This window comes from Gymnoscopelus braueri (assembly GCF_963280865.1).
Source record: "Gymnoscopelus braueri genome assembly, chromosome: 4".
In the NCBI taxonomy this organism is placed as follows: Eukaryota; Metazoa; Chordata; class Actinopteri; order Myctophiformes; family Myctophidae; genus Gymnoscopelus; species Gymnoscopelus braueri.
Window position 1 is genome coordinate 12,942,743 of NC_137605.1, and position 72,089 is coordinate 13,014,831.

Here is a 72,089-nt window from a genome sequence, read left to right on the forward strand (position 1 = left end):
AAACAAGATATTATATCTCAGGCAAATAATATCTTAATATTATAATAATAATATCTTAATACTAGAAAGATACGGTAATCTACGACTTTTAGACCTCACAAAAATGAAATGCAGAGGTTATACTTCTGTTACATACCCTGATAGACTCTGTATGTTCCTGCAAAACATTTATCAGAACTACTAGGACAGTCCTGTCTTTCTTCAGTACATTCTCCTGTAGCTACCGAGTCCGTGGTGCACACGTAACATTCCAAAGCAGATCCTGAGACAACAGGTATAGAAGACAGTCAGGTTACAATATAAAACGAATGTAAACATTAAACACATTCCATCATTCATGTGTATTAGAGGCAGTGTGTTAGTTTAACTATTCTGCATTTTGCCACTGTTTGATTTATCCTCACTGAGGATAGTGTTGAAAAGTGTTTGTGTGGAAATGGAAGCAAAACGTCCTTCAATCACTTCTGAGGGATAATATGTTTATCATTTGTTTCTTTACCCACTGTAAATTATTATTGTTATTATTTGAAGTTTATGACTCCCTGATCTCTAGTATTTCATTGTTTTGGGAGCATTTGGTTATGAACAGGTCAGTACATTATGTGGTCCAGCTGCCTTTGATGAATTCCTCTTACAGTTGGAAGGCTTGAAGTTTGAAAGTGTCTCTTCAGGACTAGAAGTATCTGTCAGGTTCATAAATGTAGTGAAAGTTGTGTATTTTCTTCTAAATGTGGCTGAGCAAAAATTCCCTTTAAATCTCAATATCCAAATAAAGTAGACATGTGGAGTAGTGCAGTGGTGCCCAAATATTTTCATGTCAAGGACCCCCAAATTATGTATTTGGCCACGGACCCCCATCTGAAAATATTTTGTGCTGGCACCCCCAATTCCCAATGCAAGATTTGTACTGTTAAATTGTTTCACAAATATTGTAAATTGAATTTCAAGATTTGTATTTTCAATAGATCTACAAGCTCACAACGCGTCGCATTGTGACGCGTTGTGAGCTTAGATCTGGTTAAACTGATTTTGATGCAGCAATCATTTTGCTGCACCCCCCCTCCCCCCTCAATATGAAGGAGCAGCCTCTGATTTGTGATACAGCTCCTACACCAGACTAACTGTCCACTAATCTTCATGTCCGCTACACCAGTGGTTCTCAAAGTGGGGTCTGGGGACCCCCAGGAGTCTTGGGGTTCAGCAGAGGATTGAATATACTGTACAGTAAATAAATACTACCTTTAACTCTTCACTGAGTAAACATTTTACCAGCAACGCTGGGCTTTCTTTAGGTCTCTTGATCTATTGGTACTGTAGGTGCTACCAGTGTTAATTTCATCGACTAAAATTATGACGACAAATGTTCGTCAACTACCTTTTTTTTTTACTTATGAAAACTAAATAAAAACTAGGCTATATGATGACTAAAACTATGACTAAATATATTGATAATTTCGTCAATAAATAACAACAAGACTAAAGTGTCAGGAAAGGACTAGTGGAGAAGAGATCAAGTAGAAATAATAATAATAATAATAATAAGACAAATCATTTTATGCTCGGTTGCGTGCGGCTGTTGCGCTCCGAAAAGAGCAGATCTACGAGCTCAAAACGTCTCGCGCTGCGACGTGTTGTGAGATTGTAGATTGGCTATTTTCGAAGCACAGCTAAGTATAAATTAATCAACTAAAAGTAGAATAACACTAAAACATTTCAGATGGCTAAAATATGACTAAAACTAAGAGGAATTCTATTCAAATAACCATTACCCGTGATTTTCTACCCATTACCCGTTAAATAAGGATAAGGGATCTGGCTGTAACTGTATTGTCTAAACATATCAAACAGGAGAATTACTGATTTCAATGTACTGATAATCAATTCTAACACATAGTTGTAATAATAATAGTAGTCATAGATGTAGTTGAGTGGAGGGTAAAACTATTCATTTATTATGGCAATGGTGTTTTCTACACCACACATTTACTCATGTACAATTTTCTGGTATTTTCACTTGACTTTTTTTAATACTTTATACTTCTACTCCACTACATCTCAGAGGCACATATTGTACTTTTTACTCCACAATTATTAATTATTACTATACAATTATCTTAAGCTTCAGTTACTAGTTAGTTACTTTTCATATTTAGATTATTAATACAGAATTGATACATTAAGCAATTAAGCCCTATTTTATACTTCAGTTATTTGAAAACATCAGATCTACAAGCCAGCAAGACCTGATGTGAGCTTGTAGATCTCTATTTTTGAACAAAGTGTGACAAATTTAGGAGCATTTGAGTACTTTTGGTATTCGTATTCGATGCCAGTACTTTTATACTTTTACGCAAGTACATTGAATACAGGCCTTTTACTTGTAACAGAGTATGTTTTTGTATAATGTGGTATTGCTACTTTTACTTAAGTAAAAAATCTGAGTACTTCTTCCACCACTGAGTGTATGTATGTTCAGAAAGTATGTAAGTATATAAGTATGTTATAAACTCTAAATGACACTCACACTCCTCTTGCACATGTGACCTTACAGATATTATTCCCACAGCTCTCTCTATGCCAAATTGCCAATTCATCCTCCCCACACATGTCTGTGTTTCCATTGCTGTTGTAGCCCCTGTTGATGCTAAAACAATGGCTTCTATTTATAATAATAAATAGAAGCCATAATAATAACAATAATTATGGTAATACACAATTTCATATTTATTCAAAAAGGTTTGTATCGTCTCTCACCTGCTGTCTGTCTCTTCAGCTGGTTTACTTCACTTTCTAACTGGATTATCTTCAGGGTCAGGTTGTTGATGTGGGTGTCGGCTGAATTATCTGCAAACAGAGGACCAAAAGCTGAAGATAAACACAGTTGTTACTGTTATAAGAGCCTGAATTAGACCTTTGTCCTCCTGATACTCACAGTCCATGACCTTGTCCACGGTTCTCACTGCCATTAGGAGAAACAGCAGCGTTAGGCACACTGCACACGCTCTGACGATGGCTCTCTGGATAACTGCAGGATATTAGTATAATGCACTTTACAACTTTATCAGCTTCCATGTTTAAATTCAAACAACACAGAGTGAATAATATAATAAAGTACATTTCTGCAGAAAGGTTTGTATGTCTGACCTGATGTACAATAACATAGTTGAATGAACATGTCTTCAATTTACAACATGCAATTGTGGCTTTCTCAAAAATGTCATGTAATCCAGTGGTTCTCAAAGTGGGTTCCGGGGACCGCCGGGGGTCCATGATGGGGTTCCAGGGGGTGCCCAGCAGAATAAGTGAATATAGCATCAAAATAAGTTTAACCACATTAACCTGGCTTATATACATCGGATATTTTCAAAAATAATCTTGAAAACAAACATTTTGGAATGTTAAAGCATTCATAAACATAAATCTTGTATAGGCGCGGGTCTCAGACCTAAAATATTTTCAGATGGGGATCCACAACCAAATGCATATTAATTTGGGGTCTTTGACATGAAAAGCTTTGAGAACCACTGATGTAATCAGTACATATCTCCCTGTATATTGATGAAGGATCCTACTGTATATTCTTTAATGTGTATCATATAATCAGTAATATTGTGAGCAGAGAGAGTAAGTATTTTACTGTGTACCTAGATCGCGTGGAGCCTCCTGTGAGCCGGAGCGTCTGAGGCGGCGTGGTCTTTTGTTAATGTAGTCATGAGTCTCATTCTCATCTCCATTCTGCTCCCTGACCCGTCCATCGTTCCGCACTCTCTTTTTTCTGGCTGGATTGACAGAAATATCCGCTGACATCTTAAGGAACAACACAAAAAAAAGTAACTCAAGTTAGTTACTTCAAGTTCATGTTAATACTTGTATTATTTAATAATATTTTTCAAAATAATAATACAATTATGTTACTCACTTTTGTCCAATAGCTGTGTCAAACTACACTGGTGTTCTCTGAGCTGCTGTCTGTTCTAGGCTGTAGTTTTGGCCACACTTATACTGTACGTACATGCATACATATTCATGAGGCACAAAAACATACACACTGCAGAACAACCAATAGGCTCTTTACCACAAAATGTAGAATTGAGGAAGTGACAAACTTCTCAAGAAGTAGCACACATGTGGTCAGCTGACCTCACAGACAACCGTTAAAAGTTTTAAACCGTAACCAATGGCAACAGACATTTAGCAAATTATGTAGAGCACTAGGGATGGGACCAAAAGTCGAAAGACTTGATTATCGACTCATGCTCGTCACGACTCAAAGAATTGAAATCGAAAAAAAAAAAAAAAAATTATATAAAAATGTATATTTCGTAATGACTTGTTCAAAAACATTAATATAAACGTTACCGTTTCAAAACAGCCAGTTCAAAAAGTAAAACTTTTTAAAAAAAATCCAAATGAGAGAGGAACGGTGTGTGTGTCTGTCTGTGTTTGTCCGGTCTGCATGGTCATGCGCGCATTGGCTAGTCCTGCTTGTGCAAGCTTGAGGCCCATAGAGTTGAGCCCGCTTGGAAATGGCAGCATAAGAGTTAGGTGTGGGATAAAACAGTGCCATGCAAATTGTGCAACACAAAGTGTAAGTATCACTCGTCGTTAACATCAGTGATGTCAAATCACATTAAAGCGAGACACCGGTGCCAAGCCCCTTCACCCAAGCAAAACAGAATGGCAGACTTCACCGTGAAACCTCGCCATTGTTGATGACCGGCGGGCAGAAAAATCACTGATTTGACAGCCAAGATGATAGCCTAAGATTTTATGCCTAATATTAGCGTTGTCGAGGGGAAAGGCTTCCGTGAGCCGATGACATTTTCAGAATACACGTGCCCTGTCGCCAAACAATGACAGCGCTGTTTAGGCATAGTTCTAGTGAGGTTAAGGTTAGAAATAAGGTTAGGTTTAGGCATAGTTTTACTGAGGTTAAGGTTAGGAATAAGGTTAGGTTTAGGCATAGTTTTACTGAGGTTAAGGTTAGGAATAAGGTTAGGTTCAGGCATAGTTATACTGAGGTTAAAGGGATATTTCACTTAAAAAAAAACTTTGGGTCATTTTATTGTCTACTCAGGCTTTTGTGAACACCCCAGACCCCCTTTTAAGTTGCTTGATTCAGTATTTAGATATTTGATATTCATTTTATCAGACACGCCCCCTTCCTATGCAAACCCATTATAACATCTTAGATTCATCAAAAACACCCGTCCTTGGTTCTGGTGACTCACCCTGCCCTCTTAATATGCGATATCCAATTACTTTTTTCATTTGTATTGTATTTTTTTTTTTTCATTTTCCATCGAAAAAACACGGCCCCCTCGTGTAGTCACCAGAACCAAGGACGGGTGTTTTTGATGAATCTAGCATGTTAAAAATGGAGTTTGAAGTGATAATGGGTTTGTATAGGAAGGGGGCGTGTCTGATAAAATGAATTTCAAATATCTAAATACTGAATCAAGCAACTTAAAAACGGTCTGGGGTGTTCACAAAAGCCTGAGTAGACGATAAAATGACCCAAAGTTTTTTTTTAAGTGAAATATCCCTTTAAGTTTATGAATAAGGATCGGTTTAGGCATAGTTTTACTGAGGTTAAGTGGTTAAGTTTTGGAATAAGGTTAGGTTCAGACAAAGTTTTACTGAGGTTAAGTTTAGGAATAAGGTTAGGTTCAGACATAGTTTTACTGAGGTTAAGCTTAGCAATACCTGGTGGCGACCATTCAGAGGTTACCGGATTTGACCGGGTTGTTGTTGTTCAGACCGTTCTCTTATATTCGTGTGGCTCATAGAATCAACAATCAAGGTTTTTTAGTCACTACTGATACAGTACAAGAATCAAAATGCAGGTTTGTGAGACCTGTCCTCAAAGTACTGTTTTAATTTACACAACACAACACAACACAACACAACACAACACAACACAACACAATACACAACATAGGCCTACACAAACAATGACAATAACATTAATTTAAAAAAAAAAGGGGGGAAAAAACAATTTGAAGAAACCTTCAGCAGTATCCCCATCTGCATAACATAAGGGCAGAGAGAATACAAGTATTTAAACGTGCAATTAGTCATTAAGGCATACAAATGTAATGCATAGCCGTATAGCTACCACAAAATACCTGCCTATACAATAGCAGAAAACACTTATACTGTATCGTTGCTGTCAGGCAGAAACCTCTTATCTCATTATTTTGTTGTGCTTTTTCATAAATTAATGCATATCACTCCAGTTCTTAGATCCCTACACTGGCTCCCTGTATGTCAAAAAAAAATCCCAAATACTACTGTTGGTCTATAAGCTTTGAATGGTTTAGGGCCAAAATACATTTCTGATCTTGCTTCATGAAATCAGATGCCCCCCCCCCCCAAAAAAACAACAATGCAATTTCCAAATAGGGTTTCATTTATAAGATTAGACGCTTGCTTCGGCCTACACCCATGCGTGCAAACGTGTGTGTGTGTGTGTGTGTGTGTGTGTGTGTGTGTGTGTGTGTGTGTGTGTGTGTGTGTGTGTGTGTGTGTGTGTGTGTGCCGTGCACACGTTCAGAAGGCTCTGAACAGTTGGTTGGCCAATAGGCTCTTTACCGCAGATTGTATACGTGAGAATTGAGGAAGTAACAAACATACTTGTCTTCACAAGAACTAGCACACATGTGGTCAGCTGACCTCCTATGTCCCACAGAAAGTTAAAACCGTAACCAACGGCAACAGACATTTATCAAATTATGTAGAGCATTGGTTTTCAAAGTGGGGCCACCGCTCCAGGTACTACAAGCTCACATGTCACATTTTTACAACAGAAATCTGCTGCCAAATACATCTGGAGGTCCTTAACATGACAATAATTGAGAACTCAACTCAACTCAAAGTTGTTTTATAAAGCACATCGTCACCTTGCTAAACTAATGGCCTACGTCATTGTTTGATGAAAATGATACGTATAGTTTTGTTTTGGATCAGTTTTTTATTTGTCCTGAAAAACGTTAAATAAATTACATAGGCCATTAGTTTAGCAAGGCGACGACATTTAGAAGCCAACCAAAGTGCTACTGTATACTAACAAACAAAAGGCCAACAAACAAAACACAATACAATAAAGTGCAACAAGGTAGAAAACCAAATGGAATGCAATTAAAAGATAAAAAAAACTAACAAAAACAGCACACAACGCAATGAGCAAGGTCTAAGGTCCTAGGGTGCTAGTCTCAGCTGTGCTCAAAGGCAAAAGAAAAGAAGTACCTCAATAATGATTTAAATATATAATTATAGACTGAGCAGCTCTAATATGAAAAGGCAGTGTAGAAAAGGCTTTCACATCTTACAGGTTTGTTGGATAGGTAGCCAAGTTACACGGTACTAGGTCCGACCACGTCACTGAATGCTTGGTACTCCATATATGGAGTTAACTGGCCCATCCAAGTCTGAAATCAAAGCATCCATCTTTGGGCATATTGGGACTCCATATACGGATATGACTGTCTCGTATTGACATCACCAGGATGACACATGCACCGTAGCCAACGATATAAAGGCAAGGGAATCTCAGAGTTGGTTCAGATCCCAGGATAACCCCCAACTGATTCTCCTTCTCCCTCTATGGGGGCATATTTGGTTTAATTCCTGCTTGGATACCATCACAGCGGCTCTTGGATCTGGTTAAACAACCAGTCGAGTGTTTGGTCTTTAAGAAATGTTGTAGATTCTCATAGTCCAGTGTGTTGGGACCTATTGGCTACTTACAGGATTGTCACAGAACGTTTTAACAGCGGGCGAGTCTCCGGACGATCGCCGGGCGACATCGTCCAAAACATAAATAAAATCCATCTTTTGAGATCAACATCGTCCCCCCGCCCACTTCGCCTCATCACCAGTAGTTGCCGGCTCTCATAGACATATTAATACACTTCCGGAAAATACTATACTGAATCGCCCGCTGTTAAAACGCACCGTCAGACCTGCCTCGGTGTAGAGAGACGCTTGGGTTATCCCGACGTATTGGGACCTAGTGGCTCCTTACAGTAGTCTCAGACCGGTCTTAGTGTGGCAGCGAGACCCTTGATGGAAGAACATCTGGGAGGAGGACACTGACCTGTGACCAACAGCAGAAGTAGATTGTGGTGTACTGGATGAGAGATAGAGAGAGAGAGAGAGAGAGAGAGAGAGAGAGAGAGAGAGAGAGAGAGAGAGAGAGAGAGAGAGAGAGAGAGAGAGAGAGAGAGAGAGAGACCTTTAACCAAGCCTTTATGAACCTTCCTTTACACAGAAACAGACATCAGAACAGTCCAACCCATTCAAGAGAGATCACACTAAAATACATGCTTTATGCCCCCTTCACACTAATAAAAGCAAAACAATTTAATCAGCTTTTATTTTCAATGTAATCTCTATGCAAATCAGCATTTGAATTTTGATATTAGCTTTTAAAAGCTCAAATATAAAAGCAAGCTTTTTTTCTCCCTAGACCTCATTGTTGAAGCAGCTTTTCTAAGCGGTTTCTAGCCTGTGGCTTTTTAAAGCTTTTTTAAAGCTGAGCACAGCATGATCTGAGTAGGCGGGGATTAGCTCATTCTGCAAAAAAAAATCAAACCATGTCTCGCAGCAGACACAGAGATGGAGGAGTTCCGAATATATATATATATATATATATATATATATATATATATATATATATATATATATATTTAAATAACGGCTGTATATGTAATATTAATGGTGATTTGGCAAGAACATGGCACATTTATGGACTGAAATGAAAGGATGTGTAACCAACAAGTCGTGAAAGCAGTGAAAAGCGGTTGTATTCCGTGACAGGCTCCTGTCTCCACCCCAACTCTCCCGGGGGAGAGTAGACAGAGCTGGGGGAGTGGCCTGCCACACGGCCCCCCATCCCCGGTTCTCACCGGGCGGAGCGGGGTATAGCAGCATATGTGACCACTGAATGCCGGAGGCCGAACGTGGACTAAACACACACCTACAAAAACGAATATTAAAGGTACATACTACATACTTTCATTAAATTAATGATGAATTCATTATAATCTTTATCACCGACACACAAAGTGTGTGTGATGATGATCACTCTGGCCTGCTCTGCTCTCGGTGAGCAAGAGGAGCTCTGAACAGGCATGTGTGTATATCGATCTCTCTCCCTGTGTGCGCGTGTGTCAGTGGTGGAAAAAGTACTCAAATGTTTTACTTAAGTAAAAGTATCAATACTGCAATGCAAGTAAAAGTCCGGAATAAAAAGTATATTCTAGTGAAAGCACACTGTGTGTGTGTGTGTGTGTGTGCATAGGCGCCGGAGGCGGGGTCACACGGTCCTCTGTGTCCCCCACTTTTCAGCTATCGACTTCTTTTTTTTATATATAAAAAAAACTTTTGGAAAAAAAAAACAAAAAAACTGTCTTTTTTTTTCTCTACCGCGCAGTAGCTCCGCAGCCTCCGCCCACCCCACCGTTCGCATTGTCAAGCGGCCCCAGCCAGACATGCTAATTGCCTCTAATAAACAAGTCTTGATCACTGTGGCTGTGCTAAACATGTTCTGCAGGTTTTGGGGAGGGTGTCATTATTGAAATGAAGGGTCGCTATGCTGTGTCCCTCAACTCCCTCGTCCTGTGTGCACTAACAGTCACTCACTGCATGCACTGAATACCAGTGGTGGAAAAAGTACTCAAATGTTTTACTTAAACAAAAGTATCAATTCTGCGAAGTAAAAATACTCTGTTACAAGTAAAAGTAAGGTATTCAAAATGTACTTGAGTAAAAGTAGAAAAGTATTGGTATCAAAATGTATTTAAAGTACCAAAAGTAAAAGTAGGCTACTCATTATGCAGAAGGTCCCATTTCACAAGTTTTCAAATGTGAAAAAAAAGTTTTCTAACCCTTGATACTTTTACTTAAGTAAAACATTTGAGGATGGAACACACTGAGGGATGGGTAGAGTGTTGTTAATGTTGTTTTATGGTCATTTAATGAATTAATTAAGCAAAAAAATCGCGTGCGCTTCGCGCGCGTACATGCCCGCAACGCAGTGGGTGGGGGGCGGGGGGAAGGGGGGAGTCATGACGTCGTCGCTGTCCCCCCACTATTTAACCCCTTCCGGCGTGCCTGTGTGTGTGTGTGTGTGTGTGTGTGTGTGTGCGCACACAGTGCATGCGTTCAGAAGGCTCTGAACAGTTGGTTGGCCAATAGGCTCTTAACCGCAGCTTGTACAGTATACGTGAGAATTGAGGAAGTAACATACTTGTCTTCACAAGAACTAGCACACATGTGGTCAGTTGACCTCCTATGTCCCACAGACAGTTAAAACCGTAACCAATGGCAACAGACATTTAGCAAATTATGTAGAGCATTGGTTTTCAAAGTGGGGCCTGGGGACCTCCAGGGGTCCTTGAGAGGTTCCAGGGGGTCCCCAGCAAAAATGAGGAACAGTTGAACCACTTAAACACTAACAATTTTACACTTCAGATATTCTGATTCAGATATACAATAGCTGATCTACAAGCTCACATGTGAGTAGGGTTGGGACCCGGAACCGGTTATTTTTCCGATCCAGTTCCGAGATTGAAGAACCGGCGCCGGTTCCATCTATTTGCATCCCGCAAACGGTTCCTGGAATTTCTCATCTGTCTTCATTTGGCTCAGCTGTGTGCATGCAAGCGACTGTGGTGACGTTACGCCACCTACACTTGTGAGTGGGTTGGATAGCCCACTGATCTAGGATCAGAATAGTAGTGTCCTTTGAGTGTGACGGACTGCATATTGTCAGGACAGCAGCATATCGAACACACAAAAATCCTCACAACACAAGTGTGGTTGGACTTTACAAGAGAGGAAAATGAGCATGCAAAGTGCATGAAATACAGTGCAATCCTTTCGTGCAAAGGTGGTAGCACGTCGACTTTAAGTAAATCTCTCCACCAGAGACACAAAGGTTAATCTTATCTAGTCATTGTACCGTGTCGAGTCTCCGAAAAACTGTACGAGCCAACTCTCCGTCTCCGCCGGTTCACTCGCCCCTAAACACGGTCGCCCCGGATCGCAACGAACGGTCTGGGTGAGCGAGCTGCTCCTAACTTTCTCGCCCCTAAACACGGTCGCCCCGGATCGCCCCCTGAATCAGCATATCTTGCAGAAATCGCTTTTGAACTGAACAGACTCGAGAGTTCCCTGCAAGGCCACAATGTACTTACCATTTATATTTCTGTATGACAAAATGGAAGGCTTCCTAAAAAAAGAAGAAAGTAATACAAAATGTAAAAAGAAAGTGGAGGGACGAGGCCTAGTTTAACCCATTAAGACCTGGAACGCATCTGTGTCACTTTAGATTTCTTAAGCTATTCAATGCATTAGGGGGTCCCTACTTCATCTCTCTCATGTGTCGGCAAATATATATATATATATATATATATATATATATATATATATATATATATATATATATATATATACATACACACACACACACACACACACACACACACACACACACACACACACACACACACACACACACACACACACACACACACACACACACAGCTCTAATGATTAGTTAAGTGAGACAGACAGATGGACTGGTGAAAACACTGAGATGTTAATGATAATATAACATTAATACGGCTTGGCGGAGACAAAAATGAAATGCATTGTTTACTTTAAAACATTGACATTTTTTTTCTCATAATTATAATTAATTATAGATCTGCTATTTTTTAAGAATCGTGAACATTTTTGCAAATCTTTTTTTTTTACATTTTTAACGCAAATCTTTGCTTCTGGGGGTCCCTGACCCCTGTAACAACATATTTTGAGATGGGGGTTGACGGCCAAATACATGTCATTTTGGGTGTCCTTGACATGAAAAAAGTTTGAGAACCACAGATATTACATAAGTTAAAAAAAAAAAACTGGTAGGATTTAGAAGACATTTGTAGAATCCCCCAGAAGCAAAGATTTGAGTTACAAATGTTTGCTTTAAAAGTATATATTCAAAGATTTTTCACACATTTTAAAGATTTTTTTATCAATAGCAGATCTACAAACTCATAGTGCGGCACTCGGTGCCGCGCTATGAGCTTGTAGATCTGCTATTTTTAAATAGCCAAAGAAATCTAAAATGACGGAGATGCGTTCCCAGTCTTGGATAATGGATTAAATCAATATATTTGGTTGGGAACTTTACAGGTCTTTCCTCAATGCAAACTGCGGTCAGATATAAGGAACAGCTAGAGCAAAGCTATTGAGTCACAGAATAAAATAATACCGGTAAGTAGTGATCGAAAATACATTTGATCAGCTACATATTCAACCAAATTGGTTCCATTGATCCGAGCCGGAACAGGATCAGGTGATTGATCATTGTGGCTAAGAAGCTAAGGCGAGCACACAATGAAAATAAACATGCTCTGGAAATGCACGAGGCCCAGCCATCTGATCACTTAACACGGCAGCCGAATAAGAGGTGGGTGGTATAATCATAGACATATATAGGTAGACGCCTCCTTCGGCTCTGAGGCATGTGTATCTTGGGCGCCATTTTAGCGTAGGAGAGCTTCCCTGAAGCTTCCGCGTGTGTCACAGAAGGGGGCGTTCGGTAGGCCAATCAGAGGCAGGTGGGGGCGGGACAACTAGATTCTGACAGGTCTTAGAAAAGACGCACTGTGATTGGCCTGTAGTCAACGCGCTGTGAGCGCTGTGATTGGCCAGTAGTCACTTTGAGTGTCCGTTTGCCTACGTGAAAATGGCGGCCGCGATACAAGTTGCTCCAACGAACTGCAGAGGCCAATGAGGTATCTAGGTTTCTATATCTATGGGTATAATGCTATCAAGATTTTCAAGTGGGCCGGCCCTGATCCAGAAAAGGTTGGAATTCACTTGTAGTCTCAAAATGCTGTTTCCCCTGGTGCCATGGTTCATGATAACTCCCCTTGTAGACCCTGGTGCCATGGTTCATGATGAACCCCCTTATAGACCCTGGTACCATGGTTCATGATGAACCCCCTTATAGACCCTGGTGCCATGGTTCATGATGAACCCCCCTTATAGACCCTGGTACTATGGTTCATGATGAAACCCCCCTTATAGGCGGCACCTATTTCTGACTAGATGTTATGCCATTTACATTAGTATGTTTATGAACTATTAAGAGGTATAAATATAAATACAAAACAACCGTCGCTGTCGGGCAGAAATGAGTTTTCTCGTGAATGAATGCCCTATTGATCTTACTAGTGTCACACAAAAGTAGCTAAAGTAGCAGATTTACAAGCTTAAAATGTGTCCCATCACAATCCGTTTTGTAGATCTGCAATGTAATTAGAATCCTGAAAAGTAACCGTTTTGGAAATGTGAGTTTTTCACCCGACAGCAACGATATACAAAAAGAAACCAAACAGGCCATCAGGGATCAATCAAACTAAGCAAATAAAATCAACATCTCAGAACTTTTTAATGCTTTTAAGCAACAAAGTATTGATTTAGACGGACATGACAAGTCACATACATGTGCAGTATAACAGAAGGAGCAGCTACTGAGCAAGTGGACAGTCTTCATAATTAGATGGTGATGAAATTTAACTGACGCTCGTCAAATTGGAGTTGATTGTAATGACAGTAGAGTGAGTTTCAGAGATCATACAGAGATGAGGAGCAAACTGAAGCAGTGAGACTCCTTTCAGTTGAACACAACAACAGAGACCACTGGTGCTACCAGGAACAAGAGGCTAACGGTAGCACGTGTAGCACTAACAGCAGTGTTTGGAGCGCTGCTTGAGTCACCGTTGCACAAGTCGTCCCAACAGCAGTTTGCTTTGGTGTCCATGACTCCGGGTATGATGGCACTTGACACGCACATGCCCTTTGAGGCACAGCCCGCTACGTTCATCTCTTTGCCTCCCATTACCACTGTGAACACACACAAAAAAAAACATATCTCTCTCAATTTAATTCTCCAAGTCTAGCAAAAAATGCTTTCTTCTGAAAAAACATTCTTCTGAGATTTCAAGTAGAATATTTGGGTAAAAAGTAAAAGCAGTTGTATAAATTCAAAAGCTTATCACCTTTTGCTGAGATGCAGTGATCCTCATCACCAGTATATGGTAGAATGTGGGAGCAGTCGTCACCTTTGCAAGTGTAGCACTTCTTACCGTTGGGAGAAAGGATGACAGGAGCTGTAAGGGTTGCATTATTTTAGAAAATGTCTTCAACCCTGAACCTCATGTACAACAACACAACATTCATTCATTCATGTGAGAACTGTGTAGTTAGTTCAACCACAACCTTATTGTAGTTATCTCCACCAGGCCGAAAGGCCGAAAAGCGGAGATTATGTTTCCGCCCCTGTCTGCCCATCCCTCTGTCCGTCTGTCAACAGCTAATCTCCGAAACCACTGGACCAATCAGTGTGAAACTTTGCTTGCCCACTCCCAGTGGTCTTGTTGTTAGAGTGTCCAATCAATCCCCATCCGGGTCATACCAAAGACTATAACAATGGGTCCCAATGCCTCCCTGCTTGGCACTCAGCATTAAGGGTTGGATTGGAGGCTAAGTCCCTGTGACAACATACAGTACTAGCGTCCTATCCAGGGGGTGTACTTGTACATCAAGCTGCCTCACACTACAGAAACAGGAGATAGGCACCTGCCCCATGGGCCACAACATGGCTCGGCAAGGCTTACTTACTTATAAATACTTACAGTATGTGTGAGATATTGAACATTACGGAGGTCATGTATAGTAGATACTTACGTGTGGGATGTTGGACGTTGCAGAGGTCAGTGGTGCAGCACTCGCTTAACATGGTGAATCCAACGTTCACTGAGCCAGTAACACACAGGTCAGTGCAGTGCTTCGTTTTAACGTCCATTTTCACGTCACCTGAAAACAAACAAGATATTAGTCTTTGTTAAATAATGTCTTAATCATACTAGAAGCTGGTTGTATTCTATGAGAGACAAAAATAAAACACAGAGGTTATAACTGTATCACATTCCCAAGTATGACCTGATTGTTACTGCTCCACATTTATCAGATCCAGGACATTGTGTCTGTCTCTCAGTGCAGGTTCCGGTAGGTCCAGGGATGCACTCATAACATCTCAACCCATAGCCTAAAACGACAAGCAGAAGACAATCAGATTACAAGGTAAACATATTATACATTCCAACATGCATTCAATAATGAACACAGGTTACATTGTGTGGTGGTCCAGGTAAGCTGCCTTTCATACATTCAGCTTGCAGTTGGCAGGCTTGAAGTTTGAAAGTGAAAGTCATTTCCACACTGTAGTGATAGGAGTTGTTGAGGGCAACAAAGGCTATAGCTTGAATATCCACCTCCAAGCTACACTACAAAACCTGTCAACTGAACAGTAGCAAGGTCACACTTTTGGGGGCGTGACAGGCACAAAGTCCTAGATTCTAAACCAGTTATTCACCTGTGTGACAGAATGGAAGGCTTTCTCAAATAAATAAATAACAAGCTGTAGGGACCGAGGCCTAGTTTAATATGCACATTTTATACAATGGTAGGGGGTCCCTGCTTCATCTGTCTGTCAGCTTGGAAAATTTGGAAAATGGAAAGTTGGAAAATGTTGAAGACCCCTGGTCTAGCATAATGAAGACCCCTGGTCTAGCATGATGAAGACCCCTGGTCTAGCATAATGAAGACCGTTGGTCTAGCTTAATGAAGACCGTTGGTCTAGCATAATGAAGACTCCTATAATAACATTGTCATATAACCTTTATTAATCACTCTAAATATACTGACATGCTGATATGCTTTACATGTTCTGTTGTTTTATGTGTCTGTCTGTCTGTCTGTCTGTCTGTCTGTCTGTCTGTCTGTCTGTCTGTCTGTCTGTCTGTCTGTCTGTCTGTCTGTCTGTCTGTCTGTCTGTCTGTCTGTCTGTCTGTCTGTCTGTCTGTTTGTTCTGATGTATATCCTGTCATCTGTCTTGTTGTTTACTTGTTTTGTCATATCTGATATTGTTTGTTGAATTGGTTGTTGTAATTGCTTTTTGTTGTTTAATGTTTTGTTTCCCCCTCTGTTTTGTTTTTGTTTTGTTTAGTTTTTTTGGAAAATGTCTATACAGTGTATCATGTACCTAGTATCTAGGGTCCCCTCTAAAACGAGATACATCTCAATGCTACATCTCAATAATAAAGAATTTCAATATATATATATAATCCTGGTCTAGCATAATGAGGACCGTTGGTCTAGCATAATGAAAACTACAGTACTTGCACTTGAACTACAGAATCTAGCAAGGAGTCAAAGACCTTTCACTGAAGGGGAGAAAATAGTTTAATGGACAGTAATGATTTACATTTTGTTGATTTTTCCTTTAATAAAAATGATTTCGAAACTGAATGTAAATACCGGGTACAGCTGATTTATATATAGATAAATATTTTAATTCATTCATTAATAAAAAAGGTAAAGAAAAACTAAACATAACAACACCCAAAAGATAGAAACCTTAATAAAACAGACGTACCTGTTGGTAACAGCATAAGCCCAAGGATGAGTGTGATCAGATGCATTGTGTTGAACAGAGAGGTTCAAATGAAACACTGAACACAGTTACAGCTATAAAGACTGTGGAGGGGCCTGGTCTCTGGATGAAAGACTGAACATGACACTTCTCCTGAACCATGTGATTCATGGCAAGGAATCTATTGAAAGGAAGGGACGCGCTGGACGCCCGTGACACGCCACGACACTCATGGGTGGCAAACCTCGCACCGGAAGTTCAATAAATACATTGCAGTGAATGAAGCCGGCTGGACCAACTTGGGAACAAACACTATTTCTGAACGATTGCGACGTTTGTGCACATACATCATTTTATTGAGGCATCTAAACAGCGGCAGGTATCGTTTCTGTCTCGGAGGTATCGCGAGATTTGGTTGCCAGACAGGAAATGGTGGACAGTCTTGCGATACTTTGGTACTTTGTGCTCTTTAGATACCTCTATAAAGTTATACAGTGCGCACATCGAAAAGCAACACAGCAGAAAACAACGTGTGATATGTCTTCTTTTATTTTCCTGAGCCGAGTATTTTATAAAAGTCTTAATCGTTCAGAAATAGCGTTTGTTCATAAGCTGTCCAGCCGGCTCATATAGACTCCAATGTTATTTCACCGAACTTCCAGTGTGTCTGTGTGACAAATCTGCCGGCTGGAATTGCAGGATAGAGATAATGACGTCGATGTCCCTTCCTTATAAAATAAATTCCTTGATTCATGGAGGGAGGTGGACAGACTGCCACCATTCCACAAGCCTGTCGTGTGGATTGCTGGTGCAAGTAAGTCTTCATTCTCTTCTCTGGTTCCTCACCTTTCAGACTCTCAGCTGGAGAGACATCATATCCATCCATCACCAACAAAGTGGATACAGTCACAGTTATCTGGGATGCTACTAAGGAGCTGCTTCAGGTACTTGCAGTTCATGGACGGTGATGCTACCAAGATATTGGTGATGCTGGATGAATGCCATGGCAACTATTACCATTACAACAGGCTTGTTGATTGGTGTCAGTCTCTCCACTTCCCTCCATGAGCTGCCAATGGATGTCTTGATTGCAGCCAGGTAGTCAGCCTTCTTCCCCTACGCATGTGTAGCAGGATGGGCGTTGTCTCCCACTCTACCCACGGCCCATCCTCCTCCCACTAATCAGTGGGCTGATTACCAGCAGTATTTAAGCAGCACACTCTCTGCCCTCATCAGTGTCTATTTTTGTTGTGTGCGGGTCCTCAGACCGGTTTCCTCTGCTGGCCCGTCGGGCTTCAGTTGCCACGCTTGTCCACGGCGTGTGTGTGTCCTCACTGTGTTGCCTCGGACAAAGCTGGCCCGTTGGGCTTCAGTTTGTTTGCTCACTATGCATATACACAGTCCCTGTGTGCAACTGTGTCTCTCCATGATAGCACTTCCCCCTCGGGTTGTCTACCCCTGGCTGTGGGTGTAACTGGACCACACAAAGTGTGTCCGCGTGCACTAACTGTGCGTTTTGTCCTTGAATGCGCGGTAGGTTTAAATCTGTCTGTCTCTGTTCTGTCTCATTGATCTTAAGCACTATTGAATAGTGGGCTGATACTGCCGCTTGTGTTTCTAAAATATAATCACTCATTCCTTTAAACTTTGAACTGTTGTCTTTGACTTATTGTGTCTATCTTATTTGACTGAGTCCCCATCCAGATTTCCCGGACACTAACTGTTGAATGACAAAAATGTTTGCTGAATATAACTCTGGGCAAAGCTCATTACTATTGATGGAAAAAATACAAAGAACGGGTGTATTTTTAAAAATAAAACATTTGGAAAGGTTTTGTTAACTTGGTGTTGTCCGAACATTACATGTTACTTGTGTATCTGGGAAGCATTTATTGACAGTCTACACAACCCACTGAGGACTCTTAAGAGAAAGAATCATGTACAAAAATGGCCACAAATATTGTTTTGCGATGTTTCCGGCAGAGCAGACCTCTCATTCAGTGAACCTTAATGACCAAATTAAAAGAAAACAAAAGTATAGCATGCCATGTCATGTTTCTTAAGCTTTTGGGCCTTTGGATCCCGACTATACGGCCGGCCATCGATTCTCCTCCCAGTGTGGAGGAAGAAGGCATCAGTGTGTACTGTGATCCCTCCCTCTTGAAATGTATACTCATTGGTTTCTGTTGTGTGTGTAAGCCAGTCGCTGTCATTATAGGCACCAGAGCCAGGGCTCGCTTGCCAAGCTGATAACAAATAATTGGCTTGTAGGGCAAAACAGGGGCAAACTCTACAGGACAGGTCTCACAAGACACAGTGGCCCTCATTTATCAACGGAGCGTATAAACCGGCTTATATTTTTCCATATATTCGGCCGTACACCAACGTCGAAGTCACATTTATCAACGAATCCTATACAGGCAATCCTAGCGTACATTGGGTCGCAGCCTTGATAAATGTCACGGCTGAAAACGAGCGTCATTTAAATAACACGCCCTTAAATATTCTCAAAGCGGCCCGATTTTACGACATGAAGAACCAGATTACGACCAAACACATCATGAAAAGCCAATAAGAAAGAGTTTCCCCCGCTCGCCTCGCCACACACGCACACGCTTCTCTCTCTCTCTCTCTCACACACACACACACACACACACACACACAAAACACACACAAAACACACGCACACACGCCCGCCCAACTCCGTAGCGTAGCGGTACAATCTTTGTCACGTAGGCAGGCTTGTAGCCTACATGAATGACATATTATGATACCAATCACATCGCCATGAATGCGTTTGTATATTCATTTATTTAACCCATACCGAGCAGTGCGCGTTCGAGTTACCCTAAAATAAAGGCTATTCCCATTTCCCAGTGAGACTCGGACCGTCGGACGGGCGAGTCCCGTCCCGCGCCGCATTAATGAGAGATAGCCTGGAGAGAACATTAATGGATGAAGGCTGGTGTGTGTTTGACTGTGGGTTAAATGTCTTATCTCCCGGTGGCCATGAAAATATAACAGCAGCGCCGTTGCACTGGACTAAACTCCCAAAAATGCGCTCGCAGAAGCGCTCGTATATTTTGAAAATAGCAGATCTACAAGCTCACAATGCGTCGCGATGCGACGCTTGTGAGCTTGTAGATCTGCTATTTTTCTGCTATTTTCACTGCAATCTTATCTGAATGACTGTTAAAGCAGTTTGTTTAAATTACTTTATAACATTTTATATTTTCACAGGGATTATTTATTAGATATACATTTTGGAGTGGATTATGTGTCCAGATGCCTGTCAGACAGTCAGACAATGCTGCTCCGCAGGTCTAGAATGGAATAAACGGGCGCAGCCAAAGTCAACAACTGCTCTCGACCAGACGTGAGATCTCAGCGTACGGTAGGATGAAGCCAACGTCAGGATATATTGATAAATGCCGAAAGTTGCGGTGATCTCGCCGTACGCCCATTATTTGGTCTGCGCCACGTTGATAAATGAGGGCCAGTGAGAGCACAAACAGGGCAGAGGCTGTGATCGTGACACATATGTGCTATTACTATTTGCAGCTTTCACCCAAATGTAGGCCCAAGTCAAGTGAGTAGAAATGTTCAGATGATTCGAGCTGGTGGGAATGCTGATCATTAGTGCCCTTACATTATTATTTTGACAGTAGGCTATGGCTGCAAGTTGGTCTTGATGTTCATTAGGAAATTTCCATTCTGACCAGCTGTGTTTTTAACAGTTTCACTTGTCCAAAGATGTGGTTTTCTGTGTGGGTTTGTAGCATGCGTGGTCAGCTGAAAATATATTTATACTTCCCATAATTAGTTTCATTTTGATACTCATAATAAAAAAGCCCTCTTTCATTTCCTCTTCTTGTGTCCAGGATCATTGTTGTGAAACCTGACAAAACATGTCTTACTCATTTCTACTTGGAACGTGTGCCTGGTAGAAACCCAAATGATCCTTACACTGAACTACACCATCATGCATACAGTATAACTATAGCTATATGATCCTTACACTAACCTGAACCAAACCCATGCCTACAGTATAACTATATGATCCTTACACTAACCCAGGGCAGGAATTACACGGCGGCCACGGAGGCCATGACCCTCGTTGCCCCTCTCTTTGACCATCGAAATATACATGCCCTAAAGGCCACAGTGGCCGAGGTGCCCCCCGACTGCACTGCCCACGCTGATTTCACCGTTTCCCCTCTGCGCTATATCTTCCTGTCAATACGGTAGACACCAGTTGTCTGGTTGAGATTCTAAATACTTTCTGGACAACATCAAGTGAAACGCTGTACATAACCAGTTGTAGGTTTGATTTCTAGCCTGTATTCCAGTTTAAAATGCTGCAGATCAAGCAATGTTTTTGACAGAGAGAGAGAGAGGAGGAGAGAGAGAGAATTCAGTAGTACGGACCGATATGCCCCGATGTATTTTGTGTGATGTGATTGGCCAGTGGTCAACACGCTGTGATTGGCCAGTGGTCAACGCGGTGTGATTGGCCAGTAGTCACTTTGAATTGCATCGTGCCTCCTCTAAAATGGCGGCCGCGATACAGGTCGCTCCAACGAACTGCAGAGGCCAACGAGGTATCTAGGTTTCTATATCTATGGTACACACACCATTTCTGTTTCTCGCTGGGTCTGTCACCACTCCCCAGCCATAGCGCACGGCCAGTGAGAGACAGCTGACACTCTATCCGCTCTTTTCTCTGCCACAAGCATTTGGAAGTTGGCTTGTGTCTCTTCCAAAGTACCGGTGTTTCCTTAGCTTCACTGGCGACAAAAATAACTTGAAGCTGGGCTGGATGAATAAGGAAATACAGCGGAACGCCGAAATGAGTTCGGGATGTCACTCACAACATCTCGGTGGCATCGTACAGCCGACTTTAGGACAGTACCCCCGAACCTCAGAATGACGTCATGAATATTGTAGTCTGGACAGAGCTGAACCGACTAAAAGGTCTAGTATGCAGTGGCCTTTAGTGTATTAGTTTATTCTGCACCTGGCTTTTGATGTGAACAGTGTCATACACTCGTACTTTGACTGAGTGAGTGAGTGAGTGAGTGAGTGAGTGAGTGAGTGAGCGAGCGAGCGAGCGAGCGAGATAATAAATACAGGGTGCTTTGTGTATGTACACCAGAGAGGATATAATTTATAAGATAATTAAAATAACATTGGTTTTATAATGTATTGTATGCATAATAAAAGTATAGTAATAATAATAAGTAATGCAGGCAGGCTATACTTACAGGCAGGCAGGCAGGCAGGCAGGCAGGCAGGCAGACAGACAGACAGACAGACAGACAGACAGACGCACACACACACACGCACACAAACACAAGGACGCACGCACATGGTGCACGTTCAGTTGACTGTCAGCTAGACAGGTTCGTTTATTTATTCGTTTGTTTATTTGGATCCCCATTAGCTACTACCTTAGCAGCAGCTACTCTTCCTGGTGTCCACGAGGTGTTGTGAAATGGTTTGTGGTTTGTTACAAAACGTTTTTCCTACTTCCCTTCCTTCACCACCACAGTTGTTGCTGACGAGACATATTTAACATTATTGCTGACAGCACTTCATGAGTCTTGTGAAATAATTTGAGGTTTGTCGGAAAGTGTCTTTCAACGTTTTCTTTCTTCACCATCGCTGTTCAGATTTAGTTGATGACACAAGTTATATTTCTCATTCGACATAACAAAACAATTATTAATTGCATGTCCTTTCTCTCATGGCGTCTGTTCCCAAGTTCATTCTACTGATTTGTTTCATTAGTAGCGGTTTAAAAGCTGTGGTTTTAATAGCAGTAAAATATTGTAGCGACCCCACAAAAGACCCGGCCGTAACTTGCTCCTCCAAGCTCATTATGAACCTGCTATTTTTTTTTCAATCCTGAACATTTGTGCAAACCTTTGAATATAGGCCTATATATTTTTAAAGCCGCCGATCGGCCGCCGATCGGATTAAAATGCTTTTTATTGAACAATACGGGAGATACGGGTATTATCGCGGGTCGGCTCAACTTGTAACATCCGTGGCTCGGGGGTAAGCACTTAATATTTGAAATCTTTCTGAACGTTTATGTACATGTGAGAGTTGTAAATGTCCAAAAATCGAAAACCAGGAACAATCGGTTCCATATGACTGTCATGTTTCAGGGCCGACTAGCTCCAGACTACGACCCCCCCAACGACTCGCTGTGAGCTTTTACATCTGCTCATTTTTAAATAGCCATGGTAACAAATGAGACCCCCCGGAACCCCTCCAAGGACCCCTGGGGGCCCCTGGACCCCACTTTGAGAACCAGTGCATTAAACAACCACACTTTTCATGACCCTCATTCTGTCTTTTAGGCTACGTTCACACTGTCAGCACTAATCAGATGCCTTTGTTTAGTCTGAACAGCAACAACGAAACCACAGACTACAGTGTCATGTTGCTGCTTGAGATTTCAGGTCAATAACTTTCATTTTATGTTTGGTAAAAAAAAGTGTAAGCATTTTTATTTTTCTATTAAACAAAACATGATTTATTCCCCCAAATACAAAACACCATTTACAAAACATAAACACAATGTTTATGTTTTTTCCTCAAAAACAAACAGGACTCAATTAAACTAAACAAATAATAAAGCAACACATCCGAACTTTTAATGCTTCTAAACAAGAACTTATATCAGAGGGAACGACTACTGAGCAAATGGACAGTTTTCATGTGATGATATAAGTTTAAAGGAAAAGCATTTTTCAACATTTTTCACAAAACAAAAAATCGAAGAAATTCCATTTAAAAACATTTAAGAAATAGTGAAAATAGCCATGTCACGATCTGCCCCAGTTCTGTCTGTCCTGCCCTTTACTCCAGGGGCCAACCAACATTGATATTTTCACAAATTGGTACCACCCAAGGTGACCGTACAATTTTCGTATTTTTGTCTTCCTATATGTCTCTAGTTTATATTTTGGTATGATACATCTGCCAATCTAGTAGCTTAATGAAGTAGTTATCACTCTCTAAACAAACCTACCCCCATATAAAACTGTGATGTGTGTGAATGATGTAAATGACTTCTAGACAATACTTTTTGTAAACCAATGGTCTTATAAACAGTTGACCCTAGGGTTGTATCAGTAGAATCCATGTCTGCAGAGGAAATGTTGGTATTGTGCATATTTAATGAGATCATTTGCTTATTTGAATATGTTTTGTGGAAATAATTGCTTGATATGTAAATACAATTACAGTTAGATATTTCAAAAAGTGTAAAACACATGAGTCATAAAAAAAATACATTGTAGGAAGGAAGCCCTGGTCCATATCAAATCTGACCTCTGCTATGATTGGCTCCCGGGGCAGACTTTGGTCATGTCTGGTTTAAGATGACAAGACAACTACATTGGTTTTATTATATTTTTACACTGCTGGGTCATTTTAATTGCAGAGGTTAAATCCCTCTTCTCTATATACAATGGTTTTATGATTGAACTTCATGAATTCATTCTTTGTGTGGTTGTTTTGATGATTTTACTGCAACCTGTGCAGAGATAGAACGGAGCCCTAGAGACTCCTTAAACTAGATGGCATATCGTCTAGGTTTTAATCAAACGTAGCTGCAGCATATGATTAACAACAGTACTTGTAGGACAACAGTACTTGTAGGATTAACAGCAGTGCTTTTAGAACTTTTAGCCCTAAAATCAGCATTGTTGCACAAGTCACCTTCACAGCAGTCAACCTTTTCTCGATCTTCTTGAAGATCACAAACGCTCTTTGAGGCACAGCCCGCCATGGTCACATTTCCTTTGTCTGTGTCTGTGACAAAACAAAACAAAATAATCTACATATTAATACTCCACTATTAAAGGTTTGAGAACCAGTGACATAGAAAACCGATTGACACACACACACACACACACACACACACACACACACACACACACACACACACACACACACACACACACACACACACACACACACAAATATTTATATTTATATGATGTACGGGGTCATTACATTACTGTCTCTACTTAATGTAATGCTCCATGTCTAGAAAAATCATTGAACATTCTTCTGAACTGAGGAATGTAAGTTACAGAAGGATGTTCAATGACCGGTTACAGTATAACCACATGTATACATACATAATTGTACGGTTTTACTGTACATTCATTAAAAGCAGGTCTGTCTTATCAAGTTTGTTTCTAGTGTTGACAGCCAACACTAGTGGGGGAGTGGTTAAGGGTGGGGGAGTGAGGTGAGTGATTAGGGATGGAGTTAAGTACCTATTGTCCCTCCCATTGACACACCCATTTCTGGGCGGTGTTAAAAACATTGGAATATTTGCAGGGCATTTTCTCTGCTTTGGCGTCTGATTCAACACGTTTCAAATGGTCATATCTTCTTCAAATATTTTCCAATTTCACCAAGAACCCCTTCTGTCTCAAACCACTGTAACCGGTCAGGAGAAGCATCATATAAATTAATACGCTTATTACCTATTTCTGCACTGATGCACTGATCCCGATCTCCAGTACATGATAGAATGTGGGAGCAGTCGTCACCTTCACAAGTGTAGCACTTCAAACCGTTGGGAGTATTGTTGATAGGAGCTGTAAGGGTTAAATGTATAAAATGTCATATAGATGATGTGTTCAACCTTTAACCTCATGTACAAAAGAAACAATATTCACATATTTACATGTAGGAACTGTGTAGTTAGTTAAAACACAAGTTTATTGTAGTCCTCTGGCACAGCTGAAAGTTATTAAATGAATGTAAAAACACCTTAGAGGTACAGCATGTCTTCATAAATGTCTCACCCTCATTCATATCATATGTACAGTGATTATAGTGTTTATCATTCATGTGTACAGTAATTATAGTGCTTATCATTCATATGTATAGTGGTTATTGAGTTTATTGTTCATATGTAACGTGTTATAGTGTTTATCGTTCATATGTACAGTAGTTATTGAGTTTATCATTCATATAGTGGTTATTGAGTTTATCATACAGTAGTTATAGTGTTTATCATTCATATGTACAGTGGTTATTGAGTTTATCATTCATATGTATAGTGGTTATTGAGTTTATCATTCATATGTATAGTGGTTATTGAGTTTATCATTCATATGTATAGTGGTTATTGAGTTTATCATTCATATAATAGTGGTTATTGAGTTTATCATTCATATGTATAGTGGTTATTGAGTTTATCATTCATATCATATGTATAGTGGTTATTGAGTTTATCAAACATATGTATAGTGGTTATTGAGTTTATCAAACATAGATTAAAACACACAACATATGGTTATAATGTAGTTACTTACGTATGATCGTGTTGCAGAGGTCAGTGCTACAACACTGGGTGATGAAAGTTCCCTGTTTAAAATGCACTGACCCATTAGCACACTCATCATCTGCCTTGCAACTCTTCTCAGTAACATCCTCGTAGTTAACTGGATCTAAAAAACAAACAAGATATTATATCTCTGCCAAATAATATCTTAATCATACTAGAAAGATACAGTAATATATTGACAGAGTTTTACCTCACACAAATTAATTGCAGAGGTTATACTTCTGTTACATACCCACATAGTTTCTGGTTGTTGATGCACCACATTTATCAGAACTATTAGAACAGTTCTGGCTTTCTTCAGTACATTCTCCTGGAGCTCCCGGGTCACACACGTAACATCTCAAAGCATATCCTGAGACAACAGATAGAAGACAGTCAGGTTACAATATAAACTAATGTAAACATTAAACACATTTAATCATTCATGTGTATTAGGAGCAGTGTGTTAGTTAAACTATTCTGCATTTTGCCACTGTTTGATTTATCCTCACTGAGGATAGTGTTGAAAAGTGTAAATGTATTTGGCCGCGGACCCCCATCTGAAAATATGTTGTGCCAGGGACCCCCAATTCCCCATACAAGATTTTTAATGTTAAATTGTTTCAAAGATATTCTAAATGATTCACATTTGAATTTCAAGATTTGTATTATCAATAGATCTACAAGCTCACAACGTGTCACATTGACATTGTGACGCGTTGTGAGCTTAGATCTGGTTAAACTGATTTTGATGCAGTAATAATTTCACCTCTTTTTATCCATAGAATGCCTACAGTATACTAGAAGGAGTTGTTGATACTTCCAACTACAAGAGAGCAACAACAACCAGCCTGAGTGTCCACCTGCAATCTACACCTGATATTATGTCAATAGAATCAAACACCACTATAAATACGTACATTAAGGAGCTGCTACGCTGTATTAATAAGAAGTTATTTTTGATTTTTGTTTCTTCAACATATTAAAGAAAATGTTCATGGTACTTGGTCCAGAGTTGTCAAAAAGCCTGTCAACTGAACAGCAGCAAGTTTATGCTTTTGGGCATGATGTCCTACTGTAGATTCTAAACCAGACTTCACACCCACAAATGTCTCAGAAATGTGTGCATTTCCTTATGCCGATGTGCGATAAAAGTTACATACTTATTCATGACTACTAATGACTTAATTTGCTCTTTTGCTTTTGGGTGGACACTGAAGGCTTTTGAGTTGAACAGCAGTGATTGTTTCTTTCTGAAAGCAGAGCAACTGGGGTTCTGCAAGAGAGATATTTTGATTAGGGAAATGAATTTAGCCATAAAAATGATTCTTTCTCCGTTTATCGTTTGAGGAGATAGCAGACAAAATTTCGGTGGAATAAAATTCATAACAAATAAATACAGAAAATAAAAGATAAAAACCCATTGAACCAAGACAGAATCAAACAGACATACCTGTTGGTAACAGCATGAGCCCAAGGATGAGTGTGATCAGATGCATTGTGTTGAACAGAGAGGTTCAAATGAAACATTGAACACAGTTACAGCTTCTAATAAGACTGTGAAGGGGGCGTGGTCTCTGGATGAATGACTAACACCCTTTCTTGAGAATTGGGACAAATCATGTCCTACCAAAACATTTAAATTTATTATTTATTAAAACAATAATTTAGAAAAAAGTTTAGTGAAAATATATTCTTAAAGGATTTATATATATGAATTACATACGATTTATAAAATAAATTGGTCTGGTTTCCTTATTTTTTTTTACATCTAAACTTGCACTCTGCCAGAAAACACCCTTGTCTAAAGGCGGTTTCAGACTGGATCCGTTTGAATCGAAGCGTTCCCGAGTACGCTTGGCTTTTCCCAGCTGGTCAGCATTCACACTGGCCAAAATCCTTTCGTACTCGACCATTTAATTTAGCAGTAATGGTAAATATGTGCCTCATGGGGGCGCTGTTGACTATGGGGCTTTGGAAGAGAGAATGTCATTCTCAGAAGAAAAGTCACTCTAGAGTGAATAATAAAGTTTGACTGTGTTCCTGACGATGTCTTGAGTTATAATAACAACAGATCAACAATACACAACCAAAGCAGTGTGTGCACTGGTCTTTGAAACCTCGAAATGTAACGTCGTCTGTTAATATGATATTGGCGTCACGGACGCATCCTTGGTATGACATCACGGACTAACCCTTGGTGTATTTATCCTTATAAATACGTTCGCCACACATGTGTTTTTTGTTTATTATTTTTCACGGCTCGTGCTACTCAAACACTAGCGGGATTATTATTTCTTGTCAACATTCAAGTAGAACAATGAGAAGGTATAACCCAGCTAAAATAATGCGTCATTATAACAAATATAAAAATGATATATGATTAGCAGTCCAGTCTGTCCACTTCCTTCTCTTGGTACGGATGGATTCACACTGCCGCGTTCCGTTCCCGACTCCGCAGCAATCGGACCCGAGACTACCTCCCCAGGTGGTTTCGAGTACGGTACGGTGATGCGTTACGGGGAACGGTTCGCTACGTTCACACTACCACAACATCTGCCATGTGGTCTGGAGTGCGCACCCGGGACCCGAGTGTGAAACGGATCTAAGACAAGGACTTCAAACATGTTTTTGTTATTTTTTTGTTAAAAGCATTAAAAAAGCTTACCATGTGTATTGATAACATAGGTGTAAAGGTCCTTACACACCGGCGAATATGCGAATATACGCAAAATTCGGACTCATTCCGAATAATTAAAAGACGATTTTTCGCTTCGCGAAACTGATGTGGACGCTTGCATTGACTTTATAAGGTTTTAAAAAAAACATATTTATTCGCATGAAGAATTCGCCCCGGTGTGTAAGGACCTTTAGAATGTACTTTTGCCATTAGTAGGGGGTACTAACCACCAAAAATGGCCAAATCGTTACGTGGCGGATAAAAGCATGATATTTGATACAGATGTCCCTTGGGTCATCCTAAAACATCCTAGAAGGGGTGCCCAAAAAAATCTTAAACAGGAAGTGAGTTATGGACAAAATTCAAAATGGCCACCTAAACTGTTGACCGTTGACTCAAAAGACACCAAAAGAATCTCCAAAAAGCAAAAAATCTGGCACATATGTCCCTTGGGTCATCCTAAGACATCCTAGAAGGGGTGCCCAAAGGAATCTGAAACAGGAAGTGAGTTATTGACTAAATTGAAAATGGCCGCCTAGCGTTGTCGATTGACTCAAAAGACAACTAAAGAATCTCATAAAAGCATACAATTTGGCACACATGTCCTTTTGGTCATCCTAAGACATCCTAGAAGGGGTACCCAAAAAAATCTTAAGCAGGAACTGAGTTATTGACTAAATTGATAATGGCCGCCTACAGTGTTATCTATTGACTCAAAAGACAACTAAAGAATCTCATAAAAGCATACAATTTGGCATACATGTCCCTTGGGTCATCCCAAGACATCCCAGAAGGGGTGTCCAAAAAAATCTTAAACAGGAAGTGAGTCATTGACAAAATTGAAAATGACCGCCTACAGTGTTGTCGATTGACTCAAAAGACAACTAAAGAATCTCATAAAAGCATACAATTTGGCATACATGTCCCTTGGGTCATCCTAAGACATCCTAGAAGGGGTGCCTGAAATTATCTGAAACAGGAAGTGAGTTATTGACTAAATTGAAAATGGCCGTGTACAGTGTTGACAGATGATGCAAAAGACACTCATAAAAAACAATCTCATAAAAGCATGAAATTTGGTACAAATGTCCCTTGGGTGATCTGAATGCATCCTAAGGGGTGCCAAAAAAGTTTTAATAGTCTCTCAATGGAAAACACTCCTCCCACACGGGCTGCACTGCTACAATATTCAAATCGAGCAGCCAATCTGGCATTTGGTCCAGAAGCCTGAAAGCTATGCAATCTCTACCATCTCCTGACAAATATGGATGGATTAAAGTCGCTGATTCGTGGACACCTTTATGGACACTCTTGCCAGAAGCTGCTTAAGTTTGTAGAGAACTCAAGTGTGGCTGCAGAGCTGAGCCCTTCTGTTCGAGAAAGTGTAGATGCCGGGATGCTGGGTTACCTTGCAGAGCATTATGCCAATGTGCTGGTAATTGCGAAATGGCACACATGAATACATGTAGTTACTAAACACTAATCACAAAAGAACAGTAATGATCAAGAAGAAAATACATGAGAAGATAGAGTGTAAATCAAGCAAGAAGATGTAGAGTGCAGAGAGTAAAATAAGAATATGCAGAGTAAGATAAGATGCAGAGTAAAATAAATAAGAATATGCAGAGAGTTAGATAAATAAAGAAGATTCAAAGAGTACAATAAAAAAAATATGCAGAAAGTAAAAAAATAATTGATGTAGAAATGAAAACAGAAGGTAGACTACAAAATACGTCAGGTTATGCACTGCATAACCTGTCGTATTGAGTCTGCATAATATGCAGACTGCCATGGTCAACTGTTTAAACAGCCATTTAGAATTTCTTCAACATGGTCCCTTTCTAAAAAGTTTAATAAACAAGCAAACAAACAAATAAATAACCCCTTCTAGGATATATTAAGAAGCACTCAATGTACGTACCAAATTATATACTTTTATGACGTCCCTTTATGTTTTCTTTTTTGTCAACTGCTTTAGGCGGTCACTTCCTGTTTAAAACCTTTTTGGGCACCCCTTGTAGGATGCGTTCAGATCACCCAAGGGACATTTGTACCACATTTCATGCTTTTATGAGATTCTTTAGGTATCTTGCATCATCTTTCAACACTGTAGGCGGCCATTTTCAATTTAGTCAATAACTCACTTCCTGTTTCAGATTATTTTGGGCACCCCTTCTAGGATGTGTTAGGATGACCCAAGGGACATATGTGCCAAATTGTATGCTTTTTGGAGATTCTATAGGCTTTTTGAGTCAATCGCCAACACTGTAGGCGGCCATTTTCAATTTAGTCAATAACTCACTTCCTGTTGAAGACTTTTTGGGGCACCCCTTCTAGGATGTCTTAGGATGACCCAAGGGACATGTGTGACACATTTTATACTTTTTGGAGATTCTTTAGTTGTCTTTTGAGTCAATCGACAACACTAGGCGGCCATTTTCAATTTGGTCAATAACTCACTTCCTGTTTCAGATTTTTTTGGGCACCCCTTCTAGGATGTCTTAGGATGACACAAGGGACATGTGTGCCACATTTTATGCTTTTTGGAGATTATTTTGGTGTCTTTTGAGTCAACGGTCAACAGTTAGGTGGCCATTTTGGATTTTGTCAATAACTCACTTCCTGTTTAAGATTTTTTTGGGCACCCCTTCTAGGATGTTTTAGGATGACCCAAGGGACATCTGTATCAAATGTCATGCTTTTATCCGCCGCGTAACAATTTTTCACTTAGTGCCCCCTACTACATCAACTTTTTTTCAAAATGTGTTTTGTTTTATAAAGGTTTTTGCCCTTTAAAGTTGTGTCCAAGATCGTTGTCAACTCTGTCAGATTTCTTCAAAAACATAATAATTGAATCAGGCAGGTTTTAGCTATATTCTAAGGTCCCCTGTCTCACTTCCGGGTTTAAAAAAAGGCGGGAAAGCTGTGAAAGCTCTGGTAAGCTTTTATTTTTTTTGATAAATGCACTAAATAATATTACTATCTGGTGTGTCCCAACCATAAAATGTCAACTCCGTCAGTCCTTCAAAATAAACAAAATAAAAATAAAAAGAAAGACAAAATTACAATTCTATTAGCATTAATAGAACCTAGGCAACTTTGAAATACACACAACAGATGGTTATAATGTAGTTACTTACGTGCCATCACGTTGCAGAAGTCAGTTTGAGCAGATTTCATTCTAATTTGCTACTATGCCTGCCTATGAATTTCATGGGCCTGGGTAGGGCCACCTGCCCTGTTGCGCAGCAGCACAGCAGGTGAAGACAATTAACTTAAACGAGGAGCTGCGCTGTGCACCCAAAACGCACTCAAACAATGTAAAACTATCACATTCTAACTGCTGAAATAAACGTTCCATTTGTATCATTGTTGACAAGAGAACAGAACATGGATGTTGTTTGCAAAAGGATTATTTATTTATTGTCCATCAGAGCGCCGGTGAGGTCATAGCTTATCTCTACTTTTATAGGATATTGATAGCCTGTATGTTGTCAAATGTATTAATCTATATTTTGTTGTTGATCAAATGTTGGGTTTTGTAGTGTGATTTTGATGTGCACATGCATGCGCTGCCAATGACAATCAATGAGACAGACAGCTGTTGTGCAGTTCACTTCTACTGGGTAGTTCTAGTAAAATGGTAGTTTGAACGTTCTAAAATGCAAGTGTAGATAGGGTTCATTAAGGATGATTAAAAAATCGGACCACATTGGTCTAATACTCTCTCTCTCTCTCGCTCTCTCTCTCTCTCTCTCTCTCTCTCGCACACGCTCTCTCTTGCTCTCTCTCTCTCCCTCTACAGCTCTCCAGTCTCTCCTCTCTCTCTATCAAAAGCATTGCTTGGCTTGCACGCATTTTAAGCTGGAATATAGGCTCGAAATCAAACCTACCCACTGTTTATGCAGCGTTTCACTTGATGTTGAATCTCAACTAATCAACTGGTGTCTACCGTATTGACAGCAGAGGAAACGGTGAAATCATCGTGCGCAGGGCAGGCAGGGGGCATCACGGCCACTTGTGTTTTATTTTGTTCAATACTGTTACATTCAGTGCGTCCCATATTGGTTCACAACGGGACGATGGGACCCTGCCCTGGTCGGCAACGCGGCAAGTAACTTGGCTATAATTATAATAGTAATTCCTCCGCGCTGTAGATAGGCCTTTCTACTAATTAGTAGTCATCCCGTTTTCTAAAAAATAACCAACGGGATCCCGGGAACCGATTTCAATTTGGGATGGCAAATAAATGCCGGTTCCTGGGATTCCCGTCTCCCGGGAATCCCGGTGTTAAACCCTAGTGGTTACAATGTCATATTTTGTATGTATTGAGCCAGGAACACACTGATGATCTGCGCTGCAACTCTTCACAGTATCATCCTTGTAGTTGACTGGATCTAAAAAACAAAAAAGATATTATATCTCTGCCAAATAATATCTTAATGGGGCGGCAGTGGCTCAGGAGGTAGAGCGGCCGCAGTTCGATCCCGGGCTCCCCCAGAGTTAGTGTTGAAATGTCCTAGAGCAAGGCACTGAACCGCTAATTGCCCCCGATGAGCAGGTTGGTGCCTTGCATGGTTTCCTCTGCCGTGCAATAAAAACACACGACACAACACGACAGGACAGGACAGGACAGGACACGACACGACACGACACGACACGACACGACACGACACGACACGACACGACACGACACGACACACATGTTCCACATGGTAGATAATGTACTCTATAGTAAAGTGTAGGAGCTTTTGAACCAGTTGGCAGTGTCACCTAGCCTGGTAAACCCTCCCTCCGGAAATCTCATTTCCATTTGATTTCAGGAGTGAGTCTGGCATGAACCGCCTTTCTGCAATATTGGCTGTGTACGCCAAACGGCCGAGCCTATCAGCGTCGTCGCTCATTGTTCTGTGATTGACAGCTTACGTTGGCCAATCAGGTGGCGAGTTCGAGTGAGCCCAAAATACGAACGGCAGCCATCTTTTTCTTGTTCGCTATATTCTCCGCTATTTTTTTACTTCAAAAAGCTCTCTAACTTCTATTTTGAGGCACGGAATTTACTTATAAGATATCGTTTGGATAGAATTTAGTTGTTTAACTTCATATATGTGGTCAATTAATCATGACAAAGCCTATTTAAAAATAAAAATTTAGAGAACCGGTAGGGGCGGGCAGTGACACCCATGTATCCGAATAAGGCAACCCATTTTGGGCACGGCCGTCTCAAAAGTCCCGTTGCGTCACATTACACTGGTGAACTGCTGATTGGCTGAAGGGGGAAAATTATCATTGGCTGAAGGGGTTGTCAGTCAACGGTATTACTCCCGCCCAACTCCAGCCCACAGCCAATATTGCAGAAAGGCGGATCAGGCCAGACTCACTACTGGAATCAAATAGAAATGAGATTTCCGGAGGGAGGGTTTACCAGGCTAAGTGTCACCTCCTGGCCTGTGAAAAAGGAAGAAGACGCACAGCTTTTTAAAAGTGCACAAAATATACTTATTTACAAAATAAACTCAAACTCATGATGATGCCTCATTGTTGTCAGTTACAGGGAATTCGGAGGTCAAGAAATTCCTCAGAAAATCTCAAGAAGCGTAGTGTACCTGTTTGCCTGATTGAGTCATTATTATTAGGAAAAGTGCCCATATAATCACATGTCTGCTCACTCATACATAAGATATAAAACATGAGTTTAGTGGAAGGTTGGATAAAGTAAGAGAATGGAATAAGGGTAGCCGTGGGGTAGGAATTCATCAGTGGTTCTCAACCTTTTTTTTTTAGCTCACATATTTCAGTTAAATAATGCCTGGGCTTGATATGATTTGTTGCACATAGTATCGTGCAAGAAATTAAATCAAGCCCTTAACAGTTATTTAATTGCAAGTGAATCCTGGTGAATCATGACCATAAAACATTTTATTCTGTGCCCATTTTTTTTTAATATATACTATATTTAATAAATATCATTTTTTTGCGGTTTAATAGATCACACAGGCCCTGACAGGTCAAGCCAAAGGGGCTGTGAGTGACTGACAGCAGAGACAAGTGCAGGCTCTATTGCAGGTCTATACTGTAGATGTAATGACATCTCTCTCTATAGGTCTATAGGTGTATAGGTCTATAGATCTTTATAGGTCTATAGATGTAATGACATCTCTCTCTCCAAACTGCAAATTGTAGAGAAGCATGAACCCACCAAGTCCTTAAAAAACAGTCTCCACCCAAACACCAAGATGAAGGTTAGAACACCATGTCTATCAAGGTGTGAAGATCAGCAGATAAATCCTTCACTTCTGGGGAAACTTTTAACTGAATTCAGGAACTGAAAAAAAAGAAAACCCATGTGCAGAGAGACGACTGGCAAAACATCCTGTGCTTTACAAGTTGTCATGTAAACACTGTTAAAACAACTTTTACACCAACACTAATACAAATATCACTGTTAACAAGATGAAATGTAAAATAAGACAGACTTATGTTTGTTAAGTGGTAGCAGGTGTAAGTGATAAGAATAGCATAGAATAATAGCATTTAAAGGTATAATTCACTTCAGTGGCGGAACAACTGAAAGCCGGACCGGTAGGCACGGCACACTGATCAGCCCCCCCCCCCCCGCACACACACACGTGTGGGCAGATTGCGTTCGTTTTAGTGTTACTTTATTTCGGTTTTAGGGTTAGGGTGAGCTTCCAACAGTGTATTGGGGTGCCTCGAATATATTTGCAGTTCCATGTAAGCTGGTGAATCTCTGGGAAAGTTGCTGAGAGGCGGCCGCGGAGAGGCGGAGAAGCGGAGCACGCAAAGTGCGTCTAATTCTAATAAAATAAAGGTCCATGTGATCTGACGGCCCGGGCCCCCGGAGTCCCGGGCCCGTAGGCGGCCGCCTACCTGGCCTACCCGGACGCTCCGCCACTGATTCACTTGTGAACTCTGTTCCTCTCTCCTCTTCTGTATGAACACCTGGGTTCAGATCTTCTGCAGCATCACGTGTATTCTACACTGTTGAGGAAGCTTGAAGTACACGAATGTCACTATTTATAGAATATATCTTCTACTGCCTGCATTGTATGTCTTTGTGTCAATAAACACATTGAAACTTGAAAGGGTGCTGTAGCTTTATGGAAAAGCACAAACTGCTTTATTTGATCAATCGATTACTGACAATAATTAGCAGATGAAAAACACAAACAGAACATAACAGGAACACTGTTTGATCACTGAAATCAAGTCCAAAGGCACATGATTAATATCCCACACAAATTGATTGGCCATTATAACAGCCCATTTTTTACACTACACCAGTGATTCTCAAAACACTGGTGGGCCGTGAGAGTATTGCAAGTGGGTCCACAAATAATTGGCAATTTCAATGATAATATAACAATTATATCAAAACAAATAATGTTTTTATAAAATGACAGGTATTGTTTTCTTTAAAACCTTAAAATGTGTTTTCATAATGATACTGATAAATAAGAACTTAATTATACTACGTTGCAGGGCTGTGCAGACACCACTGGAGTCGAGAGGCAGGTGCTCAAAGGTCACAAAGGTCACATCGAACTATATTTTAGAACACCGGCTTACACAAGCATAATCTACAACATAACCTGGTGAATTACAGTGTGTGTCTGTCTGTCTGTCTGTCTGTCTGTCTGTCTGTCTGTCTGTCTGTCTAGACTAGAGTCTGAATTTTAAATGTATATACAGTATTTGAGAACATTACAGGCAACAGTAAAGACGGGTAAGCAAAGCAAAACCAATTTAGATTTTAAAAACACAGGACATTATGTTAAAGATGCAACTTGTATATGACTCTTAAAATGAATGCCCTACTTTATCATACTACATAGTGTCACGCAAAAGTAGCAGATCTGCAAGCTTAAAACGTGTCCCATCGCAACTGTGTTTTGAGTCTTTTTTTCATTTGAATCCTGAAAAGTTACAGTTTCGGACATGTGAGTTTTCCACCCGACAGCAAGCCAACAGACCAACAGGGAGCAATCAAACTAAGCAAATAAAACCAACATCTCAGAATGTTGTAATGTTCTTACGCAACAAAGTATTCATTTAGATGGAGAACATGTGCACTATAACAGATGGAACAGCTACTGAGCAAGTGGACAGTTTTCATACTTTGATGGTGATGAAGTTTAACCGACGCCCGTCAAATTGGAGTTGATTGTAATGGCAGTAGAGTGAGTTTCAGAGATCATACAGAGATGAGGAGCAAACTGAAGCAGTGAGACTCGTTTCAGTTGAACACAACAACAGAGACCACTGGTGCTACCAGGAATAAGAGGCTAACAGCACTGCTTGTAGCCCTGCCTGTAGCACTAACAATAGTGCTTGTAGCGCTTGTAGCATCTGTAGCAGTAACAGCAGTGGTTGTAGCATTTGTAGCTGTAACAGCAGTGGTTGCAGCACTTGTGGCAACAGCACTGCTTACGATGCCGTTGCACAAGTCACCATCACAGCAGGTTGCTTCAATGTTCATGAGTCGGGGTATGATGACACTTGACACGCATTCGCCCTTTGAGGCACAGCCCTTTGCCTTGATATCTTTGCCTCTCACTACCCCTGTGAACAAACACACACAAAAAAAAACATTACTCTCTCAATTTAATGAGAAGTCTAGAAAAATCATTGATCATTGTTCTGAGCTGCGGAATGTGAAATATATGGGTAAACAGGAGAGGCAGTCGCATAAATTCATAAGCGTGTTACCTTTTCCTGAGATGCAGCGTTCTTCATCACCAGTACATGGCAGAATGTGGGAGCAGTCGTCACCTTTGCAAGTGTAGCACTTCTTACCATTGAGAGCAGGTTTGACAGGAGCTGTAGGGTTACATTCATAAAATGTTTATTGATGATGTCTTAAAAACTGAACCTCATGTACAACAAAACAACACGTTTATAGTAGTTATCTCTTTCAGGCCGAAAGGTTAATTATATGCCAGGTCTACAAATGAACATGACATCTGTCTACATAATATGCTATCTAAATTACATTTTAACCTTTGCATAAGCCTGCAAGGTCGTCAAGGTTATGGCAAGTGCTACGGAAAGTGCTACGGGCTAAGGTGGAGTCTGAAGAGGTAAGTCTTCAGATTGTGGCCAATTTCAGTGGTTCTCAAAGTGGGTGGCGTGGCACCCTAGGGTGTCGTGACTCAAGTCCAGGGGTGCCGCAGAATACTTTGATAATATATTTGGAATTTATCAATATCACTTCCGTTTAACCACTTAGACCCTCTATACTGAAATGGACCTGACTTGCACTGTACTTGGTTAATTTTTTTTACACCAAATCTCTTCGCAAACAAATAGCAGCTGTGAGCTTATAGATCCCCCAGAATCGGGATGCTGGGGTTCAAGTGGTTAAACGTATACGGTTAAAAGTATAAAGTTATTTTCAACCTTTCTTAATGGAAACAGATTTTCTTTGTGACATACTGTATTTTAGGGGGAAAGGTTTACATATTTACGTAGCATAATCTGACATACGGTTCTATAAATACTATGTCAGTCTGGGGTACCGTGGATGAAAAAGTTATTTAAAGGGGTGTCAAAAGAGTTTGACAATCAACTGGCCTATGTCATATCAAACTGGAACATAAAGGGCCCTGGCCTATAGATACTTGCGTGTGGGATTCTGGACATTGCAGAAGTCAGTGGTGCAGCACTCGCGTAAAATGCTGTATCCAGCTATGGTCACTGAGCCAGTAACACACCGATCAAAGCAGGACTTTACTTTACTGCTCATCTGGAAGCCAGCTGAAAATAAACAAGATATAAAGAGAGATAGTCTTGCATAATGTTCATGGCTTGCATGTCATGTTCTTTGTGCTTCATTAATTTGACAGTGTTCTATTATATCCACAAGGGGGCGCTTAGAAACATGTTTGGGTACAATATTAAATTGGCATTTTTATTTCTTGATGCTTGAACATTTGACATTTACAATTGTTACAAATTGCTACAAAACCTGTTGTTAGCCAGTCATTGTGGGCATAAACAAGAATTTGAAGGTTATTTGGGTCTGATAATGATAAATTTTGGGGGAAAATGTCAATTTAACATTGAGGTGCCCACCGTGTTTAGGTGCCCACTCTTCCGGTTACCCACAGAGGAGGTAGGCTAGACGACACCACAGAGTAAGAGAGCCCCGGATGTAGCTACGTTATCAGTGACACATGCTAGCGAGTGGATAAAGTTAAATTAACTGTCGCTGGAGTTATAAAGCTCTGCTGTACTGCTGAGGGATTTATTAAAGCATTTGCTAAATATCGTATTTTTTTTCTACATTTTTATCCCACGATTTTGTAACCCAATTTTTTTCACCCAGTGCCAATTGTCTAAGTAATCCTGGGCACTACACTCCCTCTGCCAACCTAGGGAGAGCTTAGAGCCGAGCTCATGCCTCCTGCTGGCCAGAGGGAGGCAGTATAGTGACCAGGATTGCATGTAACTTGCTAAATGTCTTAATCACTAGAAAGTGGTTGTATTCTTTGACAGACTAGAATAGACACACAGAGGTTATAACTGTATCACATACCCACATCGAACTTGACTGTTACTGCTCCACATTTGTCAGAACCATGACATTCTCTCTGTGTCTCAGTGCAGGGTTTCAGGGTTTCAGGGATGCACTCATAACATTTTAATCCATGGCCTGAGACAACAATTAGGAGACACTCAGGTTACATGAATTGAACACCATGCATGTGTCTGATCTATCAAACCAAACCACTCCAAGTTTATACATAGAGTTCTCATCATTTGACTTGTTAAAAGAAAACTTAAAAAACAGACAAGCAGAAATGAACACTTTTAGGCTGTGTGTGTATATATATATATATATATGTGTGTGTGTTGCTGCTGTACACTGACAAGAGGAGAGCTTTGAAAACACGTCTCTTCTCTACTCTCTGATTACAGGTCTGTAACTCCTCAGAGTTTAATTAGCACCGAGGATTTTACAGTGTAGATTGGAGTCCCAAAGATGAAAAAAAAAAAAAAAAGGTTCCATTTGTATACTGTCAGAGTTACAGACCCGTAAGGGTCCATTTGGACCCCTGGTGTGCCCCGGACCAGATCTGGCCCAACTAGAAAGATGTGTTCCAGATAATGCTGTACAGAGTGCTGCATTCTGCTGCCCCCTAGCTGCAGAGAAACACATCTACAACTCTGATGGTTATAATAACAGTAGGTCAGGTCACAATGGTCACAGGATATATTGCATAAACCAAAACTGAGAACATTTGTTATGATAAAAAGCTGTTCTGCTAGTGAAAAGTATGTTTGTGCTCCATTATCCAACAGACAAAGATCTGTATTTGACCAACTCCGTTCTGGGATCTTGCCCCTGCACCTTGAGACTGGTAGGTATAGAGGAGTAATGGAAGAAGAGCGGATTTGTACTTATTGTGACATAAATTATATTGAGAATGAGTTCCATTTTATGTTCTACTGCCCCTTCTATCATGAGCTAGGTCAAAAATGATTTAATAGGTGTAAAAACCTAGATTTGATATGGTTAAGTGACGCAGAGAGACTTGTATGGACTTTTGAACATAAGATATTTGCACTTGCTAAAATGCCTTGCAAAAATCCCTCAAAAAATGCAGATCGCTGGGCTCATTTAAAACGGCCTTAAAAACTCACCTTTCTGGAGGCGGAAAGAGGAGGTAGTACCATTTTCCCGTTAGACAGACCCCCCCCCCCCCCATTTTTTGTTCATAATATATATATATATATATATATTTTTTTTTTAATGCATCTTTTTTTTGTTGTTGTACATATAGTGTTATTTTCTCTGTATTTTGTGTTGATATTTGAACTGTTTGGCTGCTACTATATATGTCTATGAACTGAATACTAAGGACCTCAATGGAAACAAGACCGCAAGGACTTTTTTGGACGGACCTTTTAGACAAAGTAAAGTATTATAAATGTAATTGCTATGTTTAAATGTTTTGCCTAATAAAATATTCAATCAATCAATCAATCAACGCAGAATATTTAGAAAAAGCATGGGACAAACGGACAAAGAAAACATGTGATGTATATTTTTTTTATTTTTTTTGGGTATTAAGCAAATATTTTCTCTTTTTACTTGTGCGGTTTCTGTTTCCAGGAAGTGAATGTGATATTGTTTATTTATTTTTTTGGTGTCTTATAATCCTGTAAGGGATAGGTCTTATGACAAAAAATAAATAAAAATAAAATCCAGTCAGCCAGCTCTTCATGGAGGTAATAGAATAATGAAGATAATTCTTTGTATATTGACCTGGGCATCTGTGTATGGTGTATGTGTGTTGTTTTTAAATGACTGCACAAACAAATACAAGTTCAGAGAGGAACATAAAATAAAGTAATTTGAAGTTGAAGAGCATTCTTGTTATTTGACATGTTCTGTGTTCTGTTCCTTTTTCCTCTATTCCCTCTTCTAACTTTTCCTGTAACTGCAATGTTCAGAGCTGCACACATATACAGTACAATGCAGTGGTTCTCAAAGTGGGGTACGGGGACCCCAAGGGGTCCTTGGGGGGGTTACAGGGGGTCCCCAGCAAAGATAGTTAATATAGTCACAATCATTTTAACCACTTAAACCATATTTCATACTTTAACTATTCAAAAAAATGCAGATCTACAAGCTCACAGCTTGTAGATATGAATCTTTTAAAAGAATATTGAAAATGTGTGCAAATCTTTGATATATACACTTTTTTAAGTGAAAAACTCAAATTAACTCAAATCTTTGCTTCTGGAGGTCCCTGGCACAACATATTTTAGAGATGGGGGTCCTTAGCCAAATACATATCATTTTGGGGGTCCATGAAAAGGTTTGAGAGCCACTGTCAGTCAAGAGAGTCAAGTCAAGGCAGTTGAAGTCAACTCAGTTTATACACTAAAAAAACACACTTTTTTGTGTGAATAAAGTCTTTACATATTTAGTCTTTCATTTCATATCCATAGGGCTTATACTATAGAATAGTTTCTTATGTGGCTTCTGAGCTATCTATGTCAAGTTGAGTAGAACTGCTTTAGCATCTACTAGTGCAGTGCTTCTCAGAATGAGATCCAGGGGTCCTTGAGGGGGTTCCAGGGGGTCCCCAGCCTAATTAATTAACATAGGATCAAAACAAGTTCAACAACTTTAATCCAGGGTTAGGGCTCCAATAATAAAACATAAAACAAAACTTAAAGAACTGTGAACAACACATGTATTTGGGTCCCAAATAAACATACATTTGAAGGTCCTTGACAAACAAACCACTAGTGCAGTTGTTGTTGGGGCTGTGACAGCCTTTCAGAACAGGAGCAAATTAAATTAAATTAAATAAAATTAAATTAAATTAAATTAAATTAAATTAAATTAAATTAAATTAAATTAAATTAAATTAAATTAAATTAAATTAAATTAAATTAAATTAAATTAAATTAAATTAAATTAAATTAAACCCCAAAAGATATAATTCTTAATAAAACAGACATACCTGTTGGTAACAGCATAAGCCCAAGGATGAGTGTGATCAGATGCATTGTGTTGAACAGAGAGGTTCAAATGAAACATTGAACACAGTTACAGCTTCTAATAAGACTGTGAAGGGGGCGTGGTCTCTGGATGGGGGTCAGTGTGAAGGGGGTGTAGTCTCTGGGTGGGGTCAGTGTGAAGGGGGCGTGGTCTCTGGATGGGGGTCAGTGTGAAGGGGGCATGCATGTCTGGATGAGGGCCAGTGTGGTAATGTTATAAACACCACTATATACAGTAAATAGGTTTTAGATCAAATCACAGTACTATTTCAGTCGTCACTTTAGTCAAAAACGCCATTTTAACTGCACTAGATAACAAACAAACCAGATATATATTTGTTGATCTTTCTAAAGCATTTGACAATGTCAACCACGGCCTGCTCCTGGATAAACTGCACAATATTGGCATTGACAATATGGCACATCATTGGTTCCGTGATTATTTAACAGGGAGGCGTCAGTGTGTCGGGGGGGGGGGGGAGGGGGGGTTGTTAAATCAGAATTTTTGAAGGTAACCAACGGTGTACCGCAAGGTTCCGTTTAGGCCCAGTTCTCTTCACAATTTATATAAATGACATAGTTTCCAAATTAAAGGACTACCAATAACACTTACAGATGACTCTATCCAATTAGCAATAAAATTAGCCAATTAGCACTTAAACTGGTCCTGAACTCTAATAAAACAAAATTCATGCTATTTTCAAAAGCCAAAGACATAAACTACAACGGTTTACATACTGAATATAAGTACCTTGGTACTAGATGAAAAGTTTACATTTAAATATCACATTAATGATCTCACCACCAAACTACGACAAAAAAAATGATTTTTATACAGAAACAAAGCCAACTTCCTGATGATCTGTAGAAAAAGGATTGTCGAAGCAGTTTTTATGTCAGTTTTGGACTATGGGGATGTAATATAAGTGCTGCCCCTACTACTCTTTTACCCCTGGACAAAGTCTTTCACTCAGCACTTAGATTTATCACTGGAGAAAGCTACAGCACTCACCATTGTACCTTCTACGCAGTACCGCGGGAAGTAGGGGTGCTGGGGGGGCTGCAGCACCCCCTGAAAATAATGTATGGAAAAGAAAAAAAAAATACAATTATAAAAAAATGAAAAATGTGTTCTTGGTCGTTATTTGGGGGGGGATTTAGTGCAATATGTGTTCTGGAACCGAAGCAACCGAATTAAAGTAACAAAACCCCCCCAAAAAGGTTTAAAAAAACAAATTTTCATGCACGCTAGTCACGCAAATGCACGAGCGATGCATGTGCGCGCATACAGCACCCGTACCCTAAAACATCTTCCCGCGGAGGCTATGCCTCTACAACAGAGTAGGTTGGTCTTCCCTCTCCGAGAGGAGAACTAGACACTGGTACCAGTTTATTTTTAAGGCTATTGATGGGAAGTTACCGCCATACATTACATTGTTGCTAGAGTGGATAAAAAGCACTCGCCAGACCCGCTCAAGCGACTGGCTCACACTCGAGGTTCCATCTGTGCAGTCTGAACTTGGGGAAACTGCTTTCTGCTTTGATGCTCCTATTTCATGGAATACCTTACAACTCGAGCTAAAAATTAACACCCCAATTTCATATGGACAATTTAATAACTTACTCTTAAATCTTCCTACCTCAATATGTGATTGTTTTTAATTTATACATTTTATGTTAGGTATCTTATCTTGTTGTTTCTGTGTTTGTATATGTTGTATTGTTGATTTCTCATGTGTGTGTAATCTTGTTCTGTAATCTCGACAGCATTGCAGATGAGGGTGAACCTCAATGCTCTTTTCGAGAATAAATAAAGGTTTCAATCAAATAAACATAATAAAAAATATTAATAATAATAATAATAATAATAATAATAATAATAATAGTAATTTGCCAGGTGGTTTATTTGAAAAAATAACCATAATAACATAGCAACAGGTAAATGATAATATCAGTATAGATGTTACAGGACGATTGAATAACCAGGACGATTGAAGAAGGAGCGCTTGTTTTCAGGCAATTCTGTAAAACCAACGCTAGAGGGCAATGCAAGCCAGACTAGAGGGAGGGTGTGTGTGTGTGTGTGTGTGTGTGTGTGTGTGTGTGTGTGTGTGTGTGTGTGTGTGTGTGTGTGTGTGTGTGTGTGTGTGTGTGTGTGTGTGTGTGTGTGTGTGTGCGTGTGCATGCACGCGCCCACGCACACACGCATTGTTTTAGTTTCTCCCTGAGACACACACACACACACACACACACACACACACACACAGTGATCCATGAAAAGAACTGTTCTGTCCCTATCGGTTTACAACTCGAACGGCGCTGTGTCGACTATCAGAGCATCGGCCGGTCAGCGCGGGCACTCACGCCTTGAGGCGCGAGGGCGCGCCTCCTCGGCCTCAAGCTCTGCTGAGTCGGCGCGAGGCGTCATGGACTATTATCACGTGCGTGTGAACGCGTGTTCAGCGTTCCCCTAGCGTAGCTTCCTGGTTGCTACGTGGGGGGGAATCTATGGGAACAACAACAGACAGGTCCGCGTCGCATCAAAGCCCCGCCTCGCCCCGAAGCCCCGTGCCTAAAAACGAGCGCTCTGTCTTCAATCGTCCTGGTTATTCAATCGTCCTGTGACATAGATATGACTCCTCCATTGTTTATTGTTCATCACTTTAAATATGTATAATAATAATAATAATAACAATAAATAATAATAATAATAATAATAATAATAATAATAATAATAATAATAATAACAATAAATAATAATAATAATAATAATAATAATAATAATAATAATAATAATAATAGTAATAATAATAATACATTTTATTTATAATGCACTTTACATTTGAAACAAATCTCAACGTGCTACAGCACAATCAATGTAAAATGTGTGTATAAAACATGACAAAGCTACAAAAATAATTTTAAAAAGTTAGTATTAAATCACATGAGGGCATAAAGCCTGGCATAAAAACAAGTGCGGCTGAAAAAAAGAAAACACTTTATTAACAAGGTATAGGTCTTTAGTCCTGTTTTAAAAGCATTAACTGACTTTATTAACAATGTAGGTCTTTAGTCCTGTTTTCAAAGCATCAACAGGTGCTCTCAGGGGGTCAGGGAGGTCATTCCAGAGTGGAGGAGCGGCCGAGCAGAAGGCCTGGTCGCCCATGGTACAAAGCTTGGTACAATCACAAACTGATGCAACACTCAACATGATGTGACACCAAACAATCACCCGACAAGGACTGACTGGGGAACAAGACTAATACACACATGAGGGCTGATTACACATGAGAGACATGAACATAGAAACAAAGTCTGTGACTGTGACACCTTAACCCTAACCTCACATAAACTATGCCTAAAACTAACCTTAAAACCACGCCCACCTGGGCGAAACAGCGGGAAAAGAGAGAGTCCCGCAGGGTGAGGGCACTCCATTTGGCCTTGTATCTATGCTGCACCACAGCCGTACCCATAACCACCATAGCACTTACTGTCATATCTTATGGCTCTTTTCAACTACCCTGTTCAGACTGGCAGCCCAAATCCAGCCTAAATCAGATCTGTGGCCTATCCAGATTGGATAGTTGCAATGTTTTTATGCAGTCTGAACAGCAAAAAAAAAACACATGGAAACAGATTTTTGCTAATCAGATTTGAATCCTAAAACACACTGGACAACGCTCCACACAGACTCTTCTCCCTTTTGGCTCCCAAACTGTGGAACAAACTCTTCATTGCAGTCAGAACTGCAGATTCAGCACTTGCCCTAGCCTTGACGACCATGCATGCAGTCTTATGCAAAGGCTAAGATGTTACTGTATGTAGATAGCATGTTACGTCTCTGTTTCAGATAACGTTCTCAGAAGCTAATCATTCGGGTTCTGCTCAGGAGGTGGTATTAACCTATGTTTTAGAGAATATTGTGGTTTATCGACGGACCAATCAGTGAACATAAGCACAAGCTTCCTGTATTCTATCTTTACATCAACCACAGACACCATGTGCAACAGGCACTGACAGCTTTACACCAGAGCATCCATTTCACCTTTAAAGGAACACTTCACCACTTTTCAACCATTTCACTATTAATTAGTATTAAATGCTCATTATACAATGGAGCCATTTCTGTCTATTCACTCTGTGTCTCAGAGGAGGGCTGTGGACAGTTCAGAAACCTGCCTTTCAACCTGCGGTCATTTCCGGTGATAAGCTTAAACTTTTTACAGGGGCCAGTGCAGCCACCCATAGGTGCTCTTTTAGAGCGGTTTTGAAGGAGGGTAAAGAGTCACACTTTTGCATGCCTGTTGGCAGGGCATTACACATTTTGGCGGCAGAGCAGTAGAACAAATATGACCCCATTTGTATGACAAAACTGGTGACATAATCAGTGAGCAGGTTTGGTCATTTCAAACAAGATTTCAAACTTTTTTATTATTATTTTTATCTTATTATATCTTATTATATATTAAGGAAACCTCTGTCCGTCAGTCACACTCTCTGTTCCGCATGGTTCTCGTCAGTGGGTTGAGCAATTGCTCTGTTCTCTGAGGACAACTCATGAATGGATAAAGACAACTTATGAACGATATTATATTTTTATTTGATATAAAATGAGCAATATATTTATCAGACGCTCATAACTTTCACACAGGCATTGACCATTACCATTATGCACACAACCATTATTTCACTTTCCCAAAATGTATGTTTATTAGCATTCATGTGTAAATAACGGAGATTCCGAGTTCAGCCTATAGGGGCGCATAACCCCAAAGTCTGCAAATGCTTTGAGTGCACACATCCCCGGGTATGGACTAGTTATTATTAATGCAAGAACAATGGCTTCTACTGTATTTCAGCGGGCTAAACTTACCAGTGAGAGGAAAGGATGTAATTTCTATTAGCTCACCATCACCATCGATGATGTCATTGGTAGGTGGGATTCTGAAGAGTAACACACACACACACACACACACACACACACACACACACACACACACACACACACACACACACACACACACACACACACACACACACAGTAGACAGAAATGACCAGGGCCGGATCCTGAAACCCCCCCCCCCCCCCCCCCTTCCACCACCCCCACTACACACACGCACACAGAAATGCATGCCGGTGCCACTGCCACAACCAGTGAATGTACACTTCACACAAAGGCCTGTTTATTCACATTCATATGAAACCAAACACAAGTAACATTCTTTATTTTGTATATAATTAATGGTTGTTTATATAGCACATCTTACAGCAGGAGTTTTCAACATATATATCTGTCTTATTTTATCATTGTTTGAATGTATGAATGTATGAATGAATGAATGAATGAATGATTTTTTTCATTTTTAACAAAAATTGTAAACAAATAAAATACAAAACAGAAAAAAACAGCATAGTAACACAACAACGTTCGAAAACAGCTTAAACCCTGTTGTTGAGCGAAGTCTATCAGAGCTCTATCCTATAGTGACTTTTCTGTTTTCGCGGTACATTAACTATTCTTTGAGACACACATACAGGTATTTCGGGGCGTGGCGGAATCCTTCCTTCACCGTGTGAAACAACACAGCTTTCACTGTTGGAATTGCATTACGGAACGTACACATTGTTACATTTTGTGGGTTTATTTTGTCATAGCGCAACATAGGGTGACGCATTGTAGTGCAGGTCATTGTTAAGTAACAACATAGGGTGACGCATTGTAGTGCAGGTCATTGTTAAGTAACAACATATGGTGACGTATTTAGTGCAGGTCATTGCAACAACCACCGATCTTGTGTTTTTGCTGGGTCAAACAAGGGAATCACGTGACGTTGATCCCCTTCCCTTATTCGCTCATAATAGGACATGACGTACGTGTAGGCAGAAGAATATCTTCGCTGAAAAAAGATGATCGGCAAGCCCTATTTTCTGCAGAATAGGGATGCTGGGGTTTAAGTGGCTAATATCCGTATGAATGAGAAGTAGTAGTTTCTAGTAATGATGATGACTCAAATGTAGGCCAGTCCCCGGTGCACTTCCCCTTCTTGAGATTCAAGCTCCCTTTTCTGTGGAATTCCTTGTCTTCTCACTTCCACTGACACTGACCTGATCTGAGGTCATTTAGTGCAGGGGGGTTTCAACTCCTAGTCCGTGGACCACTGCTGTACAGCTCTGCCTTTAATAGTCTACAGCAGACATGTTGGAAAGAAATTGGACCTCCTTACTTCCTTCGCCGGTATTACCAATTCAGTCCCATATATAGCACAGTGGTTGTCAAACTTTTTAATTCCAAGGACCCCCATAAATGAGTTACACACCCGTAAGGGGCCATTTGGAACTCCCTCACGGAAGTACTACATTTTATTACTTAAGTAAAAGTATCAATACTGCAATGTAGAAATACTCCGTTACAAGTAAAGGGCTGGAATTTAAAATGTACTTGAGTAAAAGTACAAAAGTATTGGTATCAAAATGTACTTAAAGTACTGATTGATTGATTGAATACTTTATTTTGAAAGACATTGAAACAGTACATGGAAGTACAATTCACAATACAAGGTCCTCTAAACTGGATCGCTCATGAAAGCACAATGGCTTATTGTCTCCGCCAGGCCGAAGGCATGGTGGAGAGTATGTTTTACCCTCCGTGTGTGTGTCCGTCTCAGCCAAGCTAACATTGGTCAAGCTTCACGTGACACGTGACAATATGTAATATTGGACCGTGATTGGCTGACTCTATTCAGACCCTTTGCTTTGATTGGCTAGCGAGACGCATGATGAAATAATAACCTATAAATAGCACCATGCACTTCAAAAAATCATTTTAATTTTTTTAAGTGAGCTTCCATCACTGTGATGACCACTGTTGTCTAAATAACACCGCTCACTTCACACTGGGTGTGATTTTTGTTGTCTCCAGTCAGGAACAGTACTCGCCTGGTGGAGACCTGTGCTCCGAGGAGCACATTTTCTAGTTTAAAATGAGATCCCTGTGCACTCAAATCATGATGACATTTAAGAAGACATACAAATATACACTACTATGCAGAACGTCATACAATCAGCTTACAGGTTACTGGTATGAAAAACAAGAAATATGTACAATTGACAGTTTTAGGAGGAGGGGAGGGAGGGGGGTGGGGGGTAGGTTAAGACTTTGACAGGGGCCAGTTTGGAATTGCAGCCTCCTGAAGGTGATTCTTTAGGGCAGTTTTGAAAGTGAGTAGGGTTTTACACTCCTTTACTCCTTTGGGTAGGGCATTCCACATTTTTGTTGTATAGCATGAGAAAGAGTTCATTCCCTTGTTTGTGCCAAATCTGGGTTGAACAGGATCAGTGGAGCTGCCTCTGGTGTTATGATCGTGGACTTCATTTACGTTTTTTGACATATACAGGGGATCCCAATGTTGTGTCGAATCTTGTAGACCAGGCCCATAGCAAGTTGCTGTACTCTGTCCTCAACCCTGAGCCATCCAACCCTAGCAAAATGAGCAGGGGTTAGATGGGTTGTATGATTGAGGCCAAGAAGTAGCCTTACCAGTTTGTTTGGGATGTCTGGAGCCTTGTTTTTAAGGCCTTAGTGCTGTTGTGATACCATGAGAAGCATGCATAGTCGAAATGACCTTGGATGAGGGCCATAGTAGATCTACAAGTTTACAATGCGTCCCATCGCTACGCATTGTGAGCTTGTAGATCGGCTATTTTCAAATGGCCAAAATGTATGTAAGGCTGAAGTGGTTAATGTATGTTTTGTAAGTCGCTTTGGATAAAAGCGTCTGCTAAATGACTGTAATGTAATGTAATGTAATGTTTTGTAATAATAATCAAAATCTACAAAGTAACTAGTAACTAAAGTTGTCGAATATTTGTAGTGGAGTAAAAGTACAAAATGTGCCTTTGAGATTATTGGAGTAGAAGTAAAAGAATTGGAAATTGGAAATACTCCAGTAAAGTAAAAGTACCTCAAAATTGTACTTAAGTACAGTATTTGAGTAAATGCACTTAGTTACTTTACACCACTGTTCCAGACTAATATCTATGCAGTGATATTAGTCTGGCCATGCCTTACAGATGTACGTATACATTGAAAAGATACAGTTATATGCATACTTCACCAGGGATTCTATTGTACTATGGATAGGGCGGCCATGAGCTGGGTGAAGTTGAAACAGAATTTCCCCAAAAGTCTCCCTCATCCTTTATAGTGGGAATTCCCTCTTTGACTAGTGGTTAAGATGTTTGGCTTTATAGTGTCTCTTCCCACAAGGGAGACGCAGGTTCGATTCTCGGGTGTTACTTCTACACATTACCCTGCTGACGGTTAGAGGGTTTGTCTTAATCTATGCCTAACCCTTTTTAACCTTGGTTTTAGCTTGTTTTTACAGGTGGAATAAGCCTGAAGTGCCTTAAAATAATAAAACCTTTGAACGTGTAGTTAACATTTCATTAACACACATTTTTATATTTACCTATTTGTTGTCTCCGCCAGGCCGAAAGGCATGGCAAGAGAGTATGTTTTACCCCCTGTCCGTCTGTCCGTGTGTCCGTCCGTCCATCCGTGTGTCCGTCCGTCCTGTCCGTCCGTCCTGTCCGTCCGTTAGCAGCTAATCTCTGGCACCGTTGGCCCGGCCGCTGCGAAACTGTGCACGCACACTCCCTGGATGCCAATTCAGAACCTCTGATCCAAATCTTTCAGTTTGGCCTGTTATAGCGCCACCAGGAGGCCGATATGTGCAAAACACATTTATTGATAATACTCCTACAGATTTTGTTCAAACATCACACAAATCGGTACACAGTATCTCTACTGGCATGTGATCAACACAGATTTATCCAATTTACCATATTCCATCCTGATTGCCTAAGATTGGCTTCCAAAGTTTGCAGGATTGGTCCGTTTTGAACAAAATGCCTCAAATCATGAACGCAGCTTGCGATTTCCGTGAAATTTCACACGCACATTTCTATTAGGCCGATGAAGAAATGCCACCCTTTTCACATTGGCCTGTTATAGCGCCACCAGCAGGTCTAATTTTGCAAAACACATTTTTGGAACAAAATGCCTCAAATCATGAATGCAGTGTCCGATTGCAGTGAAAAGCCCTTGAACAAATGGCACCCTTTTCACATTGGCCTATTATAGCGCCACCAGGAGGCCACAATAACGTACCTGACCTGGCGGAGACCTGTGCTCCGAGGAGCACTTTTTCTAGTTTACTTTCTTTCCTCTTGAACAGGAAACAGGGCAGGAAGCCAGGCCTTTATGGCCTATATGCACATCTTTCCACAGTGCTCGACTTAAAGGGATACTTCACTCTCGGGCCGGGGACACATTTAAAAAAAATATTAAAAAGAAATGAAAAAAGTTATGGAAAATTCATGGCCCCCTCACACATTAGTAGGACACTCTAATGCGTGAGGGGGCCATGAATTTTCCATAACTTTTTTCATTTATTTTTAATATTTTTTTTAAATGTGTCCCCGGCCCTAAAGTGAAGTATCCCTTTAAGTTTCGATATGAGTCTTAAGGTGCATTCAGACCGGACGAGATAAAAATAATCATGCTGCTTGAATCACGCAAAATGTTCCTTATCTTGGTTTGTCATTGAAATGAAAGCTTATCTGGTTGGTTTGGAGGGAATTTGGTGTTTAGACCCATCAGTACATGAACATGGCCCCTTCTTGTTTTCACTCTACTCTAAATATGTTCTTCAACTAAAATAGCTGATCTGCAAGTTCACAATGTGTCACGTGGTGACGCATCAAGAGCATTGCTGATCTACGCATTGTAGATCAGCTACTTTTGCCTAATGTTTTGCCCCAGAATAGGGATGCTTTTCTTATAAATATAAAACATTTTAATCCAACGTTCCATGAACAATCCATGTTTTTTCTAAATAACTATAGAAAGTTTCAAAACTTTGAAAAAAAAATCCATTCATTAAAAGAAATAGTGAAAATAGTAGACCTACAAGATCTGTGTTGAGAGCTTGTAGATCTGCTATTTTCACTATTTTATTAACATAGGGCATAGTTATTAATTAGTAATGTAATTTTGTCAGTTTGTGAAGCCCTGGTCTCCACGTATCCTGCTCGCACCTGAACCAAGACAGTGGCAGAGGTTGGTGCGATGACACCCCACAGGGTGCTATAATGTTGGTTATTGTATTTAACAGCTGGTTGGATTTATTGTAGGTACAATATTATTGAGATATGTCAGGGGTGTCCAAACATGTTTCAAAGGGGGCCATATATGAAAATATGAAGATATATGACCTCTGTCATACTGTACATTTGGACCATAACGAAGTCATATTATACAAATGCATCACATTATAAAACATGTACATGTAATTACAGTGCTATAGTCTATCAATAGTATTTTATTGGCAGTGTAGCCAAATGTACTGTAAGCCACTCATCTGTGCTGAGAACAAAATAAAAACAATTCAGCCTTTTTCACATGCATGCACTATATTGCTATTATATTTACAGCTCAATAAACTGTCTTTTGTTCAAATGGCAGTGAATAGCCTAATGTCAGCAGGTTCCTACTTTTGTTCACATAGGGTGCGAAATTACACACCGGAGCACACTCGCCTATTAGTTTGTATTGGCCAGTGCGCTCAGTGCTGTATTTTCGAACGCGCCCTTAATGAATGAAACAACACAAGGAACAAGCAGTTAGAAATCCTTTATTGATAAACCTGTATGCTCAGTCTAATAACACTAACACTTAGAAACTTAAATGTATGAATGCCACATGACTTTACTGGTGAGCCATAAAAAAAAAAATTTAGAAAGGAAGCTCTGGTCCATATAAAATCTGCCCTCTGCCATGATTGGCTCCCGGGGCAGACTTTGGTCATGTTTGGTTTATGTAGACAAGACAACTATATTGGTTGTATTGTATTTTTACACTGCTTGGTCATTTTAATTGCATAGATGAAATCCCTCTTTTCTACTTGTTGACTTAATTCTTGGTATGGTTGTTTGGGAGATGTTACTGCTCTTCCCTGGATATCGCCAATCGAAAACGGCTCGCTTCCACCACGTTAAAAAGAAATGGAGATATTAAGCTTTTAGTCAAGGAGATAACATTGGAAAGGCCGACCGGAAGGATTTTTGACATGGATCCACATCCGGCCTCTCCTTCTCAAAAACTCCTTGGATGATCCCAAAGTTTCGTTAGAGCGCCCCACGTATAAAAATAAAATTGGGTCAAAAACGGTCCGGACCGTTTTCGGCACTCCTCGTTTGGATTCTCAAAAACGGTCCGGACCGTTTTTGGCACCTGATGTGTTAAAATGAAAATGTTTGGGAACCACTGCACTACTCAATTGTGTTGTTCTTATCCGTATTTGGTAAGTTTTTATTTTTTTAACACATAGGCTGTATACTACATAATGCAAATTATTTAATTTTGCTATAACGTTTTTGTGACGCAATTATACAATGGAAAATGTGTAGGCTATAACCGCATAATTGACCTGATGTTTGGATTGGTGAAATCCAAACCACAGCCAACAATCAGTGGTGGAAAAAGTACTACATTTGTTTACTTAAAGGGATACTTCACTTTCACATAAAATAAACATTAAAAAAAAATATTTAAAAAAAATACTCGCCTATTAGTTTGTATTTGCCAGTGCGCTCAGTGCTGTATTTTCGAACGCGCCCATAATGAATGAAACAACACAAGGAACAAGCAGTTAGAAATCCTTTATTGATAAACCTGTATGCTCAGTCTAATAACACTAACACTTAGAAACTTAAATGTATGAATGCCACATGACTTTACTGGTGAGCCATAAAAATAAAATTTTAGAAAGGAAGCTCTGGTCCATATAAAATCTGCCCTCTGCCATGATTGGCTCCCGGGGCAGACTTTGGTCATGTTTGGTTTATGTAGACAAGACAACTATATTGGTTGTATTGTATTTTTACACTGCTTGGTCATTTTAATTGCATAGATGAAATCCCTCTTTTCTACTTGTTGACTTAATTCTTGGTATGGTTGTTTGGGAGATGTTACTGCTCTTCCCTGGATGTAAAGTACCTGTGCAGAGATAGAACATTTCAAGCCTAGAGACTCCTAAAACTAGATGGTATATCGTCTACGTTTTAATCAACATGTTGTTTCAGTTGCCTGCAGTACTTGTAGGATTAACAGCAGTACTTGTAGGATTAAAAACAGCAGCACTTGTAGGATTAACATCAGTACTTGTAGGATTAACATCAGCGATTATAGGAGTAACAATAGCGCTTCTAGAATTTATAGCCCTAAAATCAGCATCGCTGCACAAGTCACCTTCACAGCACTCTTTGAGGCGCAGCCCACAATGGTCTTCACATTTCCTTTGCTGTCTGTGTCTGTGAAAAAAAAACTAAATAAAAACAAAATCTACATCTTAATACTCTATTAAAGAAGGTTTGAGAACCAGTGACATAGAAAACTGAGTTAACTGAGACACACACACACACACACACACACACACACACACACACACACACACACACACACACACACACACACACACACACACACACACACACACACACACACACACACACACACACACACACGATGTACGGGTCATTACATTACTTTCTCTACTTATTGTAATGCTCCAAGTCTAGAATATCCTTAAACATCCTTCTGAACAGAGGCAGTGATCCTCATCACCAGTACATGGTAGAATGTGGGAGCAGTCGTCACGTCAAGTGTAGCACTTCTTACTGTTGGTAGAAGGGGCTGTAAGGTTTAAATGTATATAAAAGGTCATATTGAAGATGTGTTCAACCCTGAATCTCATGTACAACAAAGTGTACAACAAAGTTAACTTTAATTAATTTAAAGTGATACTTAAAACATAATGCAGGGTTTCCGGCAGTCCATTTCAGTCTCGGCGCCCCGCAGAGGCTGAAATTTGAAAAATGTCTCATGAAAATGAATGTTGCAATGCACGCGCACGGCTCAGGAATGTTTTTAATAAATAAAAATAGCTGCCCTATTCAGTGGCGGAGCGTCCGGGGAGGCCAGGGAGGCGGCCGCCTCCCGGCCCGCGACCCTCGCGGGCCCGTGCCGTCAGATAATAAATCGATAAAATCAGGCAAAAATAAGAATTAAACAACATAACCCTAACCTAACCCTACCCTAACCCTAAAACCGAAATAAAGTGACAAAAGGCCCCCCAAAAAGTGACCGAATCCGCCCAAAACCCGCAAAATTTTGGGTGGGTGCGCAGGGGGGGCCTGATCACTGTGCTGTGCCTCCCGGCCCGGCTTTGAGTTGTTCCGCAACTGGCCCTAGTACAGTAAAGGCATCTGCTATTATATTTGAATTTCCAATATATTATGTAGCCTATAGGATTATATCTCCATAATATTATTCATAAAAAAAAGAGAAGTCAATTTTTAAATTTGAAATTGTGAATCGATTTTGAATCGTTGATAATAAGAATCACGATTTTTACATGAAGGGACTTTTTCCCAACACAGCTAGCTAGAGGCTCCATTGTCTGTGTAGTTCAGTAAATAGACCATGTTAGTCACACTGTCAGGTTATCAATTATCTCTGTTCAATGTGCACACACAAAAGCTGAAACTAATGAGTTCTGTGACATCATTCCAGCTATAGACCCCTTAACAGACGAAGTCAGACGTCACACTGATAAGAACCAGTATGCGCGCGCAGGCCGGCACCAAATGAAACCCATTCTGTCAGGTCTCGCTAGGACGCACCTCACTAGCCAACACACAAGAGGAGGTTGAATGAACTGAAACCAGCGCACCCCAAAACAATATGTTGGGAATTGATTGCATGAAACAATCACCTGTGCTTCCAGTCTCAATGTTGGTAAACAAATAATTGGTCTATAGGGCCACACCCTGAAGAGCACAGTGAAAGACACCTGCATGCGTTTAAGTTGTTTAATGTATGTTATGTCCATTTTGAGAATAAATTAATTTTCCTTTTGCTTAACATTTTCTATGACCATGTAATATTATTGTAAAGGTAACATTTGTCTTGACAGGTAGGACAACACATATAATGAAAATTAAAATGTAGCTAAATTATTCAACTCAAATAAAAGAGGTGTGGGATACATTCACCCAGAACTCGGAGGTTGGTTTCGCCTGCCTGCATGACTCCTTTCCTGCTTACCATAGTCACAAAATAATCTCCATTGTCTGTGCTCTTCAGTGGGCCCAACGTCAGGATGCCGCCTGTCTTATTGATGGACACGCGCCCCCTGTATTTATCAAAGATGTTCTCCATATTGGGGCCCACCGTGGTAACAATTGGAACCCGTTCGTCCCCTCCGTTAAACGACCAGGCTATGGCCATGAAGCTTTCCTCGGGTTCCACATCAGGCTTGAAGGTGAAAGAATTCCCTAAATCTGCGTCAGGTGGCCCGTGTGGGAGAAGGTCCTGCCTTCAGCACAGCATCCTAAAAGCAACACCACCAGCACCTGTTACGTTATTGTTGGCAGTGGTGTATAGTAACTAAGTACATTTACTCAAGTACTGTACTTAAGTACAATTTTGAGGTCTTTACTTTACTGGAGTATTTCCAATATCCTGTACTTTTACTTCTACTCCACTACATCTCAGAGGCAAATATTGTACTTTTTACTCCACTACAACGATTTGAAAACTTTAGTTACTTTTGATTATTATTACAAAACATACATTACCCACTTCAACCCTAGATACATTTCGGTCATTTTAAAATAGCCGATCTACAAGCTCCCAATGCGTCGCGATGCGATGCGACACATTGTGAGCTTGTAGGTCTGCTATTTAAATAAAGATTTGTATACACTTAAACTTGTGAAATGGGACATTCTGCATAATGAGTACTTTTACTTTTGTACTTTAAGTATATTTTAATACCAATACTTTTGTACTTTTACTCAAGTACATTTTGAATTCCGGACCTTCACTTGTAACAGAGTATTTCTACATTGCAGTATTGATACTTTGACTTAAAGGGATACTTCACTTTCACATAAAATAAACATTAAAAAAATATATTAAAAATAAATGAAAAAAGTAATGGAAAATTCATGGCCCCCTCACGCATTAGAGTGTCCTACTAATGTGTGAGGGGGCCTTTATTTTGCCATAACTTCTTTCATTTTTTTTAAATATATTTTTTTAATGTTTATTTTATGTGAAAGTGAAGTATCCCTTTAAGTAAACAAATGTAGTACTTTTTCCACCACTGATTGTTGGCTGTGGTTTGGATTTCACCAATCCAAACATCAGGTCAATTATGCGGTTATAGCCTACACATTTTCCATTGTATAATTGCGTCACAAAAACGTTATAGCAAAATTAAATAATTTGCATTATGTAGTATACAGCCTATGTGTTAAAAAAATAAAAACTTACCAAATACGGATAAGAACAACACAATTGAGTAGTGCAGTGGTTCCCAAACATTTTCATTTTAACACATCAGGTGCCAAAAACGGTCCGGACCGTTTTTGAGAATCCAAACGAGGAGTGTCGAAAACGGTCCGGACCGTTTTTGACCCAATTTTATTTTTATACGTGGGGCGCTCTAACGAAACTTTGGGATCATCCAAGGAGTTTTTGAGAAGGAGAGGCCGGATGTGGATCCATGTCAAAAATCCTTCCGGTCGGCCTTTCCAATGTTATCTCCTTGACTAAAAGCTTAATATCTCCATTTCTTTTTAACGTGGTGGAAGCGAGCCGTTTTCGATTGGCGATCACTCTGCAATGGAGGATCGCGTTAGAAATATTATTGTTCCAGTCGTTAGTCGGGACCCTCCGCCGTCTCGCACGCACGCTTTGTTTACATGCACTTCCGCGTCGGGGTTTCTACAGCACGAAACGTATCAACGTAAGTGGATGGAAGAATAGCCGGCACTGAACGTATAATATTTGAATAAACGTCTGGTACCCAATGTGTTAAGGGCCCCCAAATTAATATGTATTTGGCCGCGGACCCCCCATCTGAACATATTTTGTGCCAGGGACCCCCATACAAGATGTTTTAATGTTAAAGATATTTTAAATTATTCACATTAGAATTTCAAATGTTGTATTATCAATGGATCTACAAGCTCACAACGTGTCACATTGTGGCGCGGTGTGAGCTTAGATCTGATTAAACTGATTTTGATGCAGTAATAATTTGCTGTCAACGTTCTGTTAAATGTGACTAATTTAAAGTTAGTGTCCCAAGACAAGTGCTTATGTGTTCACCTCCAAGCTACACCACAAAGCCTGTCAACTGAACAGTATCAAGGTCACACTTTTGGGGCCTAGATTCTAAATCAGTTATTCACCTGTGTGACAGAATGGAAGGCTTTCTCAAATAAATGAAGCATAGCGTTAGTTCCTGCAGGATACGGAAGTCGTGCACGCCAAAGCTGTAACCAGTCAGCTGATGTGAACATCAGCTTTCTATTCCCCATTCACAGCTCAGCTGGTCATTACGTCACTCACTCATACTCCAATCACAGCTCACACATTAGCAACAAGGTTCCTTTAAATACGGTTCGAATTCTCTAGGTCTCTGCTGGTCTTGCTGCCTGACCACTTCTGCTAAGCTGCTGCTGAGTTGTCATCTACTGCCGAGCTGACAACATCTGCGTGTTATCAACTGCTGTTAAACCAACGCTTCATTCGGGGTATGATTATTAAGTCAGTTATAGTACTCACCATCTCCTGGCTCATCATGGCTCATATCGGGCAGGAGAATGGTTCCGGTTCGGATGAGTGTGTTCTGGACACCCAGAACGAGGAGGATGGGACGGGCGATCCAGAGCTAGAAGTTGCTTCTCGGTGTAGTTCCCGTTTAGCAAAAAAACGTCCACTGATCAAAGACTGGCCAGTGACAAAGATCCTCGAGTTTCTGTATAAGCGCAATATCTCCGCTCCACTGGGGACAAGCCACGACGATTTATTCTATTTCTTCCTGGCGAACGCTCAGGCGGGCGATCACTCGGTTCCATCTGCTTCCTCCTCCAAGAAATGTACCTCAAAGAGGAAGAATCCCTCAGTTTCAAATGGTAACAGTATTCTTCATCAGTGTTTTCAAATAGCCTAGGCTGTGTATTAACTTCTGCTCCTTGTGTAGCCACCGCGTCTGCTGCGAAAAAATCAAGCGTCACCGATGAGCAGCCAGACGACCCAGTCCTCGTCGCACTGAGGGGGATCCAGTCATCCCTCACGGATAATGGATGCCCGGCTCCAGGTTCTTGAAAGCCCAGCTACCGCTCCAGCTACTGCTCCAGTTTCAATCCAGGATGTTCCCGGCCTCAGCCGTGCGCAGGCGTCAAGCGCCGTCGCCTCGACATTCGACGCCGCGCCGCTAAGGATGCTGGGATCTGCAGTCCCAGCAGCGGCAGTCGGAGTGCCCTTTTTTTCCACCAGCAGCAGCGGTATCTCCCCATCTGAGAAGTCAGATTCTTGCAGGTAACGACATCGATCTCGTAAAAGTTCTGCTGTGCTCAGCTGAAGTGTCAGATAGACGCCTGGTTGACTGTGGAGAGGTCTCAGTCATTCTGAAAGAAAGCGATCCCAGACTGTCAAAAAACCTGACCATGCCAGAGTTTAACGTGGCTTTTGGCATCTACAGAAACATTATATGCGAAACATATCCAGAGCGCAGATTCGAGTTTGATACTTACCTGTCTATCATTTCCGACTTGGCTATGTCATATGGGGGTCACCTGTTTTATGAATATCACAAATCATTCACAGCAAAGGCAGCATTATACATTCAGAAATTTAATCAGAGACTGGACTGGTCCATAGTGGACCTAGCGCTTATCAGTCGTCACTTCACAGGCCACCAAGCTCTCTCCTGTCCAGTGTGTGGGTCTTTCACACACACTGTAAGCCTCTGTCCGAGAAAGCACAGTTCATCAAGCCAATCAAATCTGAGGATCAAAGAGAGAAGGTGAATGTTAAACCAAATCCGACTCCACTCTGCATTAATTTTTAATGAAAACGTGTGCAGATATGCTAACTGTAGGTTTGTACATGCTTGCAGCTATTGTGGAGACGGCCATCCAAGGTCCGTTTGTCCCCGCCGGCAGTTGAAAAATAAGTGAATATTAAAAAGCCGGCAACTCCAGTCAATGTGGCTGAGCTGGGCAAAGCTCTGAAGAAGCATCCAAATCGGTGTTTTGTCAATTATTTAATAACTGGACTGGTTCATGGGTTTTTCGCTGGGTTAAGTTACCTTCCAAATGTTTCTCATGTGTGTCACAATCTCCAGTCGGCGTTAAGGGAGCCTGACGTAGTAGATAAGCTGCTGGAAAAAGAAATAGAGAAAGGTTTCATGATCGGGCCTTATGACGATCCACCGTTTCCCAAGTTTCGCATTAATCCAATAGGTATTGCAACCCAAAAGTATTCAGGGAAAAAGCGCATGATTATAGACCTTTCAGCCCCCCACGATGATAGTGCACAAAGTATTAACAGTTTAATTCCTTTGGCACCGTTTTCCTTGTTCTATGCTACAGTGGATAATGCAATTCAGTTTATTAAACTCGCTGGTAAAGGAGCGTGGCTAGGAAAAGCCGATGGATGCTTTTAAAGTCATGCCACTACATCCATTCGGGGTTAAATGGAGGGGTAAAGTGTATTTTTCAGTCAGACTAACCTTTGGAAGTCGTAGTATCCATCTATATTTAACACGCTATCGGAAGCGCTTTGCTGGATTCTGTTGAATAATTGCAAACTGTCGTTTGTTCTTCACCTACTGGATGATTTCCTTGTGGTTGATTATCCGTACGCCCGTCCAGGTCGTTGCATTAATGATTTGCAGGGCCGGTTGGTATCAATGGGCTAGTGGGGCTAAGCCCCCCCTATCTTATGGAATAATGATGAGATATTATTATTAAAATGTTTTAGAAGAGATTATTTTATATGCTGGTGGAACCTGCATGGAGCAGCAACAGCATCAAACAGTTAAGGATAAAACGTCAAGGATAAAATGCCAATGGAACACTGGAACGAGGAAACTTGACACAAGTTTCCTCGTTCCAGTGTTCCATTGGCATTTTATCCTTGACGTTTCTGTCTCTCAAGTTACTTGAGAGACAAAAAAGATATGCACATGATGAGTGATTAATGAAGGGCATGCCTGGATTTAATTGATTGCAGTGTCACAATAGTTTGATGTGAAGGCACCTCACTTTGATCAGACGTGAGCTAACTTTTAGGTTGGAGGAGATCCTAGGCTGTGGATGGAGGTGTTATTATAGTGTTATTATAGTTGTCAATTATTGAAATCCCAAACATGGAATACTGTATACTTGGACCATGCCACATTTAATGCCTGTCTCAGGACTGCCACCTGCCAATATACAGTGGATAACCTCCCGTCTCCAGGTTTTCGAAAGTATAGCTAGCACTTTAACCCTGCCATCCTAATTGTGGGCATGTCATTATAGGCTAAAAAGATAAGAACATTACTGATATACAAGCTCACAACATGCTGTGATGTGTTTGATTGATTGATTTGGATAATAATAATCCAACTTGTAGATCGGCTTTTCCCTTCCAAATAATATTTGTATTTATTTGATAAGTGGGTAGCACTTTATATTAACTATACACTATAAAGCATTAGTTAAGCATTAGTAAATGCTTAATTCATCATGAATTCATCATTAGTAAAGCATTATTCATACATTACTAAGCATTAGTAAACACAGTTATAAACCTTTCAACTATACACGATTTTCAATTAGTTAAGCATTAGTAAGTACTTAATTCATCATGAATTCATCATTTATATAGCGATTAAGTACTTAATTCATCATGTATTCATCATTTATATAGCATTAATAATACATTAATAAGCGTTTGTAAACACAGTCATAAGCGTTTTATTGCCCATTGATAACCTAATCTTTAATGTGCTTAATGATTGTATTCTCACACTTTGTAAATGATAGATTCAACATTTATAAATAGGTATTATATCAATTTACAAACCAGTTATTTATGAGTTGTTAATGGTTCATACGATCATTTAGAAAGTCTAAGTAAACACCATATACAAACCACTTGGATGTATATTTATGCAGACATTTGTACATGGTTAGTGAGTGTATTAATAAATGTCTTATAAACACTTATTCATACTCAATGAATGATTTATTAAGGTAGTTAGTACTTGTTAGTTAAGTATTTTGCGTGAGCCCATCTAAAGTGAGGACTATCTATGCCTTATAAAGCATTTATAAATGAGATAGCGTGAGCCCATCTAAAGTGAGGACTATCTATGCCTTATAAAGCATTTATAAATGAGATAGCGTGAGCCCATCTAAAGTGAGGACTATCTATGCCTTATAAAGCATTTATAAATGAGATAGAAGCAGTGATATAGAAAGTGCCAATATTTATTGCAACAATTGAGACAGAACATGGCCCGTGCAGTGTAAAAATAAAATTAACATTCTTGTGCTGTATGAAAATAAACAAACAATATGCAATGCTATAAACATGTACACATGGCTGATAAATTAAATAAACATTTTACTTCATGAAAATAAACAATAAACAATCTGCTATGCTATAAACATGTAAACATGGCTGATAAATTAAATAAACATTTTACTTCAGGAAAATAAACAATAAACAATCTGCTATGCTATAAACATGTAAACATGGCTGATAAATTAAATACACATTTCACTAACTTTATGAAAACAAAAAATAAAAAAATCTGCTATACTATGAACATGTAAACATGGCTGGAAATTTTAATTAACATTCTTGTACTGTATGAAAAGAAAAACATTCTGTGTTCTGCCTTCACTATGCATATAGCCACCCTTGCAGAGCTAGGCAGACAGTTCAGGAAGTAAAAAAATAAAAAATCTGTTTGGAGGCAAAGTCTTGTTTTGGGTTTCTTCTTTAAATTATCTTCTTTGGTTTTTCTTATTTGTAGAACAGCAATGACATGGAAAACACAGTGAATGGATTTGTTAAAATGTGTACTGAATAATGTTTTCCACAGTAAATATTTTAACTTTTTAACAATGCTTTTAAAGAAATGAATTAACTTGCAAACATGAATTAAGCAGCTAAACATTCACACAGTTGCAATGATGTGAAATTAACATGTACATAAACATATCCTTGGTTGTGCTGGAAATAATAATATGCAAATCTCTCCCAATATGCACAAATAAATCACTTGAGTGAAAATAAAAACACAACATTGCTCCCTATAATGGCATTACAGCATTAGCTCAGAGCAGAATAGCCTATAAGCTAACATGATACACAGCAGCCTGCAGCCTAATGGCTAACAGGCTAACAGGCTAACAGGCTAGGCCATATGACTGGTACTGATTAGCAACAAACATGACGTTTTTACCACAGACAGAATACACAGTTGGGCTGTGAAAAAGGTTCTAGCAATCATGTTTCATCATTACTGAGACAATACATCACAAGGCCAGTACTTACAGACACAGCTGCACATAGCTTTGCTCTATGCTAAACAGGAAGTGAATGCATACTGCAGGTGTTGCCAGATTTTGCAAAAAAAACAAGTGGCCAGGTCTTTGAAAACAAGCCCAAAAAAGCAAGCAACTTGGCTCAGTTTTACCACTTTACATCGGCAATTTGAAAATAGCAGATCAACAAGCTCATAATGTGTCACATCAAGACACGTTGTGAGCTTGTAGATCTGTTATTTTCAAAAAAATATTAGGAAAAAAGTTAAATATTTTCAAAAAATATTTTTCCTTTCCATGAACATTTTTGGGAACCACTGGTTTTAAGAAAGTAAGCCCAATGAAGCAACTACACTTTTTAAAAAAAGCCCCAAATTGTTTATTATAAGCAGACATGGCAACACTGGTAAACAGGAAACACATTGATATCCCCTACCTTTTTTTTTTAAGTGTAGTTGCTTAATTGGGCTTGCTTTCTAATGTTTTTTTTTAAACCAGTGGTTCCCAAATTTTTTCATGAAAATATTTAACTTTTTTTCCCAATATGTTTTTGAAAATAACAGATCTACAAGCTCACAACGTGTCATGATGTGACACATTGTGTGCTTGTTAATCTGCTATTTTCAAATGGCCGATAGCTGGTAAAACTGAGCCTAGTTGCTTGCTTCTTTTGGGCTTGTTTTCAAAGACCTGGCCGCTTGTCTTTTTTTGCAAAATCTGGCAACACCTGCAGAATGCATTCACTTCCTGTTTAGCATAGAGCAAAGCTATGTGCAGCTGTGTCTGTAAGTACTGGCCTTGTATTGTCTCAGTAATGATGAAACATGATTGCTAGAACCTTTTTCACAGCCCAACTGTGTATTCTGTCTGTGGTAAAAACGTCATGTTTGTTGCTAATCAGTACCAGTCATATGGCCTAGCCTGTTAGCCTGTTAGCCTGTCAGCCATTAGGCTGCAGGCTGCTGTGTATCATGTTAGCTTATAGGCTATTCTGCTCTGAGCTAATGCTGTAATGCCATTATAGGGAGCAATGTTGTGTTTTCATTTTCACTCAAGTGATTTATTTGTGCATATTGGGAGAGATTTGCATATTATTATTTCCAGCAAAATCAGGGATGTGTTTATGTACATGTTAATTTCATATCATTGCAACTGTGTGAATGTTTAGCTGCTTAATTCATGTTTGCAAGTTAATTCATTTCTTTAAAGGCATTGTTAAAAAGTTAAAATATTTGGGTCATTCCAGAATTGGAGGACATTTGGGCTTTCACATTTTTGAAAAATTAACCTTCTATTTGACACATTTCTGTTTTATATTCATCAATAATAGGTACTAAACTATCAAAAGCTTGATTGGCTCAGCTCAGGCATCAAAGATATTATTTTAATTACATGTTTTATTTATTGTTTGCTATACCTGGCGCAACCCTGTTACCAACACTCAGGAACCTGCAAAAAGTGCATTAATGTATTTTTTAAATATAATTCCTTTACCATTAGGTTAAAGAAGTAACATTCTCTCAGAATAAACATTTGATTTCAGATATGAATTTATTTCAATTAGTTTAAGCAACTTTTTAAATCTATCTTGCACAACTTTTCAATTGTGGCATGTTTCACTTTACTAATTTAAGTATTAATTTTCAAATATTTGCTCTAACCCATTATGCATATAAGTACTTAAACTCTTTAAAGGACAATAGGTCAAACCCTTATGCGTTGAGAAAGACATTTATGTTAATATTTGATTAAAATGTTAATGGTAACAGGGTTGAAATTACAGTAACAGGGTTGAATAGCTACATTAATTCTGATTATAGATTATTTTCAACGTGACAAATAAATGCTCAAGACCACATAATTAGTCTTTTAATAATTTTTAATAACAGAAAATGAAATATTATTTGAATAACTTTTAATATGTTTCACATGAGGATGGTTGGTAGGTAGTGTGGAATTGGAAAATGGACCAGGATGCAGCAGAGCTGTTCCAGAAAATCAGGGTTTTATTTTGCAAACAGGAGACCTTTTATACCTGATCACCAGCTAACTTGAGGGAAGACTCTAACTAAGTAGTTCCACTTAGACACAGGTGGCATTGATCACACCTCAATTAGACCTAACCTGTCAAGCCTATTAAGTTAAAGGACATAACCATTTACCATAACCATGTGTACAATGCAGACAATAACACATACTGTGTTAATGTTAATAAATTAACAAAGTATTCATTCTGTGAAATTAATAATACAACCAGAAAATCAATATAACCAGGAAATCACATGACAACTTAAGGGGGATGAACACTCCTTCTTAAATGGTTATGTCCAGGAATTTAAGTCTGTAGACAAAGAATAGTGAAAGTGAATAGTGAAAACATGAGCAAGAGGAATCCGAACCTTCCCCTTGCAAACATTACACAATCAATGACCTCATACCTGAATATGAATGTGATTACATGTTTGGAATTTTGGGACTGGAGAAATGAGCCTCCATGATATTTTTCACCCCTTCTCCCTTTGGCTCACACATAACCTTGAAAAATAATAAGGTTTTTCTTACCACAAAAATGCTTAATAGTGAACTGGTATGGTTGGAGGGCTATAGACTATGCCTGGAGGATGCAGGCATTCTGATGTTGCATCGAGCTAGTGCATACACCTTAGGGCTCAGTGGTCAGTCAGCAGCTTACTCCCTCCCCAGCAAGTAGTAGCGTAGTAGTAGTAGAATGATGACCTCTCCAATCTCGTCCTTGGTACGACTGCCTGGACGCATCCATCACTTGTACAGCCCTTTCAGTCAGATCTCTCTGACAGTCTCCTCTGCTGGAACAATGGTGCTGCAGAACCTCTGTTGATAAGTCTCTTCAGTAGCATTGTATTTGTTTGGTACTGCTGTTTTGATAGCTTCATATGACTCTGACTGTTGTTGTTCATCCATGCCAGCATATGCTTCAAGGGCCCGTCTGGTCAATAAAGTGACAACCGGGGCAACCCATTTTCCCTGCCTCCACCCCCATGCACTCAAACCGCACAGAGAAGCTCTCAGCATCCTCACCTTCTCTGATGTCTGGGATTCTCAGTTCTGAAACATGAGAGGCTGGAGTTCGGTCAGGTGGATTATCAGGTCTCTGATCCAGTGGCATGGGCTGTCGTGATGTCTCTGTGTCCATTGCACCAGAAGCTGTTTGGACTTGGTTACGGCCAGAACAAGATTTATTCAGTCCGTTTAGAACGACACATAAAGTTCCTCATCTCTTCCATGAAGCTAGTATCAACAGGTGGTGCCATTGGAGTACTCACTGTAGCCTCTTTTGGTCGCACCACTGGTCCTTAATCACTTGGTTTGGCGGCTACCAGAGAACAGTCAGATGGATCGGGAACAGAGATGACAACCCCTTTAACTGGAGGCCCCAACTCCATGCTCCCCTCACGCCAAACACTTTCTTGACTCCCCAGTTCAAGTGGGTTCAGCCTGGTAGCTCAGCCTCTTCCACGACCACCTGGCATCATGGACTACTTCACAGTTGTCAAATTCATAAAGGCATACCATCCCACCACTGCCACCAAACAACTATAACTCATTTTGACTACATGGTTAAAATAAAATGAAGCAATATAGTCTGTAAAATTCAATAATGTTTAAAATACGTAGATTAACCTAAATTATAGTTTAGATTATGTAATGTTTTTAATTTAACCATAAATAATAGTGTTTTAATTCTATTAATGCAACCCTGTTAATGTTGTACAACCCTGTTACTCTAATCACAGTAACAGGGCTGCAAGTAACAGGATTGCAAATCTATGCTAATGTTAGCTTTTTCTCAGGAATAGAAGCTAGCTGTTTAGATAGCTGTTAGGATTTACCAAGAGGACAAACTCACATAAGTAAATAAGTACAGATTTTTTTGTCAAGTATTTATCTTATTCTGGAAATATGCATAACAGGGTTGCGTGAGGTAGGTTGAGACATTCAAGCAAGGCTGACAATGTTGTAAAAATATGAATAATAGAAGAGAGGAGATACCTTTGCTCTACCCATACTGTTAGGAAAGTGTTTGATGATGTCACTTCTAGTGTGTCATGTGACTCACACTTTTCTTCTTCTTTTACCATGCTAAAAAGGTTAAGGTAACAGGGTTGCATGCAAGTTGTGGGACACAGGTTCCTTGCATAATAATACGTATTTAAAATATTATGTTAATTAAAAAATATGTTTGCACATCTACAAGAGACATCTATGAACAAAATAATGCAAAAGAAAGTAGATTTAGATGTAATTTTAACAGTTTTATCTGAGATTCAATTTGGTCACCAAGGGGGTGGGACAAGAGAAAAGTAGCATTTTAGGGGTACTACAGACTTATTTGGTATTTTTTTAAAATATGTTCAAACATTTTTTTCTCCATGTCGATTTAGATTTGGTCTCAGGACAAGTCAAAGTTACATGACAACTGCATTATTTAGTATTTTGTAAATGGATTATTTGACATTTCTTGGGTGGGACGTAAAATGTCCTCCAATTCTGGAATGACCCATTTACTGTGGAAAACACTATTTAACAAATCCATTCTATGTGTATTTCATGTCATTGTTCATTCTACAAATAAGAAAAAACAAAGAAGATAATTTAAAGAAGAAACCCAAGAAACCTTCTGATGTTAACTGTCTGCCTAGCTCTGCAAGGGTGGCTATACCCATAGTGAAGGCAGAACCCAGATTTATGTTTTCATACATACAGTACAAGAATGTTTATTACATTTTTCAGCCATGTTTACATGTTTATAGCATAGCAGATTCTGTATGGTTTATTTTCATAAAGTACAATAATGTTTACTTAATTTATCAGCCATGTTTACATGTTTATAGCATAGCAGATTGTTTATTGTTTAATTTTCATAAAGTACAATGTTTATTTAATTTATCAGCCATGTTTACATGTTTATAGCATAGCATATTGTTTATTGTTTAATTTCATGCAGTAAAATGTTTATTTAATTTATCAGCCATGTGTACATGTTTATAGTATTGCATATTGTTTGTTTATTTTCATACAGCACAAGAATGTTAATTTTATTTTTACACTGCACGGGCCATGTTCTGTCTCAATTGTTGCAATAAATATTGGCACTTTCTATATCACTGCTTCTATCTCATTTATAAATGCTTTATAAGGCATAGATAGTCCTCACTTTAGATGGGCTCACGCTATCTCATTTATAAATGCTTTATAAGGCATAGATAGTCCTCACTTTAGATGGGCTCACGCAAAATACTTAACTAACAAGTAGTAACTACCTTAATAAATCATTCATTGAGTATGAATAAGTGTTTATAAGACATTTATTAACACACTCACTAACCATGTACAAATGTCCGCATAAATATACAACCAAGTGGTTTGTATATGGTGTTTACTTAGACTTTCTAAATGATCGTATGAACCATTAACAACTCATAAATAAATGGTTTGTAAATTGATATAATACCTATTTATAAATGTTGAATCTATCATTTACAAAGTATGAGAATACAATCATTAACCACATTAAAGATTAGGTTATCAATGGGCAATAAAACGCTTATAACTGTGTTTACAAATGCTTATTAATGTATTATTAATGCTATATAAATGATGAATTCATGATGAATAAAGTACTTACTTGCTATGTAAATGATGAATTCATGATGATGTAAATACTTAATAATGCTTAACTAATTGTAAATCGTGTTTAGTTGAAAGGTTTATAACTGTGTTTACTAATGCTTAGTAATGTATGAATAATGCTATACAAATGATGAATTAATGATGGATTAAGTGTTTTACTAGTGCTTAACTAATACTTAATAGTGTATAGTTGCAACATTTATAACTGTGTTTACTAACACTTAGTAATGTATGAATAATGCTTTACTAATGATGAGTTCATGAGTAATTAAGCATTTACTAATGCTTAACTAATGCTTTATAGTGTATAGTTATTATAAAGTGCTACCGATAAGGGGCTTGTTTTAAAATGTGTAGCGCTGTGGAATAGAGTAGACAATATGGCACATCAGGAGTCCATTATTAAATATTTAGGGCTAGGCCTATGTGTTTCTGGTAATATTACCTTTTTTTAAAGCACATTTTGCTATTTTCAAAGAATTGAGGCAGTTATTAGCAATCATTTCGTTTGGCTTAGTCTTGTTGTCTTCACCTGATGCAATTGTGTGTACAGGTACCATATGCAATAGGACTACTAAAAATCTCCTGCAACTCATGAAATGAGCATGTTACTTTACGAGTCACCAAAGTTATTCAAGGCATTTTTATTTGTTTCTACATTATAATGAAGAAAATATATAGGCTATATCTAGATTTTTTTTTTTCAAAATAAAAAATGTGCCACATGTACGGACATGTTGATGACCCCTGGTCACAGTGTGTGTGAGAGAGAGAGACTAGAGTCTCTCACCCTCGAAAATCGAGAAAACATTCCAAGATGTTTTGGCCATTATCTCTGGAACGGAAGGTCCAATCTGCTCAGTCCAAGCTTGTTATGCGTGACTTTGAGGACATTAAGCACATAATGAAACCTTTATGGGGTTTTCGGGTTTTGGGGCCTAAATATATGGTAATTGTTCGGGCCGGCCCAATAGGGCCCAGTTAGGGCCGGGCCTTAATTTTCAGAACTCTTAGACAGACAGACAGTCTGTGTGTGTGTGTGTGTGTGTGTGTGTGTGTGTGTGTGTGTGTGGGTGTGTGGGCCACACCCCCTGAGCCACTGCCACCCCCGACTTATGTCACGGCACACCATGGGAACCACTGCTTTAGACCAAATGTACTTTTTTCTATTCAATGGGCAGACCATAAACCTATCATTAGGTAAAAAATAATAAATGTGAAATAAAAGCTTGGTCCCTCTCCCCTCCCCTCCCCTCCCCTCCTCTCCTCTCCTCTCCTCTCCTCTCCTCTCCTCTCCTCTCCTCTCCTCTCCTCTCCTCTCCTCTCCTCTCCTCTCCTCTCCTCCACACACAAACAGGCCGGCACAGTCACGCACACTTTACTATGTGCCTGCATTTTAAGCAAACGTGCAGCACATACCATACTGTATGTTTGCTGTTTGCAAACAAAATCAATTTAGCTATATATATATATATATATATATATATATATATACGTCATACCAATGTTATGTATATTATTTTATATATATATATATATATATATATATATATATATATATATATATATATATATATATATATATATATATATATATATATATGACACATATATATGACACATATATATATATATATATATATTGGGGGGGGGGGATGTTGAAATGTCAATACAGTAATGATATAAAAAAATTAATTCTACTTTGTAATTTGTACTTTTGAACACTCATTCAGTGCCATTGACGTGTTTGACTTGTTTTTTCCCAAAGGCCCTGGGTGCCAATGACGTGTTTGACGTGTTTTTGAGTTTTTTGTTTTTTTTTGTTTTTTTTTACACATCCCAAGATTTACTGCTCCATTCACTTGCTGGTTAAAGTATTTGGGAAATATTCTGTATCTCGGCTCCTGTGTTTTACTATGTATTATTTTTGGTGAGACATGCTATTTTCAACGGCGTATAACAAGCGAACGCAATGCCTTTTTTATTTTTTTACGGAAGCACAGTGAAACCCTCCGTGATTAGCAACCAGGGGATCGATCATACTGGAGATAAATATTCTGTGACTTCTTGAAAAGGTAAGACAATCGAAACATCGCTGGCACTTATGGGCAATTTCTTTTTTATTACTTGGCACTGAATGAGTTAAGTATTTTTAAAAGCAGGTACTTTTGAACACTTAAGTATAAATGTTTTTTTTTGTCAAAAGGTTAAAGCACTATATTCTGATAGTAATCATTGCTAGAGCATTTGTTCAGTAACAGGAGTCTCTCCAGCTCTTTTTAAAGAGGAAATATATTTCTAGTACCCATTTATCAGCTTAATGTTTTTATAGTGTCACGGCCCTGTAGCCTGGCTTACCAGGTCCTGTGTTGTCTTGTGTACTCTTGTCTTTAGTGTCTTGCACAGGGCCTGTAGGTTGGGGAATTGGGGTGCCAATCAAGTGCATTGGGAGCACCTGGCCAGTGTTCCCCATTATGCCCTATAAAAGGCTGGGTGTGGCCACACTCAGTCTCTCTCTCTTTCCCTGATGGCAGCAACACTGTGTTTAGTTTAGTCTTTGTTTGAGTTTGCACCATTCAACACCCCACACTACATTTACACTGCATCCATACATTTGCTGACACTACTGACACTGATTAACACATCTCATATTATTCTTGGTTATATGTTGAATTTAAGATATTGTTTATATTGTAAATAAATATATTGCTTTGTGCACTTTTAAAAGCCGTGTCTTCCTCCTTTTTGTTATGGCCTATGAGCCAGGTCATAACAAAATGGGGGCTCGTCGATACTATAGAACTTGGGTTAACAAAGTACATTTAGATGGTTTGGCTGTGACATTTTTGGAGCAGGTAATGTAGTGATT

The 72,089-nt window shown here is 39.6% G+C and overlaps 2 protein-coding genes across 4 annotated transcripts in view; both read right to left on the bottom strand.

Moving 5' to 3' along the window:
- Window positions 1–3,975, bottom strand: part of LOC308084473 (uncharacterized protein) — a gene marked incomplete at its 3' end in the record, with an annotated part of 4,758 nt that extends 783 nt beyond the window's left edge. Inside the window, exons 1-5 of the mRNA XM_080427138.1 lie at window positions 3,920–3,975; window positions 3,645–3,807; window positions 2,933–3,025; window positions 2,755–2,844; window positions 137–262 (exon numbers count right to left, since the gene is read on the bottom strand). Of these exons, the coding sequence (XP_080283264.1) occupies window positions 137–262; window positions 2,755–2,844; window positions 2,933–3,025; window positions 3,645–3,807 (472 nt within the window). The 5' untranslated portion in view covers window positions 3,920–3,975. The remainder of the gene's footprint in view (window positions 1–136; window positions 263–2,754; window positions 2,845–2,932; window positions 3,026–3,644; window positions 3,808–3,919) is intronic.
- A 9,460-nt stretch (window positions 3,976–13,435) lies between these two features.
- On the bottom strand, window positions 13,436–42,150 carry LOC308083727 (phospholipase A2 inhibitor gamma subunit B-like). 3 transcript variants are annotated; one of them, XM_080426053.1, is made up of 5 exons: window positions 42,048–42,150; window positions 39,104–39,220; window positions 14,758–14,886; window positions 14,070–14,180; window positions 13,436–13,914 (listed from the first exon to the last, which is right to left on the bottom strand). In XM_080426053.1, exons 1-5 carry the CDS (start codon window positions 42,091–42,093, stop codon window positions 13,685–13,687), a joined length of 633 nt encoding a protein of 210 aa, XP_080282179.1. In that variant the 5' UTR covers window positions 42,094–42,150; the 3' UTR covers window positions 13,436–13,684. The 3 variants fall into 3 exon arrangements, with proteins under 3 accessions (XP_080282179.1, XP_080282180.1, XP_080282181.1); XM_080426054.1 differs by lacking the exons at window positions 13,436–13,914; window positions 14,070–14,180; window positions 14,758–14,886; window positions 39,104–39,220 and adding exons at window positions 23,059–24,331; window positions 25,018–25,131; window positions 25,855–25,989; window positions 26,119–26,238 and having other exon boundaries at window positions 42,048–42,126; XM_080426055.1 differs by lacking the exons at window positions 13,436–13,914; window positions 14,070–14,180; window positions 14,758–14,886; window positions 39,104–39,220; window positions 42,048–42,150 and adding exons at window positions 23,059–24,331; window positions 25,018–25,131; window positions 25,855–25,989; window positions 26,119–26,238; window positions 27,319–27,423.
- Window positions 42,151–72,089: the final 29,939 nt, after the last annotated feature.

Coding starts and splice junctions, on each gene's coding strand:
- LOC308083727 (XM_080426053.1), bottom strand. CDS start 42,093: ATGCATCTGATCACACTCATCCTTGGGCTTATGCTGTTACCAACAG. Junction 39,221..42,047: donor GCTTATGCTGTTACCAACAG/GTATGTCTGTTT, acceptor TTGTTGTCTCAG/GCCATGGATTAAAATGTTAT. Junction 14,181..14,757: donor CAACGTCCAACATCCCACAC/GTAAGTATCTAC, acceptor CAACCCTTACAG/CTCCTGTCATCCTTTCTCCC.